Source organism: Orbicella franksi, chromosome 15, assembly GCF_964199315.1.
Source record: "Orbicella franksi chromosome 15, jaOrbFran1.1, whole genome shotgun sequence".
Lineage (NCBI taxonomy): Eukaryota > Metazoa > Cnidaria > Anthozoa > Scleractinia > Merulinidae > Orbicella > Orbicella franksi.
In genome coordinates, this window is record NC_138159.1 from 6,641,528 (window position 1) to 6,697,200 (window position 55,673).

Below are 55,673 nucleotides of genomic sequence, written 5' to 3' on the forward strand. Positions count from 1 at the left end.
AATGTTGTTAGAGAGGGGGCCGTTAGAGGAGGTTCAACTGTAATCATGCTGTTGTTTGGTGTTGTAATCGCGCCCTGAACACCTCACTGACTGACAAACAGTGTCAGGTACTTTTCCATGTCGCTGTCGGTTAACGTATTCCAGTACTAGCTCTACAAATTAAATTCATTAAATTGCAGTCCAACCTTTTCCAGCAATTCTATCTTGGATTGTATCATTTAGTTTCCTGAGAATTTCATCCTTTCTGAGAATTGGATTGATTCCAATTACCTTTAACCTTTTCCAGTGTTTCCACCCACTTGTTTCTTAAACTGTCCTGTGTTTCTTTTTGGCTTATCCAAATGATCCGACAATACCAGATGAAAGTTTTCCAAAAGCATGCATGCTCCCTTTTTAAAAGTAAACCAAGGGCATTAGATAATCTCTGAAAAGAGAGCTTTACTCCATTTCAAGAAACCATTCACAAGAGATTCTGAGTGTCTCAGTTAGAGAGAGATTTTCGTTTGCTTCGCTATGATGGCAGGCAATTTAAAGCCAATTTTAGCAGCCAGACAACACAAAGCTTAGAAACATTTAAATGCCTAGGGTTGTCCAGGTGCGTCAAAAAGCCCACCAAAGTACTTGATGGAAGTCGAGTCAAAATAAATATAATATAAAACTGGCATAAATCAAGACAAACATGAAAGACAAAAAAACACAGTATCTTTAACACTTAAGAATAAAAAGCAGCGATATCAAAGAATGACGTTTCGATGGCTCCATGCCATCATTCTCAAATTCAAATAAGATACGTTATGTGAGTTCGTTATATAGTGAATGTACGTGTGAAGGTCTCAGTGCATATGATTAAGAGATAAAAATAATCGATGAATAAGAATAAAAATACCAAGCATGGTGCGCTTGAACTGTCAAATAACTGTCATTGTTCATTAACGAACAATGCGTTGTTTAGGAATACAAATGTGATCTGTGCGACGCAGATTATGTGGGCTATACATGCCGACACCTATTTCAGCGCATTAATGAGCATAAGCATTCTGTCATTGGTAAACACCTGCCGGACTTACACAATCTGAGGAACCAAAAAAAAGAGATCTCCGTGACCAATTTACAATCCTCAAGAAATGCCGTCGGAAACTGGATTGTTTAATTTATGAAATGCTCTTCATCAAAAACAAAAAACCAACACTTAACACTCAATCTGACTCCGTTAAAGCAAAACTTTTTATTTGACAGTTCAAGCGCACCACGCTTGGTATTTTTACTTTTATTCATCGATTATTTTTATCTCTTAATCATATGCACTGAGACCTTCACACGTACATTCACTATATAATGAACTCACATAACGTATCTTATTTGAATTTGAGAATGATGGCATGGAGCCGTCGAAACGTCATTCTTTAATATCGCTACTTTTTATTTATTTTTTTTAGTTATTAGAATCTTTAACACTATTTGAAAAATACAGTAAACACAGTCAACTATTAAGCGGTCACCCCTTATCAAGCGGCCAGTGTAATTTATCAAAGTCCCGAAGTTATTGTTAGTAAACGACTAGCCTGCGAGCAGGCTCACCTTTGAGTCGCGCGCGAGCGGCGAAGAGCAAAGCGATCCAGCGAGAAGGAGTCTGGTGAAGAGGAGCCAAGTGCGGCTTCGCCGCTCGATTTCGCCCTCGCAGCTAGGCCGCACACACTTGTCCTTCCCGCCGGATCGCTTTGCTCTTCTCCGCTCACGCGCGACTCAAAGGTTAGCCTGCTTGCAGGCTAGTAAACGACTGCGAAAAAGTCCTTATAACCGGCCACCCCTATTAAGCAGCCACGGCCACCTTTTGGTCATCCTGATGCCGAAAGCCGGAGAGCGGCCATTCAAAATTTAATACATGTATGCAGTTTGACGAAAAGGCGAAGAAAGATGGTTGTCTGGGATAGAAAGTGATGACTAATAACATCATCTAAGCACACATTTATCATGATTGTCTTGACGTGATTCCATGTCCATTAAACAATTAACAGTGTACGAACCCCTATAAAGGTTATTCCCCAGTATTACATTGCGCATCCCCACTGCGCATAATTTCACGCGTGATTAGCGCGTGCGCATTAAACAATGGCGGCTTTTTCTTTACGGCTGGACTTCGGTATAGAGGTAAATCGTCATTTTCTCGCAAACGAGTATGGTGACCTATAATTTTTTTTCTGTTGTTTTGAATTGAGTAATAAATTTCTCTGTGTAAAACAAATATGGACCAATTTTCAGTGTAGAACAAAAAACAATTGTCGGAAACGTGAATTTAACAAGCAATCGTGACTACAATCATAATGCTATTATAAGGATTTATTGGGTATAAACAAGGTGCTGTTGCTCCTAAACCAACATGGAGACCCCTCACTTTTATTTCAAAATGTATGTTCCTATAATATAAACAATCAATAGGCAAAGTTTCACGAAAATGTCAGTGCAGGTTCTATTTCAGTGGAATGACCTTAAGCTACCTTAAATTCACAAATAAACACGAAGTAGTCGAAGTAATTCTCTCATCCATTAGCCACAAGTCTCCCAGAACAGATGTCTGCAAAGTGTTAGGCAAAATGTGGACTGAAATAGCATAAAAGTTGGATTTTTAACGTTTTAGGAGTTATCTTTGAGTGAAAACCTGTAGAAATAGTACACTAAATAATTTACCTTCAGCAAACTTATAGCAATGTTTGACAGTATATAACAACAAATAACCATTTCCATTTGCCGTTAACCCTTTAAATACAAACTACGCATATATGCGTAATTAATGGTCGTGCTCTTTGTACCACTTGTGACACCATCAATTTAAATGTCATCAGATATTCTTGATAAGCAGATAGTAGTACTAGGCTAGGCCTTTCCGCACAATGGTCAGGTTTAGATATCGACGACATTCCGACGTCACAAATCGAAAAACAACGTTGTCAGTTTTGGTGCAAAAACGGTGGTAAAATGGTCCACTACGCCTATGATTGATCAAGGTCCATTTCTAGGCTTCACCCGTAATTAACATTCAACTTTTCACGGCAGCCAGAAAGAACATACAATGCAAAAGGTAGCCAGTGTAAAAGAACCAAGAAAAACAGAAAGGAAAGGGGCAACAAACAAAATTGAGAACGGTTAATGGCCAAAAAAAAAAAAAAAGTCCAAATTTTGGCTTATGCGCATGCCCGGAATGGAAATTTTGCTCAATTTTGTACCTAATCTTCGAAAAATTTCTCCTTTTAGTAAAAAAAAAAGCTTTCTTAGCAAAACTTAGGCTTATTTAGCGTCATGGCAGCTAAAATACCTGACTAAACGGTTAGAAACGGTATTTTTTGGCGAAAGTTTGGCATTCAAAGGGTTAATAGAATGAATGTATTTTACGCTAAACAAACTGAAATGATTAAGCGAAAGAAAACTCAATTTTCAATTTATGTTGTAAATTAAAGTTGGCTTTACACAGCTTTCTAAGCTGGGCGTACATTCTCTAGACGAATGGACATTGCAAAACACCTCTCTAGAGACCACTGAATCGGCTGCCAGGGCAACAAGGGCAACAAGGACAACAGGGCAACAAGGCAACAAGGGCAACAGGGCAACAAGGGCAACAAGGGCAACAGGGCAACAAGGGCAACATGGGCAACAAGGGCAACAAGGGCAACATGGGCAACAAGGGCAACAAGGGCAACAAGAGCAACATGGGCAACAAGGGCAACATGGGCAGCAAGGGCAACATGGGCAACAAGGACAACATGGGCAACAAGGGCAACAGGGCAACAGGGGCAACAAGGGCAACAAGGGCAACAAGGCAACAAGGGCAACAAGGGCAACAAGGGCAACAAGGGCAACAAGGGCAACATGGGAACAGGCCAACAAGGGCAACAAGGGCAACAAGGGCAACAAGGGCAACAAGGGCAACATGGGAACAGGCCAACAAGGGCAACAAGGGCAACAAGGGACACATGGGCAACAAGGGCAACATGGGCAACAAGCGCAACAAGGGCAACATGGGCAACAAGGGCAACATGGGCAACAAGGGCAACAGGGCAACAAGGGCAACATGGGCAACAAGGGCAACAAGGGCAACAAGGGAACAGGGCAACAAGGGCAACATGGGCAACAAGGGCAACATGGGCAACAAGGGCAGCTGGGCAAATCTTGATCCTTACTTTATACCTTTGCATGAAGCGTTTTTTATTTCAAGAAAGAAACAAAGAACTTCAAGGCTAAGCTAACTTAAATCAACCTATTCATTCGATCTACCTTCTTAATATCCTTTCCCATCGCAATTTTTTACGTTTCCTTCTATATTTATTTCTTGGTATTCATTTCTTAATATATTTTTAATTAATCCACTTCTTGTTGATTATTTTTTCATCCTAAAACTACGTCGACCAATCAGAGCGAACCTTGTAAGAGCTGCGTACCGCCTGATTTTTCCCCCCGCTCTTTCAGGTCACCGGAATCCACCAAAAACAATTTTTTTTTTTAATCAGTTTACGAGTTCTAGAATAAGTCGATAAAAGACAAAAATTATTTTGAAACGAATCGTTCTCTGAGGGTTCTGCGCGAACAAATGAAAGAGTTCGAAAGCCAAATAAATATACGCCATGAAGGATTAAACGAGCAAGCCCCAAAAATTCCCACGACTGGTCCAGTAAAACAATATTTATATAAAAAAAATGAGTGAGCTACTTACAGTTTTTTCGACATCTTCGCCACCGGCTACGCTGACCAGCTGTAAAGGCAAATAAACCAGTCAATTCACCAAACGTTTTTTTTCTTTCGGGTTTTTTCAGTCAGGACTCTGTCCAGTATGTTTGCAAAGGGAAGGGGAGCGATTACCCTGCTGCCGAGCTGACATAGACACCATTTGCTTGGAAGAATGGATTTGGCTGGGAAATTCCATCGAGTGTCCTTGCTGTAAACAAACACTCACACCAACTCACATTCAAAGTCTACTGGTGGGCCGATTTAAACGCGTTCCGGGCATGAAAGCCGAGTTGATCCAAGTAAGGCCGGTGGAATTCTTGATTGAAGTTAACCATTTTTTTTAAATAACAGAATTTTTACCGGGGTTTTTTTTTTCACCCTAGGATTTAGAACGAAGTAAACGCCAACGAGTCGAAGCGTGGGCGAGCGGGAATTCAGCGGCCGTCTCAAGAAGCAATACCGAATTTCAAGAAATTGTACAACTCGGCCTGCATTGGTTCGGACTCAATTTCGTGGATTTACTACCCCATGTAACCATGGAAGGGGATTTAGTAACCTTTACATTTAGGTTCTAAAATCTGTTTTAAAGCAATAAATTTCTGTCAAAACTACAACCGGACTTTTTCTCTCAAGCGCGCGCACTGTCACAATGGCAGACAACCCAGGGAAAAAAAAACACTAACAACTCACCTAGTTCGTCGAGACCGGCTTAGTTTCACTCCATACAATATTTAGAACAACGTGACGGACCAGCTTCCATTCTTGTTAACTGCAAGTATATTAAGAAAAAAAAACCTACTGGGTAGTTTGTTCGAGCAAGCGCGAAGCTTTTCACTTCCATTGAACACCGAGCACTCGGGTCTCTCTTCGTTGGAGAAAAAAAATAACATGCCGAAAAAACTCACCTGCACAGTCAACTCAGGGTTTTTCTTCCAGTAATTTCAGCCCCAGCCATTTCGCTAAGAGTGGTTTAACCATAAATGTTTTCGCACCGCTCAAAAAAAACCCGCCCGTCCACTCGAATTCACTGCACGTTATGCTAAACCACGAGCTCTTCTAGGCTGGCGTCAGCTCGTCACCAGCATTTTCTTGTCCCTCCCCTAGTCGTTGTGTCACCCTCCCTCCCCTCACACCAATTTTTATATCCATTCTTTTTTCCTATTGGTATAAAAACAGATGAGTTACTGGGACTGGCTACCGCCAGAAATTCAAGACTACATTATAAAGTTTGCGGAAAGTCGACTTGCCGTTGAGCGGCAACGAAAAGAAGTCCTAAATAAAATAAACCAAGAAATGAGCCTCTATTCGAAAGTAAAAGAGGCCTGGGCCTAGGCGGTCTGACTGAAGCGCAATGATAAGAACAGGCTGCGTATAGGCCCTTTGCAGCTAAGCCATCACGTGACCTAATTTCATAAAATTATGGGCTATAACTTAACGAATGCCAGAAATGGAAAAAGCATGTCGAAAATATCAAAATGGCCAAGTTTGAGGCCCCCATCATCAGAGAATGAGATTTTATGATGGTCTGAATTTTTGAAAGAATAAGAAGATTTGTATGGGAAAATGTTGCTGGAGAGCAAGACCTTGCTCTCCAGCAACATTTTCCATACGAATCCTCTAAATTTTCCGAAAATTCAAGCTGTCGTATAAACTTACTCTTTAATGCCAGGGGCCTCAAACTTGGCCATTTTGGTATTTTCGATGCGCTCTTTCCATTTCTGGCATTCTCTTAGTTATAGCCCATAATCCAAAATTTTTTAGGAAAAATTTCGTCACGTGACCCTAGCTGCAAAGGGCCTATTAGTGGATATTATCAAGACTACGAAGGAGGAAAGCGTCATGTGTTGTTAGGGATGGACAAACTGGAAAATGCGTTACGACGGGTGAATCATGTAAAATCATTCTTGTAATGACGTTGCGCACACAAGTGTTTTTTATGGCTTTATTTGTGATTTTCTTCAGTGACAGTTTTACGTAACACTGAATATGGTGGGATACGAATTTTAAATACGCAAAAAAAGGGTTTGTAAAATATTTACTACCAATCTGTCAAGTTTTTACGGAGTCTGACCGAAGGAAACGCGAGAAAAAACCACTCTCAGTTATGCTCATGTTGACGTCATAAAATATCGAAAAACACTGACGTTTTTCTGTCGTCCCCAGCGCGCGCGCGATCGTAAAACTATATGGAGTCCCTAACCACATGTTTACGCGAGCCGCTGACGCCCATATCCCACAAATCGGCCACATCATCCCTTTTTTTTTTAGTGCACGCGCGTCGCTGACGCCCACGTCACCCCCAAATCAACCTGACCGTGGCGCGCGCGCGAGATCTACCCCCAAATCGGCCACGCGAGCCGCTGACGCCCACGTATAATAAAAGGAGCGCCCTACAAAAATCGTTCACTTGCCACGAGCGCTGATCATGGCTGAGCTGACCGACGCTGAGATGAATCGCCATATGGACCTATACGAAGCAGTGAGTATCTAAAAAAAAAAATGGACAGTTTAACGTGCACCCTATGCGTAAAAGTCATCCTTAGTACTGAGATTCCCGCTCGAACCAAGTGTTGCCGTTACTTTCTTCATTAGGATTGCTTCACCCAGGCACTCGATGATCAATTGAACAAGGGTGTGATCGCTGAGAAGTTGTACTGCCCACTCTGTCACTCGTTGTGCATGCTAAGTGCGCTCGTGGCCATTTTGGACTGAGTCTGGTCACACCTCCACTAGAAATTGACATTCGTTTGGACTTGAGATTTTTGTTTCATCGTGTTTTGTGGTTACAGATTCGTACGACACCCTTGTCACGCCTTGTTCATCACCTTCTTTTCATAGAGTTACTGGGATTGGTTGCCACCCGAAATCCAAGCCTACATTATCTCACTCGCTGAGTCGCAACTCGCCTTCGAGGAGAAAAGGGAGCGTGAAATAGTCAATGCAGAAATGAGAAAATATGAATGGTTGTTCAGACCGAAACCACCCAAGTTTCGCGAGTTAGATACTTCAATTTATTTCTGTGAATGCAATTCATTTGATAGAGTTACTGGGATTGGTTGCCACCCGAAATCCAGGCCTACATTATTTATCTCCAAGAGTCTCATTGTTTCATCGACAGACGTGAAAGTGAATCTTGGCGAGGACTTTTCAGTGAGATCGAGACCTTCGGAAAGGTCCAAGCAGCCTGGGGACTAGGACCCATCAAAGTCAAGCTAGAAAAATGTTTACTAAAGTATTGCCACAAAGGAACAGTCCCCGGAATAGAAAACAGACATTTAATCGTGTCGGTATTCTGCATAGACCGTGAGAACATTAAGAGAGAAATATTTTTAGGGTACGGGTACAATCATGCCTATTACAGAATAGACAACGCTAAGTCCACTTTACTTTTTCTAGACTGAAAAGAGTCACTGGGATTGGTTACCCCAAGAAATACAGTGTTACGTACTTTCACTAGCCGTGTCGCAACACATTATTGATCGGAGAAGGAAGGAACTATTGGGCAGGCTTCATGAAGAAATTGTGGATTATGCAAGATTAAAGACAGCCTGGGGATATGGTCACGTAGAAATAAAAAAGCGAAAATGTTATCTAACCGTTTGTAAATTGTTGTACGGGCGATTTATGCCCAATCACATGGTTATCTACGGTCATTATGTCAGTCTCCATAACGAACTAAAGAAACTGTATTTAGGGTACAGCGTTAAAGATGCCTTGAATAATGTAGACGAGAAAAAATCGTTCTTGTTCTCTGCTGATGTATGTTTGGTTCTTACAGAGTCACTGGGATGGGTTACCACCCGAAATACAGGATTACGTGCTTTCATTGGCTACCTGGCAACACATACTCGACCGCCGAAATAATGAACTGTTGCGCAGTCTTCACAAAGAAATCCTAGACTTTGCAAAACTGAAGGAAGAATGGGGCATAGGACACATTAAGAATGTTGTATGTCGATGTGGTTTCCCCTGCTGTCGAGGAAAGAAGGACAAATTTGAATATTTGAAAATATACGGATGTTACATTGACATTGACGATAAACCTCGAAAAACGTATTCATCCGACACTTACGAAGCTGCTATGGAGCGCGCGCCCATAGAAAAGACGTTCATCTACCCCATCGGTTTACGCAGTGTTAAATACAACTTATACAGATATAATAAATCTCTTACAGAATCACTGGGATAGACTACCCAAAGAAATACAAGATTACGTGCTTTCATTGGCTACCTGGCAACACATACTCGTCCGCAGAAACGATAACTGTTACGCCGTCTTCACGGAGAACTTTTATATTACGCTAATCTGAAAAGAGAATGGGGACACGGTCACGTAGAAGTAAAATGGTTTAAATGTAATAGCCCCCAATGTATAGCGTTTTACGGTCCATTTATCCCCCATCACACTACCATTCACGGTTGTTATGTAAACTGTCGTAACGAGAAAAAGAAAGTATGGTTAGGGTTCAATTTAGTTCACGCCATGGAGAATGTATATGATGAGAGAAGGATATGCTTGTATGATTGGATGTGTTATTAGCCAAAAAAACATTTGTGTTTGACCTCACTAAAAAAGCGTTGTACGCGTCCTCAATAAGTATGTCCTCATGTCTTCGCAGACTCCAAGACGAAGTCGGTCACTCTCCCCAGTGCCCACGCCCCGCGACGACGACAACGACGAATGGATCTTCGATGACGACGATGACTGGATCTTCGATCCGACCATCGATCAGATCTTAAACCAAAACAGCAAAAGATCACACGACCAAGCCTTCTCGGACGATGATGACACGCAATATGGCGGCGGCGACGCCACCCATCTCCTAGACTTTGAACTGCGACCCGTAGGCGCCCCACGCAACTGGAGACATGTGGTGAACAAACGTCGATACGAAGCCACGCTCAAACAACACCGAGACGTGACTCCCAGGGACAACCTAGGCCAAGAACTGACCCGCGCCCTGCAACGAGCCATCCAGCGACAAATCGACCAGGATCCCACCCTGACTCCCCACTCCACCGTCCATTTCACCATGTAGTCCAGCGCCTTCACGCACGCCTTCCAATCCGCGTCCTTCAGCGTGCGCGAATTCCAAGAAGGCAGCCAAAGACTAGACACTTATCTCCAGTCTCTCGCGGCCAAACTCAACTCCAACCAAGAATTCACTCCGGACGACACCTTCACCATGGAGACCACCTTCATCCAGACTCCCGGTCCCGGTAGTGGTCACGGCAAGCGATACAGACCCAGCAAAGCCGCCGTCCGGGGCATCGTCAAACGGTCGCGCGTGACCATCAAAAACAAGGACCAACTCTGCTGCGCGCGCGCCATCGTCACCATGAAAGCCTTGGCCGACGCCAATGGCAATCCTCGAGATCAAGATTATCACAATCTCAAACAGGGATGCCCCGTCCAAGAGCGATTGGCCAAAGAACTCCATCGCTTGGCTAACGTCCCCGTAGGACCTTGCGGCCTAAAAGAACTTGACATGTTCCAGGCGGCGCTACCCGGGTACCAGATCAAGGTGATGTCCATCGACCCGCCGCACATGATCATTTACGCGGGACCCGTAGACTCGGACAAGCGCATTCTTCTCATCTAGGAGGACGGCCACTACGACGGCTGTAATTCCTTCGGCGGGTTCCTCAGCAAATCGTACTTTTGCCACGAATGCAACCGCGGGTACGACCACGACGACATTAAAAATCATCCCTGCATTGGCAAATGGTGCCCCGCCTGCAAAAGACAGGAGTGCCCCGATTACATCGAAGCCAGAAAGACCGACAAGTTTCCGCGTCCTTCTAAACCATGCCGCATCATCTGCCATCGTGCCTTCTTCGGAGACCAATGCTACATCTCCTACCTGCTACGACGGGGCCCGAACATCAAATCCGTCTGCAACACCCACAAAGAGTGCCCAGAATGTTGTCACGTCTACCAACTAGACGATAAAGTGCGTCGCGGTGGCAATCGTCGTCCTGTCCCAGAACACGTGTGCGGACGGGGCGAGTGCCACATCTGCGGCAAACAGGTCATGTTGTCCAGTCACCAATGCTTCATCCAACGCATCCCCAAAGAGGAAGACCAACCCAAAACCAATAGGGTCCATCGCGACGAGGTCAACGGCCGTCCCTTCAAAGAACCCTCGGCGGGCGATCCCGATCGTCGTGTCCGGGTAGACAAAGATCCTCCTCTCCAGGTCTACGCCGATTACGAAGCCACCGTGGACCAGGAGGGAGTGAAATCGCCCATCCCCCTCTGCGCCGAGACGGACGAAGAGGACCAAGAAGTGTCCTTTTACGGACCCGACTGCACCACCCAATTCCTCTACTGGCTAGAAGAAATAGCCATGGACCAAGACGGCGACGATCGCGACGTCATCGTCATCTTCCTTAACCTCAAGGGCTACGACGGCATGTTTCTCCTTGACTACTGTTACCATCATCACCGAGAAGTCACCGACCAGATCACCCTCGGTACTAACATCCTCGCCTTCAAGACGGATCGTCTCACCCTCAAGGACTCGCTCTGCTTTCTTCCCATGCCGCTGGCCAACTTTCCCGCCACCTTCGGCATCCAAGAATTGACCAAGGGTTTCTTCCCTCATCTCCTCAACACCCTAGAAAACCAAGAGTACCGGGGACCCATGCCCCCAGCCTCCACCTACGATCCAGACGGTATGTCCGCCAAGAAAAAATCCGAATTCGAGCGCTGGTATGCCGACAAGGTCCACAATAACTACACCTTCCATCTCAAAAGGGACATGGAGGCTTACTGCATCAGCGACCTCAAGCTCCTCAAAGCGGGCTGCCAGAAATTCCGACAGCAATTCAAGCAAAAGGCCGCCTTTGACCCCATGGAAAAATGCTACACGGTGGCTTCTTCGTGCCACCGGTTCTGGCGCAAGAAACTACTCACTCCCAACACCATCGCCTCCGAACCTCCTCGCGGTTGGCAGGGGGCTCGATCCAACCAGTCCGCCAAGGCCTTCAAGTGGCTAGCATGGCAGGAACACCTTCTTCGCCGTCGTGACATTCCCAACCACGAGCCTCGTGCAGACCACATCCGTCATGCCAGCAATGGCGGCGAGCAACGAGTGGCAAACGTCCTGGTGGACGGTTACGATCCTACCGGCCAAACCGTGTACGAGTTCCACGGCTGTCTGTGGCACGGATGCCCTCGTTGTCATCCCCGTGATCGGGACCGATAGAGCAATCTCAATCCCGATCGCACGCTGCAAGAAATGTACGAGCACACGCTCAAGAAACATGCCCTTCTCAAGCAGCACGGCTACCATCTCAAGATCATGTGGGAGTGCGATTGGGATCGGGAGGTCAAGACAAACGAGGCCTTCCAACGATTCTTGGCCACCTAACAGAAAGTGGACCCCCTAGAACCGCGCAATGCCTTCTTCGGTGGCAGAACCAATGCCGTGCGTCTTCATCATACCGTCGACCAGAGCCAGGGCGAACAAATCACATACGTGGACGTGACTTCCCTGTACCCGTGGGTCAACAAGACTTGCGAATACCCCGTAGGACATCCCGAGATCCTCACCAACCCCACCGACCAAGACATCCACCACTACTTCGGCATGGCCTACATAAACATCCTTCCACCTCCACACCTTTACCATTCCGTGCTACCGCATCGCCAGGCCGGTAAACTCACCTTTCCTCTGTGCCGCTCCTGCGTCGAAGAACAAATGCCGCTTCCTCAGCGGGACAAATCGTGGCGGTGCTCGCACACGGAGACTCAGCGCGCCTGGCGCGGAACTTGGTGCACGCCCGAAATTCAAGAAGCCGTTCGACAGGGGTACATCGTCCTGCACATTCACGAGGTGTGGCATTTTCCTCCAAAGCAAAGACGCAAGGGCCTCTTTGCCGACTACGTCAACACCTGGCTGAAAATCAAACAAGAATCCGCCGGGTATCCCGGCTGGTGCCTCACCCCCGACGACAAATTACGCTACGTGCGCCAATACAAAGAAAGAGAAGACATCTCCCTCGACACCGCCATGATCCAGAAAAATCCCGGCCGGAAAGCCACGGCCAAACTCATGCTCAACTCCTTCTGGGGCAAGTTCGGAGAAAACCTCCACAAGAAACACACCGAAACCGTCACATCGCCAGCTCAACTCTTCGGTTTGGTATCCAACAGTTTTCACGACATCCGAGCCATCCGGGTCTGCTCCGACGACGTCCTCGAAATAGATTACCTAGACCTCCGCGACAACCAAATCGATAACGAACGCGTCAACATCTTCGTGGCCGCCTTCACCACCTGCTGGGCCCGTCTCAAGCTCTATTCCTATCTCGACAAACTGAAGCAACAAGTACTGTACTTCGACACCGATTCCGTCATCTACTCCCACAAACCTGGTCAAGCCGACATTCCCCTAGGCGACTACTTGGGCGACATGACCAACGAGCTACACGCTGACGATTACATCGTCGACTTCACTTCGGCCGGACCCAAAAATTACGGCTACAAGACCAAACTCGGCAAAGTCTGCTGCAAAGTGCGAGGGTTCACTCTCAATGTACGCGGTTCCCAACAACTCAACTATGATGTCATGAGAGAAAACCTACTGGAAGAGTTGACCAATCCGCTCGACCAACGAAGGAAAGTTCCCGTCGTCAACCCCTACTTCTTCACTCGTGATCCCGCCACCAAACAGATCCGAGTGGGACCCCGCACCAAACAGTACGGACTGGTCTTTGATAAACGCGTCGTCGATCGCCAGACCTTCCAGTCCTACCCTTACGGTTACCAGTGGAACCGACCGACCGAATTAGACGATGCCGACATGGCCAACGTGGAGGCCCTGATGGAGCTGTTGTAGTTCCGCGGCGAACTGATCAATAGTAACTGTAAAAAAAAACATTATTTCACATTAGTTACTTTATAATAAACAAAATTTTATTCACATTTGATCCGAAGTTTCTCAAATGTAAAAAAACATTATTTCACATTTGTTACTTTATAATAAAAATTTATTCACATTTGATTGTGTCAATTGAGACCTTAACGCGCACGCGCAGAACCCCAACCACACCATTTTTAACGGGCGAGCGCACCCCCAAATCAACCTGACCTTGGCGCGCGCACATCCACGCCATCTTTAACGCGCACCACCACTTCCGGTCATTCCCTTATTTGGACAACACCGGAGGTGTGACGTCATACTTTTATGACTAACGACCGCTGACTTGTACACGAAAAAGGCAAATGCTGCAATCTCATTGCACGAGAGCTTGCCACGTCATTTTTTCCTGCACGCTGATTGGCTACTGCCCCTAAGAGCGTGCTACACTACTTTTAAGGAAAGCAAAAATGAATCAACGCTTTGTTCCAATTTCCAAAGAGGACACAATGTAATGATCGACTTAGGCAATGGACAAGAAAATACTCGAAAATGTCTGCATTTTCACACTAAAACTCGTACTTCTGGTAAGATTGAAATTCTGCGTCAGACCCGCAATCACGCACCCACACCAACACCTTACCCAGGTCTCGACCATAAGTAACATGAAACAATTATTGCTTCAGCCCTGTATGGGAGGTTAAGTCCATCACAAGTTACTTTCCTCTCCCCTCCCCTTCCCTCCCACAGCATTTGGTCAGCTTGCCCTTAGAGTTTGTTGGTTTTATTTGTGCTCTTGGAAGGAGAGAGCGGGTCAACTTTCTTGTGCAAGGACTCAAAACGACGACCCTCGGATAGCCATTGGCTATGCAAGCACTCGAACCCAGAGCTTTCGATCCTGTGCTCAACGAGTCAGCTATTACCCCAGCGTGCCCACTATGTTTCAGAGCAGGGAGACGCAAACAACGTCGAGCAAAAGTGACTTTGTAAGTCAAGGTCCTGGGAATTTGAAGCTAAGCCCTAACTGCCCTGGGGTACTGGGGCGGGACCATGGGGAATAAGCTCCCACGGGTGGCGATGCTTTTCGAAAATTTTGGATTATACTCAGTCACTTTTAGGGAACCAATGTGGGCGTCAGCTCATGTTTCGTTCGACTAAAAAACACTTCTTATGCAGTTACTCAAATGATGGTGCAAGCTTTTCCATGCATCTACTGTTTTAATCTTTGGAGAAATTTTAGTGATCTCATTTCCATACTTGATCGCTCGAAAGAAAACAAGTTCTCAAGAATGAGTTTTGTTATTTCTTTACGTGCAGCCCAATAAAATCACCTTAATGGTTAGACAAATTTTTGTTTCGTCTTGAAATAATACTCAGATTCTCAGTTTTCACAGCAAATAGTAGTTTCTTAAGTGCGATTCCCGACAAGAGTCAAACAGATAGCTTTCCCGGTGTAATTTATTACTAAGGCGTTCGCTGGATCCAAAGTTGAAAGGAATAAATTACATTGAAAACTTTGCACTCACCTTTTTGCTAAGACGCCAAAAATATTCCAGTTTCAATGTTTTGAAATTTGTACCGTCCGTTAAAAAATCGTCCAGGAACTGTCAAGAAAGCAAAAGGAATAATTATTTAATGGTCAGAAGACAAAATGCAATGGTGATAATACGTGAAATTGTTCGAGTCTCAGAAAATGGCTGATGGATGATGGAGAATCGAATTGTTTAACTTAGATGTTTCATGTGGAGAGAGAAACAAAGAAAGAGCTAGGTTAAGCCAGCCTAATCTCTGAAATCCGGAACAGATGGTTTGCCCGAATAATTTTTACTAGGGATTCCTCGATTTCCTTCCCCCTTCCGTGCCCCTCCCTCCTTTCCCCGGAAAACCTCGCCCCTTAACCATCTTTGTTCCTTTATGGTTTATTATGATCTTCTTGATGTTTTTCTACCTCAATTTCGATAAAAGAAGGAACACCAAAAACAAACCAGTAACTTGATAGCCAGGTATTGTTAGTTGAAAGTATTTTAATTCGTTTGAAAATAATACTCTAGCTATATTTACAATGCGTAGAACCTTGAGGTTCTGATATCCAATATTACACATCGAAACATTTCTCATTTAAATATTTTAACGCCAGCATGCATGCAGTATTTATTTTGATGCGAATCTAAGTTATCTTAGGCAGCGTCCACACTACGCCACGGAAATTTGAAAACGCAGCTTCATTTCTCCAGTTAGGCCTACCGTCTACACTAATCCGTCACGAACACGGAGCTTTTCGAAAACGCTCTTCAAACCTGAGGATTTGAAAACGCCGGCTTTGCGGTTCAGTGGGATCATAAAACATTTTGAAAACGAAACTTGGTCGAAAACGATGAGGTTACGTTAATCCTGACATTTTCCCTGCTGGAGTTTTACTCGAACACAAATCCAAAATGACCCGTGATTGTTGCGATTTAAAATTCCTCCGGCGTAGTGTGGGCTAAGTTATCTCACAGTAGTAATCTGCTTGCCACTGTTGCTGTTGCTTTGTCGTTGTTCCGTAATGATTTCACAGGCGACGTAAACAACAACAACAGCAGCAGCAAATTTACCTTACATAAGCAACAGAGCGTTTTCACTCGCGTGGCCAGCACCACACAAATTTATTGGAGCAAAAGAAAGTGTTCACATAAGAAAGGAGTTCAACTCCCGCAGGATTGTTTCCGGGCAGCAACATGACTGCCGTGAAGTCAGGTGAAAATACTCTATATCCTCACAGCTAACATTGAATAAAACTATGGCAACCAGTAAGAAGTTTGAAAATTTCGCTTTTCTGATAAAATGTTTTTTTTAAAATACTTGAATTTCTTTCACAAAGCGTAAATAGGTGAAATAACAGACCTACTCTGTACAAGCCGCTAAACAAAAGTTAAAAACATGGCTACAACTTGCAACATTGTATATTCCAAGCGTAGAGTATTGTTTGAAAACTTGCCAAGCCAGTAAAATGTACATAAAACGAAATTAAATTATTTTCATGTTCGATTTTACATCGTGTTGTAACAACTTAAGTTATCTTCATATACACGACGGGAATTTTAAAGTTCCTATTTACAGTTTTACTTTCGAAAATAGGAAAAACTTCTGAAGTTACACGTCTAAGTAGCTCTAACTGTTGATCTGTTTTATTTTACAAACTTGTCATTTAAACCCTACTCGCAAATTCTGAAAAATCTTTGAAAGGAAACGAACGATGCAAGATACCGTGATTAAAGAAAAGGGCAAGAAAGTCATGTTGTGAAAATTTAGCTGTCAGCTGAGGAACGACGCTGAGATCTGTAAAATTACTGATCGCATAGGAATTGGTTGAAATCAAGCTCTTAGCTGAGAGATTGTCGGGAAAAAACAAAAACAAAACACTTTGGCTGTGTTCACAGCTGGTGCCCGAGCACTGGTGTCTGGGTGCCGGCACAAAATACTGTTGCATTCAGGCTTATGCGGGGGAATATCATTAAAAAAAAAAAAAAAGGCACCGTGCTCGGGCACCATGCTCGGGCACCAAGTTTGAATATAATTACAAAAAAGACCAAAACAGAGATGAAAAGATTAGTTGCGAGAGGGAGCGTCCTCTCATACATTAGAACCCTTGCCTTTGTTTTACTCGTTCTCTCCGCGGTGCCCCACAACTAACGAAATGCCTGGAAGAAACTTATGTTTGACTGAGCAAACGTACACAAATTTGCCCTCATTCTCAGGCTTTCGGCTGAAGGGACTTCTCTTTGTCCGTTCTCCAATCAATCCGTGACGCATTTGACCAAAGCAATTTTCAACGCTTACAAGTTAGACAAGTCTCTCGGCTTGTTTTTTCTTCATGTTCTTGTAAAAGGAGTATTCTCCGAGAAGAAACTGAAGAAATATCTTCATCCTTTGCGAGCATGTAATGCCTTGAAAACACCATATATCTTTCCAAGATCTGCGTAAGGAAAAGCAAATGCTAGCTGAAGGACAGTACATCTTGGAAAAGCTACGACATAAAATGTGAATAGTTTTTCACGATTGCCTCAAATAATTGGTCCTAACCTTTCTCAGTTGCAACCATGCTGTCTGTTCAACCATCAATGCTACTTTTTGGTTTATTATTTAAGTGGTTTTAACTTGAGTGTCGAGAGTAATTCGCATTTTGTTTGGTTTTGCATCACTAGACCACACGGTTGGTTAAGAGGTCGACACACTAGGGGCATGTTGCCAGGACATATTACGAGGACCTTAAGAGGGACAAGCCCCTTCTGGCCTTCCTGCGTACGCACAGGAAGCATTTTGCAGGGACAGTGCGCCAGTCAGTGAACACGAATTAACGAATACAGGGTCGTAGCTAGGAACAGGAAACCGTGGCACCTGCCTCAGTCATTTTTTTTTTTTTCGTTTTTGTTGTTTACAGTCATCAGAAACACCTTAAATACCTTGGAAGAGAATTTAACCAAAGAAAATGCCTCACTCAATTATTTTCATGAGCATTGCCGGAACAGTCAAAATTTTTTTCTGACTACGGGTCAGTACAGCCCTGGGATATTGGTTCATTTCTTTGTTGTAACGGGGACAGTTTGCTAGAGCAGTGTACACGATACAACAGTGAAAACTGAGGTCATCTTGTCCCTCCTTGACAACGCACGAATTCAAACCAGCTAAAATTCATGCAGCAGAACTTTTTCGCAAAGACGGGCATGTCACAGGAGAAAAACTGTCGCTGCAACATGCCTCCGCTTCACGTCCCTGCAACATGTTCCCTAGCGTGTGCCGACCTTACAGGTAAAAGGACGTAAAGCAAAACCAATCGATAGTCGTTCGCACACGTTTTCCCGCCGTTTGCGACTGCGAGTTTGATTGGTTCACTGGATTGTCTGTGTCCTTTGTGATTGGCTTGAGTGATTACCTTTGTTTTGGTTTTACGACACTTACAACTGAAAATCGCTCTACTTCTTTGGTGATTTTTTTTTTACCTTCCTAAATGATTATTTTTCGATTTCCTGCCATTTGAGAGTGATTTATGATTCGCATATTAAAATATATATCTCGTAATTCTTGCACTGCCCACACATCATAAGCGAGTGCAAATGGCAAGCTACAACTGACCTGTGCTGAGTGCGGCCATCTGGAGAGTAGTATGTTGTACCACCGTCAGTAATAACCTTGAACTGAAACCACGTCAACTGAAAAGAAAGCAATTCCACAATGAACAAGAATTCTAATGACAGAAGGTCTAGATAAAAATAAGAGAAAAATAACAAGAACAAAATCATATAAAAAAAATTATCAAATTTAACTGGTGATATTATACATGTGGTTCAAAGTAAAATCAATCCCATACTTCTAAAATGAACAAAACAATTCGATGTATTGTTACGTTATGCAATAATAATTATTCACATTTATAGTGAGAAAATAAAGATGTTGTTGTTGTTGTTATAATTGGTGACGGTATAGGGCTGAAGTATGCAAAAACGAGTATCAGCAATCGTTGATTTGATAACCAAGAAACAATTGCTTGTTTGTAATATAAAGAACAAAACCAGTGCAACTCTTTTAAAGACAACAACTGATCCTCAACAATCTTTGGAGAGTATCTATTTTAGACATTGCATACATATAATGTTGGCGATGTTGGTAACTTACAAAAAACACATAGTAGAATCCTACACAGTTGATAACAAACAAAACTGAGACATAAACATCATGGCCCATAGCTTCCTAAGGGTAAAGAATAACACATTGTTACAGTAAAACACCTCTTATATTGGCAAGCACTGCCTTATACAATGATTTTCACAATTCAGTGTAGGCATTTAGACAATGGGCTATTTCTCAGTGTCAAAATGAGTCTTAATGCAAAACCATTGATATTAAAATGTCTTCCCCCTACAGGTTCTTTTTCGTGCGAATCAAACTTGTCTTCATATGAAACGTTTTGCACGAGTACTCATTTTGAAACAGAGGCTCAAGGTAACTGGGAAATGGCCTATTAGACAAGAGAAAATGACTACAATGTACATACATGTCATAAGGTAAAGTCTGTGTCGGGGCAACTGGCCCATACTGCCACAGTTTATCTTGGTTTCTGCAACATTAAGCAACTACAAGTACTTCTACTCTCCCTGGATGGAATGCTAGTCCATTGCAAGGTGCAATGTTATATACATGTACATTATTTTATCACAATTTGAACAGGGCGCTAATTAATGGCCATAATCCATAACACCTGTTACTGCTGAGCATGCTTGATGCGCCCTTGATGTTACAGGTGAACTTGCCTGTTGTTGATACAATTCACCCACGAGGTAACAAGTTTGTTACAGGAGTGAGAATCAAGGCAACAGGTGACTAAAAATATTGACACCCCTGCATAAAAATTAATGATGCCTTGTGTACTACATCAACCATGCATGTTAATGCATGCGCTACGCATGCATAACTCCACACATACATAACTCCATGCATGCAGTTGCATGCAGTTATGGCATTTCCTGGTCGATGATTGCTAAATTAGTTTTTGTGTAAGGAGCTACCTGTGGAAGGTTTTGATTAGCTCCAATTGTCTTTATGTGCTTATAAATGGCTTATCCTAACTCCCACACGTGAATTTAGTGTTAACTAACTTCATTAAAATGCCTGCAATGCAATTTATCCAGAGATCTGTGCACAAGACAGCAATTTCATAACTTACTCTGAATGAAGATGCCTCTCCTAAGAATACTTCCAAGTTAAAATCTGATTGAAAATAAAAAAAAGGCAACATAATAAGTCCCGAGCAGATATCCAAACAAAGCATCCATGGTTATTGTACAACACACACTCAAGTTAATACAAGTTAAAGGCTGCAGGACACTCTACAAGTTATACAACGATCGAATGGCAAGATACACTGCAGCTCATTTGCAGCGTGTAGCAGCAGAATTTGCAATGTTGTCATTAATCTTTGCTGGTTCCCATATTTCAGAAATGCTTTGTTTTACTCCAACTTACAACTGCAAGGTTGAGTACTGTTTTCCCTTTTTATTGTAATTTTCCATCATTTTGTAACTATGTTTCATCTCAATGTAACTAATTAAATCTACAGTCAATAAAGTTGATATTTTAAGGACAACAACATTACAACCCCAGCCAAGGCTTGATTTCAGATCTCCAGATCTGAGATCCAAATCACTAGTTAAGCCTTTTAGGCTTCCATGCCTCCCACCATTTGTAGAGCAAATCTCATCCTGTCTCTCACAACATACATATAGTTACCTCACTAGAAGTGTGTCCTTACAACAACTAAATATAAAATCTTTTCAAATAAATTTAAGAACATTTTGCCCAACTACTTTGGAATGACATTCCTTTGTCTACCATAATAAGCCAACTTGAAAACAACTTAAAATTAAAGCACTTTTATCCAGTTTCATTTTGCTCAGTTTCCTGTGAGGCTTAAGTCTAACATACATTACTTAATATTTACTATTTGTTTACTCTTTCTTCTTTTACAGTCCAGTTTATTTCTTTTTGGCCTTAAATATATGTATCTAATTAAAGGGTATATAATTAGTGTTACTATATTTTGCCCCTTCCACTTTCATTTTACTGCACTTTTTTATTATCAAGTGGAGAAATATTTTAAAAAAATACAAGTAAAATTTCTACTCACATGACACTGCTGCTCTCACAAATAACACATTGGCCACCATTACTTCAATCATGAAGAACACGAAAGCCCTGTGGTTGTTTCTTGCCACACAGCTCAGGAGAAACAGACAGTGGTGATCCAAACTCAGAAAACATTTTTCACAAAGTCGGCAGTGCTTAGTGAAGTCAGGCATTACAATCTGGTAATGGAACACAGTACAATATGTAAATCCCTTTTATAATCACCAACTCTATTTAAACCACCTCTTGAGGATGATACATACTACAGTGTAGTTATACAATGCTTTCAAGTGGTATCCCATGGAATATCCCATGAGTCACTTTAATTTTCTCGTTATACACCCAAGCCTTTAGGCCCTAAAAGTAAATATCTCTTGTCACCATCTTCAAATCCTTATGAATTCCTTTCACATACCCATTCTATTTTTCACAATCTATCCATTAGTGTTTAGTGTAAACTCACATTAACTTCTACACAAATTTCTCAACTTTCACATAAAATAATCCTTTTGTTTCCATGCTTAACTGGAAATTTACAAAGTCAAGTTCATTGTATCTACACTTAATTATGTAATCAATAACTTGTGATAATACATTTTTCATGGCTAGTCTTACACAGTATTTCGTTTCATCCCTGCCAAGGGACTCTTCAGAGACCTTTCAGCTTGGCAAACTCATTGGGCATTGTGCCCAAAGTTGCCAAGTAGTTTGCCAAGCAGAAAGGTCTCTGAAGAGTCCCTTGGCCGGGACGAAATAAAAGAGCTGCATAAGACTAGCCACAAAAAATGTATTATCACAAGTAACTGTCAACTTTATTGTCAATATTTCAATAGCATTAAAAAAAAAAATCATATCTTTAGCTTCACCTCCTCCTCCAGGCTTCATACATTTACCCAGCACCCCCACACTCCCACCCTTCTCCTGTTGCCCTCAACGGTGGCTTCTTTGAGGAAAGTTAGAAACCTTGTTTTTATTTCTTACAATATTAGCATTCTTCACTTTAAATTGATCATAATGATTGTTTGAAAAACACATTGCTTGTCATGATCTGCATTGTACACAGTACCTCACAAACTGTACAGAAGTTGCACTCTGATACAACATCTTTTGCAACATCAAGAATGGACTGTGAAAAAAAAAAATGCAAATTGTCAGTAACTGAGCAATAAATCATAATTTTAAGTAAATAAAACAAATCAATTTAAACTACAAAAATAGATCAGAGCTAAGGAAAGGATGTCTTCCTCTAAACATTCTATTCTCCATGTCTGATTTGACCCAAACATTTCCCTACTGAGATCACAGAAATATGCTGAATAAAATTATATTTAAAATTGATCTTAATTAAACTTGGAGGTCACTTCCCCTCAGTGCTGACAGAGCTGTGCTCTAGAAGTGCCCGGGGACCACAGGTAACTAACTTTAGCCTTTGGGTGACTGGAAAAACTTACTTTTTTTCATATGAGCTTATTAACTAATAACAAGTGCTGGGTACCCAGAATTTCATGGTTACTAGTTAGGAGCCTTTAGGCTCCTCGTTATTTTTTGTTGGACCACTGGCTTGGTCTCTATCCTTAGGTCAAATTCCACATCCTTTGCCACTTGTTGAACCAAAGAAGCATACATCTAATTGTATGTACATGTATGTATTTGATTTTGAGCACCGTTTACCAGGGTCATGCTGTTCTAAGGATTGATAATGCAACACATGTATCCACCAGATAAATCACTATCCAGTGAATAGCATCATTTTGACGGGACTTATCCACTGGAAAGTAATTTAATATATACCAGATAGCTTTATCAACAGTATGAACAACTACTGTAGGCCCACTACAAAAGTCCAATAGACTCTAACTAAACTGAGTGAGTGAGCACTATGATAATAGTCACTTATTGTATGAAGGTAACTTTCAAAGAACAAGGGCTACTTACTAGACATAAAATTTACTTTTCAAAAGTGGGTACTTTGAATTCTCCTTTTTTACTGTTGATTCAGATTACTGACATTTTATTCTCCAAGGTCCAAAAATTAAGTTCAGCATTTGATTTCCACTACATTGATTTCTTACCATTGTTTCTCCAGTGTCAGAGATTCTATTAGACGTAACCACACCAGCGTCTGAAAAAAGATTTCTGAGAAAAAAATGTGACTATGGTTAAAGCATACTCGTCTGGCATTTCAGTTGGGTCAAGCATGAAGTTCAAGAGATGGAAGTTCAGACCAAGAAAATTATAGCCCTCTTCACAATTAAATTTTAATTAATTTCTAATTTGTATTACAAATGATACAATCCAGGGTGGATGTGAGGCAATTTTGGCAGAATCTACACAATTTTGCATGGGTGAATTTTACATTACATGTTATTCTTTAACCCTAATTTTTTTATGAACAGCAAAATAAAATAATTATAACCTAGTCTGGGAAAACTGTCCAGAACTCATCCTCAAACCCAGTAACTCTGAGGTTACATTGCCCAAGAACACACCAGCATTATCCTGGAAACAGAACTACCACCTGGGCTGGCTAATGTGGAGTCCAACATTTGAACTAACTACATGTAACCTATCACAATTTATAGGTACTTTGAAGTAAATTTCTCATAAACAATCTTTCAAAGTTACTTTGTATTAAACAATTCTGTAGTGCTATTGCCTTTTGCTTTTGAACAGACATGTCTACTCTGAAAAGGCTTTGTAATTATCATGTTAGTTGTGTTGTACAGCTAACAAGATTCATAACTAGTTCATCAGTCTGCATGTGTATGTACATGTACATTGAAATCCCAATCATAAAACTCTCATTTTTTCAAACCTCCCATTAACTCAAACCAAAAGTTGTTTCCTCCCCTCACAAATTTAATACAGTAACTAAATATATTAAATTTATTATTATACCTCCCAACTAAATTTGTGTTAAGATTAGAGGACATGTCACATGTCATGAGTCACAAGTCACTAACTCTCTAGGAAAACAACAACTTGGACTTTCAACTCGTACATGATCATTTCACGCATCTTGAAACTGCAGCCAATGTGTGCCAGTGGACACCAAGCATATCAATAATTTTCTGCAGTTTGTTCTATTTTTGAGTTGGAAGGTATAACTGAAACACTTGATGACTTGTTCCATGGGAAACAGTGAATTTTGTTTCCCCTCCACCCTCAATGTTCCAGGGGTCTTGGGGAGAGTCTCCGAAGGGTCTCAGGGAAACAAAACTCTCGGTTTCCATTGGGACCAGTCATTAACGGCATACTGACACCTGATTTCTGGAACGACCCAATTTTCAAACCAATCTTCATTTCCCTTGGAAATTGCAAAAATTGAGATTTCACTCACTGTACATGATTGTGTGTTTCTTGAGAATGATCCTAAGCTTCAAAAACGTATACAAATTTAAATAGAATACTTGGAAGGGACATGTTTGCCAGTTGTCTTGAGTAACACTGGACTTGTAAACTTCCAATCAGTGCAATAATAACGGGTAAGTCATGTTTATGCCTTAAAGGTTTTGTCAGTGAAGGTTCTGTAGACATGTACATGTAGGTTTCCTAAGAACTATCCCAAATTTCAAATACACATGACTTACAAAAATATTTTAAAGGACTTATCTGTCATTAGTTAACTAAAGTCACACTGGATTTACACTGTACCTTAATGTAATAATAGTAGCTATCAATAGAATGATTGCAAGAGGAGTCCAAAAAAGCTCTGGCCAAAGCTGTGATAAAAGTTAAGGAGTATGTTTTATTGCAACATTAAAATGAAAATTATAACACTGTAATCACTAAACAAGAGAAACATAGCAGCCTACACTGTTGATATACAATGCGCTTTTAATTAAAAAAAAAAAATCATCAGTCAGTTAAAACCCATTGTAAACCTGGCACCTACTGTACATTAAAAAAGTATCATGATCATGACAGTTACACATTATTCCAAAGGATATGAGGCATAATGTATAAAAAATAGCATAACAAGCTCTGTATTATTAGCCCAAAGAAAAAGCCAGCTAGTGCAGGATTTGGAATTGCAGAAATGTGCTGTAATCTGTGCTTAGAGAATGACCACACATTGAAGAAGACTATGATTCCCATGGTTGCCAGTGTTGCAAAGAGTGTGGAAAGGTGATGGAATGACAAAGCAATGAAGAAAATTCCAAATGACGGTGAGAGGAGTAATAGAAACCATGGTATCCAAGGATTGGGTGGCCAACTACGTGGACAGCGACTGGCTTGCCAGTACTTGAGGTGTCTCTGGAGCCAGAGGTGTCTACAAGAGAACATCAAGCAGTTTGAACACCATGTTGAGCATTTAACTTTGAATTCATATTTAACATGTTCTTCAAGGCAGGGTGTATTGAAAACAAATTTTCCAGCTTGCCATCTTTGTGCAACCTGTATCTGTCTTGCAAAGTTAAGTCTGTGTCCGGCCAGGCAGAGCTTATCTGAGTTTCTCTTACTAGCATTTAAGTGACTAGGGGTATTTCTCCTCCCCACTGGATGGCTACGCACAGCATGAAATTCATCAGTAGTGTACCTGTTAACACAGTCATGTACACCTGGGTGGAGAGAGGCATTGTGTGACTGAAGTATGTTACCCAAGAACACAAGGCAGCAACCCTGGCCAGGGCTTGAACACAGACTGCTTGATTCGGAATCTAACACGTTAATTATTAGGCCTCTGTAGGCCTCTTTCAACCCTTCTTTGTGTAGTCAATGCAAGTGTTCATCAGACAAGCAACACCTGAGATTCAACACAAAGACTCCATCTAATAATACCCTGGTTGAGGTACAACACAAGATCTGATAGGATCTTATATTAATATGATCCTGTAAGATCTAAAGGCTATTGGCAAAAATTACCATGTACTTCATGATCTCAGTCAGCTACTCTGCTGGGGTGACTTTAAAAAAAGATGGCACAATCAGCTGCCAAATCCAACAGTAATACTGCCTCAGATTTCAAAAATTTGTGGCAACCCTGAGCTTTACAACGAACTTGATAGTGCATGATTATCAGATGTTTAATAATTTCTTCGTGCAAGAAAGTACAGGTAGGTATAAGGACTACTCTGAAGAACTAGAGGCTGACTGTTCTCTTGTCACTACAAATTTTTTCTCTGGACATACATGTATACCACCTCGCTCTCTACAGTATATACAGCACCTTGGTGTTTTTCCTTCAGTGGTGTAGTCCACAGGTGTTTTCCCTGCAACATCTGGCTCATTGATCATTGACAATACACTTTTACTCTCTAGGGTCCATGCTACTTCACTGCAGAAATAAATAAATTAAAATTAAAATTAAAATTAAAATTAAAATTAAAATTAAAATTAAAATTAAAATTAAAATTAAAATTAAAATTAAAATTAAAATTAAAATTAAAATTAAAATTAAAATTAAAATTAAAATTAAAATTAAAATTAAAATTAAAATTAAAATTAAAATTATTCATTCAAATAGAAATTCCCAGCTTAAAAAAAATAAAATTTAATGTTCCTTAAGTAACATCACATGCTCAATTTCATTTGCCTGCAAGCTCTTAAACTAGCAACATCTCAGATTACATGATGCTATTGCAATCCAGGCCTGAAAAAACTATTGGTTAGGAGAGGAGTTCGTTATTCCCGGGATTATGTTCCAAACAATAAAACACAGTATACATTATACAAGTAGCAGGAAGAACATTGTTCATTATTAATATACAGGATATTTTGTTATAAGGAGTTTAATTTGTAATATTAATCAGAGTTCCATTCTGTGGAAGTAACTACTAACATTTAAACTCATTGCCCACTCTTTTGTATGTTTTGTCAATAAGATCTTTTTTGATGAAATCATGGAATTCATTTTGCTGTTGGGTTTTTTCTGGACCTAAAATCAAATTGGCAAACTGTTGGTTATGAAAATATAACAATCTCCCAAACATACATGTACATTTTATTTAATTATATTTTTAGTATTCTCTTCACATTCAAAAAAATAAATGAAATTTTTATAAAAATACCCTTTACTTTCTTTGCACATAATAGACGTTGAGCTGTGTATTGAACTTTTATCTTTAATTTAATAATAAATACTTATTGAAATTGCTTTAATTTAACAGGGCTTGAAAAAAACTGGAATTCCAGCTTGCCTTTAGGGCAGATATCTCTCAAATATTGCTTGCCCTGAGCAAGTCTTAGTATACTCTTTTAATGATCTATTTGGCAGATTACTTGCTTGATCTCTTGCCCATCAGGCAAGTAAGAATGAGAAGGTACTTGCCCAGAAGGAGAATCTACCTGTCCCAGACGACCAGACGACACTTTTTCCAAGCCCTGTGCTTAGATACATGTAGCAAATCAAAGCTAATTAAGCTTGCAACAATTGTTATTGTTGTTTCTGTTGTTGTAAGTAGTGATTATATTTATTTATTGTTAGTAGCAAATGTAACTAACAGTAATTATTGAACATACAGTAGTTGACCTAGAAGTAACTTTGACTTATACAATGTATATCATTCAACATTAAAAGCCGAATTTATTTATCTGTATACAGTACATCACTTTGTAAAATGTTCAATTAATGTGTAATTCATACAATGTGTGCTGAGATTCCAAGGTCAGTACTAGAACGGACATAATGTTAACTTACAATCAAAAATCAAACAAACAGAGAAGTCCATAAAATGAAAGATTGACAAGTTTCCTTGTCACAAGGACTCTAAATTTTGTTGATTTTGACAAATTTCTTTCCAAATGGACTTGTAACGTCATGTCTGGGCACCACCAAAAGTCAACAAACTAATACTTTGAATTTCTACTTCACACACTTCAATTATGAAAATCTCAATGGAATCTTTTTGACTGCAACTGTTGGTGTCAATAAGAGGACCTATAGTGTATGCACCAGCAATCTTCTACATGATCAAAGCTTCCCCAATCCATATACACGTAACTTGCTACATAAGTATTACTGTTTTATCCCCTTACCAGTGTGCATATTTGGCAGCTAAGTGCAGTGGTGTTGCATTTGAATTGTCACGTACATCAGGAGGAAACCTCTGTAGATAAAGATTCATAATTATTAATTCAACATGATTCAAAATAAATTATCACTACACCATTCTCATTTATACAAAGTTTAAGACAGAATGATGAAAACATTGGATAACAGAGACCCTTGAATACCAATAAAGACTCACAATGTTAGGGCAATAAAAGTTACAGACTAAACTAATATAAATCTCTCACCTGATGGTTTGTGAAATACAGTGGAATCCCACCTTACAACCACCCCATTAATACGACCACCTCGTTAATACGGACACTTTATTCTGGCCCGAAAAAAAGCTCAGTCAGTCATTTTCTTATTTAAAGAACCCTTTCAATATGACCACCCTGTTAATATGACCAATTTTCCATGGCCCGAAGGTGGTTGTATTAACGGGGTTCCACTGTAACATGCAGAGAAATTACTAGCTGCCGGCCCCCAAAATATATGTCAGGTTTCTGTCAAGCATTATTGACAGAATAAGGCATGTGTTGACATACCTTATGGCGTAGTAGATATTTGCAGGCATCAAGTTGACCATGTTCGGCTGCTACATGTAGTGCTGTTTGACCTCTGAACCAAACAATCTGTAGTTAATATTAATTTGTAGTGTAGTGGTAATAATTTACCTTGTTACGTATTATCAATTGAAAATAGTAATCTGAGTAAACCAGCCTTTAGAATTTCTTGAGAAACTTGATTGAGGTTTGAAAGCCTGGACACATCCCTCTTGAAGAACAACAAACCATTTTAGTATATATCAGTTGCATCAATAGCAAAAATTTTCATTTTCAAATACTTCCTTACTTGACCTACACCATATGGTTCACTTGTGACTAGATTTCCCTTCAGCTGTACAAGTCAGGGAGTAATTAACTTTCTGTGCTCATAACTTTAGTTTGTAATTAATTGCCCTGAGCATAATACTCCCTGAATTACACTACGTAACTGTAATGATTCCATTTAGTGCCCAACTTCCAATAAGTCCCCCCCCCCTTTCTAATAAGTGCACCCTCCCCTCTCCTCCTCCCTTAAATGCCACTTCTTTACAATACATTCTAAGTGACCCTTCCAATAAGTGCCCCCATTGTGAAAGTGATATTCTAGACAAATTACGACGTATAGAATAGACTGATTAGATTGTAAATGAGTGAATTGTGTGGTAGTATTGAACAAAATGGTGTTACAACAGTACTGTGAGGGTGTCTACGTGGCTGTATTGTTACAGTTCTTGACTAGAGTTAATTTGTCTGTTGTCTTTCGATAAAAGTGTTCTAGATATCACATTCAGATGCTTAGTATCAAAAAGAAATAAGGGTCCTGTCCCTAACAGGCACCCCATTCCTACCTCAAGCTACTAAAAGTAAATTAACACCGCAGGAGCTAAGTGGAACCAAATTTTATGGAAGTTACACTTACTCATATCAGCATTAATTTAGCTAACTAATATTATTTGCCACTCTAGAAACATTAGCAGAAACCTGATGCGAGTCTCATATCGCAGTTGCTTAAAGGACAGTTACTGGGGACAAGACAGAAGATGAGAAGCTAATTGTCCTCAATAACCATCGGAACACAAGCCACTGCGAGATGAGACTCAATGTCCCAAATTTATTCTTTTTTTCTAAAGTTGCAAATCAATATTGAACATAAAATATTAAATTATGAATTACAAAGTACACTATTCTATTATATACTTCAATAATTTTACCAATGCCTTTAAAATTGATAACTTGCTGAAATACCTGTTATCTCTCTTCTTCAAACTTAAACCACATGCTGTCAAGTAATGAAGCTTCAATCTATAAAACAGACACACAAAAATAATAAAAAAAAGTTCAACTTATTTGTGAGTTCCATTACCATGACGTTTCAGATAAAACAATCAAGTCAAATCGTTGTAAGACTTTGCACTATTCAAGCAAGACATAACCTCCTTTGCAGCAGCTTGGTCAGGAATTTAAATATCCTTTTGTTTACAAATGTTCCACCAAAACTTCAGAAAAAGTGAGAAAACATCACAGTGACTATTTTAGAACTGACCTACAGTTGTTTATGGTGGTCAGTGTAAAATGCAGACTGCAGACCGGTGGTAAAATGCAGACTGAGGGTAAAATGCAGAGTGCAGACCAGGGATAAAATATAGACCGCAGGCTACAGACTTTTTAAAAGAATCGTGTTACCATTTCTTTCATTGGAAGCTAACCGTAAACAGGCTAACCGAAGCGCTATTTAGGCTAACCTGAATGATATTCAGGCTAACCAGAGTGATATTCAGGCCGACTAGAATGACATTCAGTCTAACCGCAGTGATATTCAGGCTAACCAAAGTGATATTCAGGCTAACCAGAGTGATATTCAGTCTAACCAGAGTGATTTTCAGGCTAACCAGAATCCAGACTTTCACTGCAATTACCGGTAGCCTGAATAATGCTATTATGTTCAGCACTCAATAATGGAAATAACACGATATAAATTACTTAAAAAGTCTGTAGTCTACAGTCTGGTTTTTACCCCTGGTATGCAGTCTACATTTTACCCACGGTCTGCAGTCTGCAGTCCACAGTCTGCGTTTTACACCAAACGACTCTTATGGTTGATAGTGTACATGTACATGTACGTGATAATTCAGCCCATCAGATCACAACATTTACATTTAGTATATGAGTTAAATTCTACTAATACCAGTTATATTAATTTATATATATTTGTACACTGACCTACATGTAATCATGACTTTTTGTGAGCTATGGAAGGACATCAGGTGAGTTTGGTTCAGACATGGTTCATAATTTGTTGAGCATACCAGGCCAAAATATCCATGGCAATATCACGTGAGTCTGATTTGTTGCCAAAACATAATAAAAGGGTGCTATGATCATGTAATTACTGAAATCAAATTTGAACAAAACTCCAGCCAATGTATCAATTCAGTGACTTGATATCACAGCATATCAAGACAGCTGATGAGACTTCCAATTGGGTAAGTGCCATTTGGGTGCAGTGCAATCACGAGTCAGAACAAACACTGGGAAACAAACTAGATCCTCTATGGCTGCTGTCTTTTGGCATAATATTCCTTCTTATTTGAAAAATCTTCATGCATACCAATCTTCTAAACAAACTAAGCTATTAATATCTCTTCTCTAAACAACTCGAAAATAGCATGAAGTATCTAACATTTTGAACATTCAATTCCTTCGAATATCCAGTGTTCGTACTGTATACAGTAAACACCCACATATAAGAACAAATGGATTAATAACACCAGGCTGAAATTTGGCCAATAAAGCCCAATTCTATAAGAACAAGATCAGCTTGAAAATTGTAACATGTTCTTATAAAGTGGAAAAAGTGTCATAATTACAAAACATGTAAGTTTATGTTTGCTGTCAGATAACTACATACAATACATCTATTGACTGTGTTCATTTGTAAATATAATATTATTACAGAATAACTATTTATTTTATTTTCCTAAAATATGCTAATTATACCTCTAGCAACATGTTTTGGATAGTATTACTAAATGAAAATTTAAGAACATTTTAAAAACATTTTAAGCCTGATTTGTCACTAAGTACCTGATAAATAAGAACTCAATCAGCCTGACCTTCGAAGTTGTGTGTTCTTATACAGTGTATGCGGGTGTTTATTGTAGTTTGGTTTGTCTCCTTGTGTTTGCACTTCATTTACTTGTCTCTTTTATTCCCTTGGTCTTATTTTGTTTTGCACATAAAAGGCAGGGGAATAACTCGAAAACTGCAAGGTTCATTTATCTCCCTGGCTCAACTTTAAACACATATCTTTTCCCTAAGTTATTGTAATTTTTATCGCAAATGTGAATTACATGTAAGTGTCAAGAGTGTGTATAGCATTGCTGTTGTTGTAACAAACTCTACAGCAATTGTATCAAACAAAATACCACAGGTTCCGCATAGCATTCCACAGTATAAAAATAATGTGTTTTTTTTATTTTTATTGTTATTATTTTTTTTATACGAGAGCAAATTTCACTTCAATCAATTTTTCATCATGGACAGTGAAATTGCACTAAATAAATTTAACTTCTTGTAACTGGCTAGTGTTTATTACTTGTAGACTTGATGACCTTTTGAGTATACAACTGTATTATCCAAACATAATTTATAATTCAATAACCCTACATAATGTCTTAATTATAGAAGTCACAACAAGCTACATGTACATTTGTAGAACTCAGAATCTCAAGTGTGCAGTTTTCTCCGAAGGACAGTCTTTGACTAAAACCAAAATCACCGGCTGAATACACGTAACGACCCAAAATGTAGCCCACTAGCAAGAAACCGGCCCGACTACAAACTAATCCCAGCAAAACAAACAATAATTTAATACCTCTAAATCGATCTGTCATCAGTTTCGAATCATGTAGCTTTAGCTAAGTGAACTATTTTTAGTCAGCGTATTTATAATTATATACCCACACTGAACCACTTTTAGCAGCGTGATGAATACAAGTCCTCCCAGCGCTATCTTCCGCTCTCAGCTCTGCACCGATCTCCAAGAACTTGTGTATAAATTTCACGGACGCCGCCTGACAAGCGAGGTGAAGTGGAGTCTCTCCATACGCATTCGGTCGGTTCACGTTCGCTCCATACTCCAGCAACAAGTCTACCAGTTCTTGGTTACTCTTTAATGCCGCTTGATGTAAAGGTGTTAAACCGTGCCACCCTACAGAATTGGCGCATTTTGGATCGACTTCTAGCAGGTGCTTCAGATCCGAAACTTTATCGTTCAAAATTACCTCGAAGACCGCCATTTTTAATTTGCAATCGTGTTTTGTCATTTGTGCTACCGCTGGCAGGTGAAGGCGTAGACCGCCTACTCAACAGCGCCACTCCCGAAAACAGATCACGTTCCACGTGCACGCACAATCACGCTTCAAACAAGAGCTCTCTTCAAATCTTCAGATCTCGCTTCTAGGAAGAACGACATACTAATGATACTAAAAATTATACATTTGTATCTGAAAACGGAAGAACGATTTGTTAGAGGTTTAAGTGGCAGGCAAATTTATCCAACACTTTTCCAGTCCTGGCCCTCTCTCTGTCACGCATAGCATAGGAGAAAGGATTACCTTCTCTTTCAGTAGCAGAACTCTGGACCACCAACATCCGAACTTACCCACCACACGCGTGTAGCTCCTTTCCCCTAACGCCACTTGTGGAAACCAGGAAGGCCAGAGATGACATGTTTGGGGTACGTACGGTGGTGTGGGCGAAGGTTGGAAATGACCCTGTTTAGGTCAAAGTTCAGGTTTCGCAAATGACAAATATCAACTATAGAGCAAGGTAGAAGGCAAACTATTTTGTTTACTGAAGTGAAACGATACACACACACACACACACACACACACACACACACACACAACATAAGAAAGAAAAAAAACTAGAGAGAGCATATTTTGTGGACTGATAATAAAATGTAGCTTTGAGTTGACCCAGCTTTGCATTTTAATGCGGATTTGCTCTGGGTTCCTAAGTATATTTTCCCACGCGCCGATATCGCGCGCACAGTGAACAAAAAAAAAAAGAGTCATCAAGTCGTGCGTACGGTATTTGAGGGAATCTGGGGACCACATGCCAAATTATGAAATAAATTAAACTGATAATTTATGATGAGAAACTAAATTACTGGGTAATAAAAAAGGTAACTGACCTTTACAAGGACTATCAAACTTCACCACGTCAGTATTTTATGGCTTCTTGCCCGAACTGGAACAAAGCCCATTGTTTTTAATGTTTTGCTCGCTCTGCCCTGATTGGTTACGATGTTATTGTCACTCTTTTATGGACCAAAATAAAACTGAGGTTTATAGACGAGTATGTACCGAATAGAATAACATTTCGTGACAAACGTTTTGTGCAAGAAAAGCTAGTCGGATTTGTTGAATCACAACATCACAGCACTTTAAAGGAAGTCAAGATTTAAGGTAACGTTTGCTTCGTCGAGTCTGTATATTCTGGGCAATATTTTATTCAATTCAACAGCAGTATAGTATTCAAATTCAATCAGGTAGGTCCTATCGATATATTAATTTTAAGTCCTATTGCTTTGTGTTGGCTGTTCTGTTTCTAAATATTGTCAACATTTGTTGCAGGTTGGGTGAAACAAATATTTTGACTCTAAAGTTAAAATTACATCCCGTGATCGGAAAAAATTTGACGTTGTTAAGTTGAAATGCCGGGAACCGGGAACGGTTCAATGGACTCAAACGAAGGTGCGTCGGCTAAAAACGAAAACCCGCGCGCTCAACTTGCCTCGACGGGATCAAGTTCTAATTCCCACAGACCAATTCACCACACAAGATCGGTGCCGCAATTCGGCGTCGAAGGAAGAAGAATTCATGCTCTACAAGCTGAGGAATTGGATGGGAGACGGTCTCGATCGCATTCCGAGCCGCTGACTCGAGAGGCGTTGAAAATAGCTCAAGAACTTCGAAAGGTCAGCGATTTGTTCAACACAAACTATGAAATTTCTTCGCCAACTCTGAAAAGCGGATTCAGCTATCGGTCGGACAAGTCTAGGCGAGTAACTCTGGCGGGATCCGGAGGGGAATCACTGAGACAGGAATTAAACCAAATGTTGGGTAACATGGACCCTTCAATATTCGATGACAATCCTTTACCCCCGGCGGGGACCCCTGTTTAACACCTCGCCTACCTCCTTTGCCGGTGTATGGACAAAGTTATAGAGAGCCAGAGACAAGTGTTTGAAATTCTGGGAAGTTTGAAATATGCTGTTTCTCAAGGGTGGCAAGAAGCCATTCAAATCAAGAAACATACAGTAAATTCAATGTTTGTGGTTTGTGCACCCCTGTTTAGTACATGTATGTCCCACCACACCCTTTTTTGGCCTAAATCCATGGGGTCACATCATGGCTGGCCAATCTAGCACTTCAGGAAATCTGTTCCGAACTTACTGCTATAATTTTCAGAAATTCCTCTCAGAAGGTCTTGATCAGCAATAATTGTCTTGTTTTCAAATTCAGTAAACTATCTTGGGCACTTAAATCTGCACTGGTACCCATTATCCTTCAAGCAGAAAACATAGCAAAATAAAATCGAGTACCCTGCATTTAGACAACTATTTTCAGAGGTGTCAAAAAGACGGATGTCTAAATTTACTTCTCTGTCTAATACAAGTGTGTCTAGCATTAATTTATTCTTAAACTATTCACAAACTAGGCAACGGATCAGAACTGTAGATCTATGTATTTTCATTGATATATATTCATGCATTCCCACCAGTTCAAGAATGGAGGCCTGTTAGTTAAAATTCTTCACTTTTGTGACGAATCCCAATTTCTCAATCATCCAAGCTACAATCAGCAACAAAAGTACAATGTATTAGAAAACAACACTTTTAACCTCTTATTCTATTTCATATACATCTAGCATTACTTCTGTTAAACCCAGTCACCCAAATTCTTTTTTGATCAGTCTTAGAAAGAGAAAAATCAACACAATTTGTTTGGGGGGGGGGGAGGGGGACAAAATGTTGCCATTAAGATGCTTAAAAATAGACTTTTACTACTAAGTGTCTCAACACGTTTGTCCCTTGTATGTTCTCTTCTTTTCAAGTACACTTAACCAACAAAAATTTAATAGGCCCTTTGCAGCTGGGGTCAGGTGACTAAATTTTTCGTAGAAAATTTTTATATTATGGGCTATAACTTAAAGAATGCCAGAAATAGAAAGAGCGCATCAAACATACTAAAATGGCCAAGTTTGAGGCCCTGCAGGAATTAAAGAGTAAGTTTATATGACAGTTTGAATTTTCAGAAAATTTAGAGGATTTGTATGGAAAATGTTGCTGGAAAGCAAGACCTTGGTCTCCAACAACTTTTTCCATAGAAATCTTCTTATTCTTTCAAAATACAGACGGTCAAAAAATCTCATTCTTTAAGGATGGAGGCCTTAAACTTGGCCATTTTGATATTTTCAACATGCTTTTTCCATTTCTGGCATTCGTTAAGTTATAGCCCATAATTTTATGAAAAAAAGGTCATGTGATGGCTTAGCTGCAAAGGGCCTATTGGAAGGAAGGCAAGTCTGTGATATGAACAACATGAAATCTGCGTCAAGAAATCAGGAGTTTGGGATATCAGAGTTAAAATAACTGTGTTACAGAAATAGATTTTGGTTTGAGTTGCTGCAAGTTTCAAGAAATCAAGGGTTTGAGAAATAGGGATTCTATAGTAACAGTGAAGCATTATGGGCAGGGTTCTTCATCCACTCTTTCACAATCTTGTTCCTTGCTTTCAGCTTCTCTTATTTCAGTACCAACCCCAGCCGTATATTGTACATGTAGTACAGTGCCTAGTCATATTGATCACATATTTATGACAATAATGACTGCCTTTGGATGACAATGTACTTGTAATTTTTAACTTATTTTATTATTTTTATTAATTATTGTTGTCCATACTCAGTGCTGTCACAACATCCTTATTAGCTACATATAAAATTTTAGGTTGGTTGATGATGCTTTTTGTTGCAATTATCACTGCTCAGATGCTATTGCCATGCGAAATTTAAATAAACTCAATCTAGGTTGGTTTTTCTAGCTTTCATTAGACCTGCCTGGAAAATGTAGGGAAAAAGAGATTAACTATTGAAGAAAGTCATATATTAAATTCCGGGATTTATTGTGTCGAAGCTGCATTTTTCAGTTGCCAAAAACCTGGTCTGGAAAATGTCTGATCAGTGATGTCATAAACAACAATAATTGATTGAATTCTAATTGTTGGGTTTTATGTGTTTGTATCAGATTTAAGCAATTGACATGATATGTATTAACATCTGTAACTTACAATGTATACATTATACTGCTATTTATTGTCCCCAAGTTCCTGGGAAACCTACAGATAACTGGGTATTTTCAACAAGTTCTGCACTACAATGTTCATTAATTTCCAGTGTTATCATTCATAATAATTAAGCACTTGCTTGATTGCTGGCCACACAAACAGCAGGTGTGTGTAGACTGTTTAAGCTCATACATTTAATAACTTTATAATTTTCTGCAGCATTGTAACCTCAAACAGAATATTTTCCTACAGCTGTAACATAATAGAATGTATCTTTTGCTACATGTACTTCTAATCTTTGATATCACCAAGAAAATGATTAATAACTATTACTAACAGTATACTAAAACAAGGACTTTTTGTGTTCTACAGCTTCTCAGTTTTTTCAACTTGAATAATTGTCATAATTTATAGCAACACACTATTACTTGGAAAGGGGTGGACCATTTGACATTTGAGGGGGTTTGGGGGTGATCTGGTACAGGCATGATTTTTGTTAATTACCTCTTTCATGCACTAGGAAATTTTTTCTTGGCATGTGTATGCATGGAATTTTTTTCTCTGTATAGTAACATGCTATTTTTTGGCTCACTGAATGTGTGTGAATTTTTTCTGGCAGTGATCATGTGCATGAAGTTTTTTTGGTACAAGTATGCCTGCAGGAAAATTTTTCTAAAATCCCCCCTAGCTCCCCCCCCCCCCCCAAAAAAAGTCAAATGATCCACCCGTAAGAGAAAGTTAATAACTTGAGAACAATAGAAATCAAAAACGTACTTGAAAATGTCAATGATTTGTAAAGTTAGGTTCTGTTTTCTGTTCTGTGGAGAACTCAGCATGGTCTGACTTTGTAGTTATATGTAAAATAATGATGTCTTAACTAGTAATAGCATTGAAATTGCAGTTGATCGTGTATCGATTAGTAATTTACATGTATTTGATGTTTGAATTTTGTTCTTGTTAATTGGGCAAGTGCGATCATCAACTAGGAAAATGTAATGTGGTTTTAAGTTGTATTCTGTGTTGTAACATTTTAGACTGTAAATTACATTTGGTACGGTTGGATGTTGAATATTGCCTTGGAAATACATGCAGTTAATTTCTAAGAGGAGCTTAGTTGTCATTCAATTAAATCCATTAGCCTGGATAAATGTTTTCCAATTGTCTATCAAAACAGTTGTGTTCCCTAAAAATAGCTACCAAGGGTCTCTGATTGTCTCTTAAGCATTTTTCAAATGCCAAGTTCTAGAAAATAGCCATAACTCCCGCTTGTAAGGTCACTGGAAATTGCAATGGGGTCAAGTCGGGAGTCCCCCCAAACCAATCTAATTAAATTAATGGAAAGTATCTACTACAGCAATATATAGTAAGGATAATGAATATTTTCTCTGACCTTCCTTTAGTATAAGAAATTGTGACATGGATTATGTTAGCTGTTTCCTGTACACTCCAAAATACTTTCTGTACACAGTGCATAATCATTCATGAGGAGTAAAGTTGTAAATAGGGCCAGCTATCATAAATGTATAGCTGATCGATGCATAGCATTAATTTAATTTGTAAATAAAATTAATATCTCTGCTTGCCTAACTACTTGGTCAGACTGGGAAGGGTGCAGTGTTGGGAATCAGAGCTTTAATGTTGCTCTTATGTTCCATGGCAGGGATGGTAAATATAAATTGTGTTACGAATATACATTACTACCCAGTGGAGGGACCAGGTCTCCTAAAATTAAGGGTTGACGACAACGATACAAAGGACCTTTTTGATGATACAGCTGCTATTTTGAATTCTATTGTTTTATGGAATGTTCAGGGGGGCAAATTAGTATGTATTTGCCCCCTAAGCACCCCATAATAGCAATTTGAGACAATAGAATTCAACATGGCTGCCATACCACTGAAAAGGCCCATTCAGTTTACTTCAGGCTAAAGGCATCGGCATGATGGTATGCGAGTTAAACGGGCCATTAAAACAGGAACACCCACAAAGCAAAATTGAGGGGCTACTCCCAAATGAAAAGGACAATAGGGGTACTTGTCATACCTTCTTAGGGGTTAAAAAAGCAGTTTTCGTATCTCTCAGGGTGTTCAGCTTCAAAAGGTCCATAACAGAAGCTTTTGTGGTACCTTTTAGGGTACTTAGTCGAAAAAAATGTGATAGGAGATGTGTTGTTTTAATTAGAATTGGAACCTCTTTAGGAGTGAAAAAATATTCACACCACGCCCACAAAACAGGATCTAGGTACCTCTTAGGGGTTCTTTTCAAAATTTTCAACAAGCATCCCTGCCCTTTTTATATTGGGGGCCTCCCTCCGGGATTCTGATGACCATTTAGGGGTTCTGGTACATGGGTTTGATCTCATACACTGCACTGTAAGTTCCAGCAATATTAGAGGCTGTTATTTCTCACTTGAGACAATTTATGGAATGAATGAATTATTTTGGACAGTATGTTTAAACTGTTAGGAATACAAACCCTTTCAACTGATTCCTGGGACAGTCAGACCTTATATACTGAAAATTTCTATTAGTGCAGCTTACATAACCATCCCACTGTTTACTGGCTGTTGCAGCTCCTCGAAAACAAGTGTATGTAGACACAACGTGCTCTCTACACAAAGTAGATAGAGCTAATTGAGGGAAATCTGGTAACTATTGTAAAAATGGCGGTAAGTCTTCACGACCTGAAAACTTTCGCTATACGTTTTATCTAGTTATTTGATCGGTCGACTTGTGCCGCTCTCTTAATACAAGCAGGTCATACTCCTGAAGGATACCAACTCTCATTTGAAATGCTGAAATTGGATGGAGCATTTGCTCCAGTTTCGACGCAAAGGTTAGTTTTGTTTACATGTTTGAGAATTGGGTCTAAAAGGAGTTTACTCTCTGAGTGGCATTGGCAGCGCTAGCGAGAGCTGTTCTGTTGAAGAGTTTACTCACAGTCGCAGTTTTGATATTTCTAATTCAGTGATAATTGCACGTTACCTAACAGTGTAAAATCAGCTAAGAGATCCCTACAGTGCGTCACCTGATCGACTGAAAGATGCCTGTATAAAGTAACGCACTGTAGTAACTGGTAATAATTGCACTGGGTGGACAGGAGCGCAATTTCAAGGAGTAATTTGTCGAGTGATTTTAAATCATCTATGTCAACTCTCTCAGATTATCCGGGAGTCTTCCGTACCGGTCATCAGACTGTATATTTGTCCGTATATTTGTCCGTATATTTGTCCGTATATTTGTCCGTATATTTGTCCGTATATTTGTCCGTATATTTGTATATAAGTATATTTGTCCGAGCTGTGCTCACTGATCACGTTTAATTCAGAACTTTGTGAGATTGGATTTTGGTTTGATTGTTGTTTCTTATGCAGAATTTCCACTTCTGTGCTATTATTTATTTATTTATTTTTAAATGGAGCTCGAAGTGCATGAATTTTATTGGCTTTAAATGTAAAATGAAATAGATCTATGGACTGCTTATATGGTGGTGTTTAATACTTGGATCAAATATATAATAATCACCACGGTTATAATGAGGCCTTGTTAGGGGTAAATTCCGACAAGCGACATGGCCTTGAAATGGCAACATGAGAGCTATGAATTGGTGACAAACGACAGACTACTCCAGCAAAGTAGAGAAAGCGACACCAATGGCAAGATAGACCGACAAGGAATTTTGGAACTGAGAATGCAGTGATTGTTTTAAACATCTTAGTCGAAGTGAAGACATATTTCCAGAGTTTTAAATGTGTTTTCTTCTCTCACGCATGATGTCGACGGGTCGTGAAACACAGGCTTTCTTATATATATGCTAAAACGTCTGCGTCGAATAAATCGAGTCCGTCATTGCTGAGTATTTTTTCTCACTCTCAGCTGAGAGAGCAGTGGCCTAAAACGCCTAAAAACACGCTTAAGGCAAAAGGAAAGAGATCTTCAAAAGTCTCCTTCATATTTTTATCAGTGGGTCACCAGTAAAAGAATATGAAGTTGTATTATTAACAAATGGCATTATGGAAGGAAAAGAGAGACAGGGGAAAGCTGCCAAGGTCTTCTTGTCTTCAGCAGAAAGTAAGGGTTACGCCAAATTCAAAAGAAGATTATAGATAGGAGAGATTATCTGATTGAAGCCGTTGAGATTTTGAGTTAAAGAACGTTTGTTAAACATAAACATGGTAAAAATAGTCATAGGTTCGATTGTACTTTAGGTCCAAATACTGACTGAAAAATGGCTGAAAATAGCAATTCCAAGCGTCTCAATTTCAAAATTTCCCGGGGGAGCATGCCCCCACATCTCCTAGGAGGTTAGCAACTTCAGTGCTCAAAAGCATGCCCAAGCCCTTAGAAAGCATGCCCCCAATATGCCCCCCAGCATGCCCCTAACCACTTAAAAAATTTTGAAAAATTGAAGTAGCTAAGAAGTCTTTTCCTTCATTCTGAGTTGAAATGTGATGCTTTAAAAGTAACCTTAAAGTAATCATTAAACCCACTGACCGGAGAAATGCTGGCTCTGCATGAGAATTCCTAGTGCTGAAAAGTGTTTGAAGCAAGTGGAAAACATACAAGGAGTAAATTATATCCAAAGAGATACTTAATTATATATGTACTGGACTAAAAGAGCAAGGAACCTTCAATGGGTGAGAAATAATAGTTTCAGTGTGAGAGCACAAGATTGAATTCATTTGCGTGAGCCTCATGCTCGATGCGCGAGACTTGAGAGCACTGTGTCGGTTTTTTATTTTTTATTTTTTTATTTTTTAAATAAACAAAGGTATTACGTTGTGTTACACGTGTAGCTTCGTTTTAATCGAACAAGGTCAAATTTCCTGACCCAACTCCTGTGAGACGAAATTCCGACAGGCGACATAGGAATCTTGTGAAATGCCGACATGGCTGGTGGCGAATTTCAGACAGGGGACATGGGTACCCCCCTCCCCCTAACAGGGCCTCTATAATTGCCCAACCAGCGGTCATCCACTTGGCAGTATTCTTATGCATTGTATAGAAATATATATCATGACTTATCAGTTTGCTTAGTTTAATTGGATCATGTTTACTGTAGGTAGTCTCGACTGCCATGTCAGTCAATATATCGGTCAAGTGTCAGTCGATAGTTGACCGAGTGTTGATCGACTATCAGTCAACATGTCGGTTGACTATCGACCAACACTTGACCAATATATCAATCGACATAGCGGTTGAGACTACGTACAGTAAACATGATCTGTTTAATTGTAGTTTGTGTTGTGTTATTACAAACACATGTCAATCGTGTAAAGAAAGAAACTGAAACCTGGTTGCCTTTGGAGTTAATCTCTTATTGTATCTTCGACTTTTCCCGCAACCACAACAATGGCGATAGTGATCTAGATCTGATTTTGCATAAGCAAGCACTTGGCTCTACACAAGGAAAAATGTACAGAAGCAGTTGAATCTTTTTCACCTTTCTCTGCAGATGCAAGGCATTCATTTCTACATTTGATATAAATTATCTTATTAGATGTTTTGATATGTAGTATCGCCGTATATTTTATTTACAAGTTGTGCCATATGTTGATGAGCCTGTACGGCGAGTCAAAATACAAGCAAGGAGTAAAAATATACAGTGATACTACATGTTAAAACATCTAATAAGAGATTTATTATCCAACTGCTGTAGTCAATAAATTTATCAGTGAAAGAGGGAGAGTGTGACAGTTTTGCATGCGCATGCTGACCTGTCAGGCAAACAGGTTTTCTACTGTACAAATAACTGTACAATATGGCTGTATATATATTTGTACTGTTATTTGGACGGTCTTCGCTGCAGTTGGATAATAATTTGTTTTATTTTACACCATTAGGCCAGTAAAACTATGCCCGAACTGTGGAAATCTACCTTCAGAGTTGCACGCACATACAGTTCTGTTTTGTATGTAAAGGAGACAGTTTGCCAAATTGTGACAATTTTTTCATTAATTTTGTTCATGTAGGGGTACTGGCTACTGCAAACCAAGTGTTTCCCCTCCCACAAGGTTTGTTTCTGCTCAACTTTCGGGTGGACTTAAAATCCTATACAAACACCTTGGAGACATGAAGAACTTAGCTCCTCATAAGAAACATGGTGAGATAAAAATAGTCATAATCAATACTGCTCTCCTAATGATACGACAGGTAATTACTGTAAAATTGTACTCTAGTGTAGCCTACTTTTTGTGACAGTCCCTTTCATGTTTGCTGAATAAGAAATGGAGAAATGCAGTCTTGTTGAAGCAAGTTGGAAATGTAAAAGGATCGGAAAACGGAGGGAGGGGAAATGAAAAGTACATGTAGGATAGTGTGTACTTTGCGTAGAAGCAAGTGAGAAAGAGAGGCAACATGTTGGAGCTCCCAACAGCCAAAGGATTCTTATGCAAATTGTGCGGTTCCAGAAGATATCCATACTCCCCCCAAAGAAGGGATTGGAATTTCCTGGGGGGTGGGGGGTTCTATGAGACCAAAAACTTTAAAGAAATGTATGAAGCTTAACTGGAATTTCCAGAGGGGTGGTGAGGTGTTTATAGAAAAAATCCCTTCCGTGGGGGAGGTATGGATATTTTCTGGAACTACACATTGGGCTGAAATAGGATGAAGACCCTCTTAGTAAGGGACTTGTGCAAAAACTCCTACATGTAACTTCAATTTCCTAGGGGCATACTACAATGGAACACTGTTACTCCAGTCACTGACAGGCCACAAAAATCTGGCTGTATTAATTAACAGGTTGGCCGTATTATCAGCCTAGAGGGTTCTTTAAATAGTAATAGGAAATAACTTCAGGACTGAGCTTTTGTTCCTGGAGGCAAGAATCTAGATTGACTGTGATATTGAGGTGATCATGTTATGGGTTCCCAATTCTCTGTAAGGCAGGGTTCTTGTACTCTATTTGGAATGGAGTTTATTATACTGTACAACTGCAGAAGTTGTCATGCCAGAAGGAATCATACTGCAAGTTGACTGTAGTTGCTTGGAATGTACAGTTATGCCATTTGATATTTCTTTTCTTTTCTTTTTTTTTCATAGTGCAAGGATCTCAGACAGATCCAGAGGGAAAATTCCAACCATGTTATCCAAGTATGTTGTCCTTAATACTAGAATAAACAAAAAACATCTTGGTCCATGTGTTGGTCCACCCAAAAAAAGAACTTGTAAACATGAACAGCCAATATCCAGCTAATGATAATTAAATTAACTAAAGCCAATTCATGAATACACAGTAATTTATTTTTCAGTACAGTTGTATGTACCTGAAACATTTCTTACGAAGTAAGTAAAGTATTAAGTAATTCTTTATTTAAAGTGTCCACTTTGCTTAGCTTAAAAGTTACTTTACAGGATGCCCACTCTTAAAATACCATAAATGCACATTAGTTAATAAACAAGTAAACAAAAGAAAATGCAAACGAGTTAAAATGTAAGTACATAAAATTAAAAATAATTATTTACAATAAAAGATATAAAAATATAACAATAAAAGATATAAAACTATAACATTGTCAATAATATGACACTGCCTAAATATTAAATATTTAGTTTTTTGGCTTTATGCAACATTTGTCGTTCTAAAGGCATTTTGTTTTCAATGGTCCATAAACTACATTGTGGCCACAACCTTAAGAATAAGTACATGAAGTAAGGTAAAGTCTGCATATGAGCCTAGTGGCCAATCAGGCCGGCGCTTATCCCAGTTTCTATAGCATGAAGCAACTGGGAGTATTTCTACTCCCCCCTATAAACCTGGGTGGAGAGAGGCACTGTGAGAGTTAAGTGTCTTGCCCAAGAACACAACGTACATGTAATATCCCTGGCCAGGGCTTGAACCCAGAACACTCAATCTGGAGACGAGAGCACTAACCATGAGGCCACCTCGCCTTCCACAAGTATAGTACATGACAACCAGTGTACATAATTGTATATGCTTTAATTATTGATGAATTCTAATATTAATTAGCTTCATTTTCATACCTAGTAATAGGAAGGAATTCATGTACTAAGGATTCATGACTGTGTAACTGGACTGAACAGTTGTACATACTCTTGCAGCTATCTTAAGGTCCCAATAAAATAATGTATTTTTGATTCCAGACTGATAAAGACCTTATGCTAGGGTATTGCTCACTTCAATCTAGAATTGTAATGATCTTTTGAGCAGTTGAAGTTGTTAATGGCTGCTTCTCACAAGTCATTCATTGTATTTCTGTGTGGTTTTGTTAGTTCCTTTGCTTGCTGGAAGGTACAAATTTGTTCGAGTTATTGGACAAGGACAATCTTCAATCCTGGTTGCTGCAGAGGTGAGAAAATAATAAACAGCTTCCTCCTTGTTTACTGTTCAACCTGTAATATGCAATACAATATGAAAAAAACGTCCACATTTAGTAATTGCTGAAAATTGTAATCATCAGGTACTGTGTATACATTATGTGCTCTGAGTTTTATCATAATAAATATTCTTTTTTCAATTTGCAATACCTTTTTTTTTCAATTTGCAATACTTCAAGAACAAAACAGGTATTTTAGTGTCCTTTTGAAGCCTTTTACATGAAATTATTAAATTAATTTTGACCACCCAGAAATTTTCTAGTTTAAAAGCCCAGACCAGAAATCCTGTCAATATTACACCCTTGGGAAGAGCTATAAAAAAATATCACTGATTACGGACAGTTTGCACAATCAAGTTCCTTTTACTTGTAAGTGCATTTATGTATATTATAAAATTAATGCATGAAGCCTTCTCTACACAACATTTGTAAACAATAACTAATTAGTATTAACATTAGCGGCAACCACCCTATAGCATGATTTATTATTTTACAATTATATGGCTAGCTCTGTGAGCAGTAAACAGAATTCATCCTGCACTGTGATTGGCTACCTGAGCGGGCAATTCAAGATGGCACTGTCTTGCCTGCTCAGGATTTCCTGCTGTGTCCCATAAGCAAATAGTCTTCTCTTTTCCATATTAATAATAAATCCTTTACTTGCCAAGCTTGTTCAGTCAAGATGGCTGGATATTGGCCTCTTTTTTCGCATGTTTTTGGACCTCAACTCCGTCTCAGTCCATGTTGTAATATTAACTTGTGGGTACCCCTCTGTGGAGTCCTTTACGTTTTCGTGGGCCGCCCCACATCTCGTGAACATGTGAGTTGGCTTATGTCGGACATTGTGTTGACAGTGTTTAACGTTGCGTTGACTATTTGAGCCTTATCTAAAGCTATCTTACAACAGTCCATAAACATGTAAAAATAAAGAACTTGGTCAATATCCAGCCATCTTGACCTCACGCTTGGTAAATAACCCTTTATCTACTTGTAATTTCTCAGTTATAACATGTTAGGTTGTCTGTGTTATATTCTGCTTGAATTACAATGTAGCTAAAAATAATTTTTTTCTCACAAAGGATACTTTCCATCCTGATAAGAAGTCAGTTGCAGTGAAAATCATGCATCTGGATTATTCAAGACTTGGAACTCAGGTATGTGTCATTTGACCAGTTTTTACATGTACACTTGCAAAGTTTACTCGACTTTGTACCATGCCATAGAAAATACATGCAGCCAAACACAATACAGGAAAGCAGTTGTATATTCAGTGGTATTACACCCATACAGCTGTACCTTCCCATTTCATGCCATGTACATTTGTATATTTTGCATTGTTTGTGTTGGCCACTGTATTTTCTGTGGCATGGTACATAGATTAAAATTAAAAATAGTTGTGCTATACTTTCTCATGGTATACCATGGAATATGAATTCTACTTGTCACTTGTACAATGTATTTTCTTGGTTTACACACTCATCTAAAGGCTTGTGTGTACACCAAGAAAATACATGTACAAGTGACTCAAGGGATATTCTATGGTATACAACTCAAAAACATTGCATAACTTACAGTGCAGCTCAGATATATCCGAACCAAAATATACGCGTAATGCGCGTCAGCCCAATACGCGTATACGCGTATGCATATACGCACATACGCGTATGCATATACGCACATACGCGTATACAGCATATACGCGTATGCCTGATTAGTATGTATGAGCTAACCTATTGTTTCTTCTTTTCTTATCAGGTCATTGTTGTTTTCAATGGCTTGACAGCTTGCCACAGAGCGAGAAAGAGTTTTCTTTATTTTGAATACGCGTACACTGTATACGCGCGTATGTCTGCAGACTAAGCAAAATGTTAGCTGAAACTAACATTTTGCAATTGGGCACTTGACTGAAAATTAACTGACTGAATATTGATTAAAAGAGAGAGTATTTTGTCGTTAAATCAAAAATTTACTATTTTTTTTTTTGTCAAATAGAACCGGGGATACACGCTTCAACAATCCCATCTTCATGGAGCAAACATCACAACCGAAAGATAACATCTTCTCGAAACAAAGTCTGAACACGGTCCAAGCAAGCGACTTGGAAACGTGTGCCGAAACACACAACTTTTCCTCGAAGAAAATTAAAAATAACAAAATGTGAGCGGCGCACCATAGAATCTTAGAATTTACTATTTGAATGAACGGTTTGTGTCAGACACCGGAGATATCACTTTCTCGACAAGGTCGAAACGCTTCAAACAATAAACATCTCGCAAGCGACTTGCCGACGCATGCCGAAACACAGAACTGTTACTTGAGGAAAAAATAACTAAACGTGAGCAGCGCGCCATAGAAACTTTGATATACATTTCTTTGGCTAAAGAAAGAGCATTTTACCGTTTGAATGAACGATTTGTGTCAAATAGAACCGGAGATATCATTTTTTCGACAAGGTCTTCGGAACGCTTCAGACAATGAACATCTCGCAATCGACTTGCCGACGCATGCCGAAACACAGAACTTTTCCTTGAAGAAAAAATAACTAAACGTGAGCAGCGCGCCATAGAAACTTTGATAAACAATTATTTTGACTAAAGAAAGAGCATTTTACTGTTTGAATGAACGTTTTGTGTCAAATATAATCGGAGATATCATGTTTTCGACAAGGTCTTCGGAAAGCTTCAAACAATAAACATCTCGCAAGCGACTTGCCGACGCATGGCTTAACACAGAACTTTTCCTTGAAGAAAAACATAATTAAACGTGAGCAGCGCCCCATAGAAACTTTGATAAACAATTGTTTGGCTAAAGAAAGAGCATTTTACCGTTTGAATGAACGGTTTGTGTCAAATATAACCGGAGATATCATTTTTTCGACAATGTCTTCGGAACGCTTCAGACAATAAACATCTCGGAAACGACCTGACGACGCCTGCCGGAAACACAGAACCTTTTCCCGACGTAAAAATAACTAAACTTGAGCAGCGTGCCATAGAAACCTTGATAATTTCGCTTTGAAGCCATTTTCATTCTCAAGAAACATAATGTCCTTTGTTTGACTAACAATGCTTCACATAAAGAAACTTGTGGGAATGCATAACAAAGAGACATATACGCGCGTATATACGCGTATATGTGCGCGTATATACGCGTATATGTGCGCGTATTGACATACGCGTATACGCAAAATACGCTCGTATGATACGCGTATGCGTAGTTTGCTTATATCTGAGCTGCACTGTAACTGTGTACATGTATCTTCATAATTATTGTTATGAGAGCTAAATAGGTACAGTACTGCTCAAAAGTAAGTTACCACCTCTTGTCGCATTGTGCAAGATGCATCTCGTTTGTTGCAAGACATGCTTTGTTTCTCTTGAGATGCATCTTGTCTCTCTCAAGAATCCCAGAATCATTTATTGTAGACCCTATTCATACATGTAAATGGCTGCCAATTTAAAATTCCTTTAAATTGGCAGCATACATTTAAATGAGCCCAACTAACCTTGTTTGAGAGTAAAAATTCTTTTGAATTATCAACTCAAAAACGAGGTTATTTGGGCTAAGTTTAATACTTACAAAAGAATTTTTAACTGGCAGCCATTTATGAATAGGGTCTGTGGAATACATTACTCACAAAAAGCTGGCATACATGTCAAAGACAACTGCTCGATGTACATGTACACATACATGTAACCAAAAGTTCGATCAAATGTGAGATACTGTATGTGACTCACTAGTAATCTCTTGTTGTATTCATGGCGAACAAACATATTAAGTGTTATGTGAGAACTAGAAGTTTAATGCAGTTAAATGTAATTTAATGAAATTAACAACAAGTAGCGCAAGTCTTACCTAAGCAGTCAACAACATTTAGATATGCGTATGTGCCAGGATTTCACGTGTTCTTGGACCACAGGGAGTTGTACATAGCAGTTTTGCATTTAGACAGCAGTGTCCTTTAGCGTTTTCTGAAACGTGGGGAATATTCTCAGAGGCTGTTTCCCCTCCCCTGTTCCTCCCACTCTAATTCCACTGTTTTAGCAGTGTGATGGGTGCCTGTTTTTCTCCCCTCCACCTGGGGTTCATGACCGGGTTGCAAGGATTTGCCAGCCATTGGAGCAGTCTCCATCTAAGAGCTGGCTGCCAATGGCAGATTGAACTGGATGTCTCAGACACCCAACCTTTATAGAGCTTTTATATGTTTGCATGTACCCATATTAAAACACCTTTGCATGTACATCCATTTCTTACACATGATGTAGATGGATTTTCTTACATGGCTTGAATAGTTTTCTACATCATAAATTACTTTTAATTGCACCTACAGATGTAAATGCATGCCTACACCACATGTCATGCCTTCATGAGTTTGGTCAGTTACCCATGAAAGTAGTCAAGAATAAAATGGTGTCAAGGGCAAGGAACCTTATTTAAGATTTAACATGTGCATACTGAAAATCTGCTCAAAATGGATTAGTTTTTGCTGTCAATTTTCACTATTTTGACTGCAGGAGGCAGATTGCATTCAGCAGCTGAATAAGGCAGATATCCTTCATGTGTCCAGAACTGTCCAGTTGTTTGTAAGTCACAGATGTACAGTGTTCTTGTTTCAAAACATTTCTCTTAAGTGCAGGGGACACAACAATGACAGGGAACAGAGTGTCTTGCTTTAGAGTATGTGACATTGATAGCTTTGTAGGAAAAGGAATCCAAGACAATGGTGACAAGTTTGAGAGTGAATAATTTTAATTTCAGCCTCACTTTCAAGGTTCATGTTGTCTTAATTGCATTAGCTGAGAGAATATTGAGATCGAATGTGTGCTTTTTTCCCCTTTTTTTATGGCGGTGAGCACTGATATTGTGCATGAATTGTACAGAAAATTGTAATTTAATATTAATTAGAAATACTTGTCGTTGACTGACAAACACCAAATATTTTGGACTTTCAGAATGTATTCAGTTTTGAGGGTCACTATTGTTTGGTGTTTGAGCTGCTGCGTCCAAGACCTCTCCATCAATACTTTCAGGTAAGTTGTAAGCAAGGGACAGTTATGAATTAACAGATCATTTTGCATCTTCAGAGTATGTATTATTGGAACATTGAGTGATCAAGACTTTTTTGTGTTTGCAGAAATGTCAGTTTGATAGTGAGGTAAGAAATTTGAGATTGCATTGAGAAAAAAATTATTAAATAATTAATGTGCAGGCATGTAAAGACAATATGAAATAATCTTTCAATTTTCCTAGCAATACACATTCACACAGAAAATGCACTGATTATGGGAAAATGAGGGATTTTGTTTTCAGACTTACACCTTCTTTCTGTTCATAGGAGTTGTTAAGTAATTAATAAATAATCTGTTAGTGCATTACACGTCTGTGATAATTATCCAATTATGTTATTCGTATTTCTGTAGGCTAATGGTCAATCTCATTTCATACTCACAGACATGTAATTAAAACTATATTTAATGCCTGCCCCGACTCATAAAACAGAACTCTTTTTGTACTATCTTTGAGCTTATCATGACAGCATGCAAAAATAACCCAGGGCTAGTGGTTTTGCTGTTGGGCTAGTAGATTCTGTGCTTCTCACTACTTGTCTTTTTTCAGGAAATTCAAATTACAGAACTACTGTAAGAGATGAAATGACACACAATATATTCAACTTGTTGTAAACATGATAAATTGTTTATTAATTCTGCTTTACCAATAGGAGGCAAAGTTGAAAGTGATCAGAAAGATAACATTACAGGTGAGTATTTTTTTACACTGTGAAGTGATAAACAGCAAAAAAAGACTGAACAGACCTTCACTCTGTGGAATTTTTTGGGCACTCCTCAAATGTCCCCTTCTTTTGAGAACCTGTGGACCTACCACTGAATTGTTGATTATTGTGCAGCAATCTCTTTAATTTATTATATATTAAATACCAATGAAATACCAGGAGAGTTTTCACTTGAAAACATGATATCTTCGCATACAAAAAAAAACATGTTATTTCCACATGTGTAAAGATCACCGTTGCTAAGGTTACATGTACATGCCTTTTGCAGGGAAAGTGGAATGGTTTGGTATTTTATTGGTGTTTATATAATAAATACCATAACATTGCTGCTTGGGGATATGAAATTTCTCTTCTCGTGCTGAAAAATATTTCACTTGTTTGGTGTGCTCACTCAACACTTGAAGAGACAATTTTTATCTCTGTGCTGCCATGTCATATCCTCTATCAGATCTATATGCATGTATTATAGTCTAATACCAAGTGAACATGTATATTACATGTAATGCACATGCAGTTTTACATACCAATAAGACTTTTAAACAATTTAACACTGCTGTTTCTATGTGCATGTCATCTTTCAGCTTTTACAAGCCCTTGGATTCCTAAAAAGGTGAGTTATACAGGCTTTGAACATAGACAATACTGACAATACTGTAATTATTGTTCAAGATGGCAAGTCCAAGCTAATGTTCTCATTGGCCACAACTGAATGACATGCACTTGCAGTTGTCAAATTATTTTGACAACCAGTTCTATAGGCTAGAAAATTGTCTTTTTTTGTTTTTTGGTTCATAATTAATGATATTACAAAGTTGTAACCTGAAATTGTTGGATCATGTACATACTAAAGACATCCATGGTCGAGTGTCAATCAATACCCTTGATCGATACCCAATCAAAACTCAGTCGACATTCCATCAGTACTTGATTAACAGTCGATCGATAGTCGGCTGAGAGTTGATGGACTGATGTGCATCAATCCAAAGTTAGTCGACTGCCGACCGACTGTCAACCAACTGTCGAGCGAGGTGTCAATGGAGTGTCAACAGAGTGTCAACTGAGGTGTTGATGGAGTGTCAATCAAGTATCAATTAGGTGTTGATCAATGCTTGATTGATTGAGGGTATTAGTTGAGTCAATTGCAGATGCCTTTAGTACACATGATCCAAATTGTTGACAGAGGTTATGTTTTGGTAGACTTTCATTCCTTTTATTAATCACCCTCATTTTCTGGCAGCAATACATGTAGTTAATGTTTTGGCTATTCCTGTTCTATAAAATGGAAAATCTCAATCTACGAGTCTGCTGTACCTGACAATGGGAATACAACTTACATTAAAACTAAATGTCAAACTGGCTGTCATGTTAAAAGTGTGTGTGCTTGCTTAGCTGCTTACCTTAATTTAGGACAAGTTGTACATACAATCATGTACTCTTTATCATTTTGACAGAGAGAATGTTATCCATGCTGACTTGAAACCAGAGAACATTCTTTTGGAAGAAGGTATTTTAAAGTGTTCTTAAGCTTCAGAGTTTTCAATATCAATAATGATTACTTTGTAAGTAGTTTTCCTAAGCATTATGAAAAAAGGCTACATTTACACACACTTTTGTTAAGGATGTTGAGGCAATTTAGGTGACAGTTTCATGCTTTAACAGACTGAAGACATTGACCTCACACCTACTAATGCCTACATGTACCAACCAACTTCCTGTGCCTTAAAGCTGTGAATCTTGAGCCATGACAGCCTTCACTGGTCACATAGTTTTATCTTTGTCTGTTTCAGGGGAGGAAATCAAGATAAAAGTTGTGGACTTTGGGAATGCAATACATTGGGTTCATAGAGAGGTACAGCAAACTATATTGTCCACTATTACTGTACCATAAAGTTCTGGCGCAGATTGTTTGAAAGGTAGATAACACTATCCACTTGTGACCAGATAAATCACTATCCAGTGGATAGCCTGGGGTTTTTTGTTAACACTTATCCCTTGGACAGGGATTTAATTTTGATCAGTGTTGGCATTGATCCTGCAACTACGCTATGATTTTAGTATTATTTTGTAACAATTATTTAATTTCTAATTTGTTTTTCTTGATTTTTAGGTTTCCTTGTATTATGATGAGTTTGAACTGCAAACATTACTTTACCGAGCTCCAGAGGTGATCAACTGACTTGCTGCTTACGTGAAAGACATACAATAGTTGATCATTGTGAAATGTATATAAATTGTATGTAGGTGACAGTCTGGGAAATCTTCATTTTAAGATGCAATTTGGCAATTTTTTTTCTAAAATATTGCCCAAAATTTTATTTGAACAAATTCTGCTATTGAAGGGGTATAAGGAAACAGAGGACGGCATTCTGATACTACACCTCTGGTAAATTAAAGGTTTATTCTTCACAGGTGATGTTTGGTGTTCCATTTGGCCCAGAAATTGACATCTGGTCTTTAGGGTGTATCCTAGCTGAGGTACGTCTCAATTATCTTCCAACTTGTGTAGTAAATCAGCTGTAAATCAATGGAAGTGTACCAGACTTGACTTGGCATTGCTGAGACTTAATATCATTCTTTCTGAATTGCATATGTACCAACAATTTCGCAAATTGTGAAATTTAAGAATGCATGTTTTATTTTGTATGTTTTATTTCTTTTGTTGTCGTGTAATAATACGTGCAATATTAACGTCTATTGTGAGCAGGCAAGATGAACCAATGAGGAAGTGGTGTGGAAATTGTCTTTTTTTTAATTACACACAGCGTGTAGGAGTAGAAACAAAAGGAATAATTACTTTTGACACTCCATTGAAAACCACTCTCAATTGTTAAAACTAAGGCAAGCAAATGGTCTTCACAAGGATTATTTCGTGACAAAATCCTTGTATCTGTACTTTGATCCTGGGACGGGGGGGGGGGGGGTGAAGTGGTGCTCTCTTATATGGGCTACCGGTGTATAGGTAAGTGCAGCGTCAAAGGGTATGGTTTTTCAGGCTTTTTGGTCATAAATAGGGTCCAGTTTTTGCACCCTAGTCTTGAATTTGGTTTATTTTTTAGAAGAAACTACCTTTTTATCATTATCGATAACACCATCATTAAAAGCTCTTCATAAATTATGTTTAGAGCAACTGTACCAGCCACAACAGTCATATTTTTTGTCAGGTCATAAATAGGGTAAGGAAAATAGCAGATTTTGGTCTTAACCAGTATAAGGGCTTCGGGAAGCAGGCTGCACAACCCCACCCAATTTTTCTGGGAGTACTCTCCTCTGGGACTTTAATATGTCTACCCACATTTTATATACTGTATACTAACTTATCAATGTTTGCACTCTTGGGCAAGTCCTAATATAACCTGCGAGCAGGCTCTAGTGTTTGAGTTTCACACTCAAGCGCTACTATGTAGCTTTTGGCTTTGGCACACCAATAAGTTTCCGAACAACGCGCATTGCGGAACGATGTAGGGGGCTGACAAATTAGACTCAAGAGCCAGCTCGCAGGCTAGTCCTAATACTGACTTTATCTGGATCTTGCTTTTCAGTTGTACATTGGGAAACCTTTATTTCTTGGAAGAAATAAAAATGAAATCTTGCAAGAGGTATGTGGCAGTTATGAAAAGCACTGCCAAGAAAGCTTTCCTGCAGGCTATCACTTGGTGTTACTAATCTAAAACGCCAGTGATGTGAAATAAGATTCTTAGAGGGCAGTTAACATAGGGAAAGGTTTATGTTCAAGCCTAGTGGCCCATGAAGCCAGCCCTTCTCACTGGTTTAAGCTGCATGGAGAGACGAGTCCTGAGTATTTCAACTTCTCCCAGAATGGGATGGTACAGTAGTCCCATTGCAGTACTTGAAGAGAAACATTATTTTGCTCAAGGTCTCAGCAGAGATATCCTAGCAGGGTCTCGTCCCAAAATACATGGTAGGCTCCTGCACCTCCCATGCAATAAACATGAGACAACAACAAAACAAAAATTGCTGATTGACAGTAGTTTCACATCATTAAGTCCTGCTATGGCTGATGTTAATGTTTCCCTAATAAGGTTTGACTTGATTATTGAGAAATCCAACCAGACTTTTCATGGAACCTTTTGATTTTGTTTCCATTTACCTTCATGCTGCTCATTTTCTACAAAAAATCTTTTTGGCCTCGTTTTTGGCAGGTGACCTCAGTCTTTGGTCCCATACCTAGGAATCCATTCCAGACTGGCAAGTTTTTCCAAGAATTGTCAGAGTTTGTTGGCCACAATCCAGGTATGTTTAAGGTAGAACAGTTAAGGTTAAGGCTAGGTTAAATCGGTTTAAAAGCCAAGGTGGACTGCCGCCTGCCAAGCCAGGGTTTGACTCAAGTTGCTATTGCATGAAGTGACCAGGAACTTTATTCTAAGTCACTTTATGCAATAGAAATTGGAGTCAAA

General features: G+C 39.3%; 5 protein-coding genes across 6 annotated transcripts in view; 4 read left to right on the top strand and 1 right to left on the bottom strand.

Annotated features, from left to right (window-relative positions):
* Positions 1 to 9,323: 9,323 nt before the first annotated feature.
* Positions 9,324 to 9,755, top strand: LOC145470059 (uncharacterized). Its single transcript, XM_081453889.1, has one exon. The coding sequence runs from the start codon at positions 9,324 to 9,326 to the stop codon at positions 9,753 to 9,755; it is 432 nt and encodes a 143-aa protein (XP_081310015.1).
* Positions 9,756 to 9,902: 147 nt separating this feature from the next.
* Positions 9,903 to 10,319, top strand: LOC145470060 (uncharacterized). The gene has a single exon (XM_081453890.1). The coding sequence runs from the start codon at positions 9,903 to 9,905 to the stop codon at positions 10,317 to 10,319; it is 417 nt and encodes a 138-aa protein (XP_081310016.1).
* Positions 10,320 to 12,311: 1,992 nt separating this feature from the next.
* Positions 12,312 to 13,562, top strand: LOC145470614 (uncharacterized). The gene has a single exon (XM_081454418.1). The coding sequence runs from the start codon at positions 12,312 to 12,314 to the stop codon at positions 13,560 to 13,562; it is 1,251 nt and encodes a 416-aa protein (XP_081310544.1).
* A 2,036-nt stretch (positions 13,563 to 15,598) lies between these two features.
* Positions 15,599 to 33,918, bottom strand: LOC145469747 (uncharacterized). 2 transcript variants are annotated; one of them, XM_081453539.1, is made up of 14 exons: positions 32,745 to 33,916; positions 30,027 to 30,083; positions 28,782 to 28,854; positions 28,221 to 28,291; positions 26,413 to 26,520; positions 25,192 to 25,515; positions 24,897 to 24,965; positions 23,315 to 23,378; positions 22,309 to 22,368; positions 21,244 to 21,421; positions 20,284 to 20,327; positions 19,236 to 19,310; positions 18,696 to 18,772; positions 15,599 to 17,538 (listed from the first exon to the last, which is right to left on the bottom strand). In XM_081453539.1, the coding sequence occupies exons 1-14, from the start codon at positions 33,104 to 33,106 to the stop codon at positions 17,406 to 17,408; spliced, it is 1,695 nt and encodes a 564-aa protein (XP_081309665.1). In that variant the 5' UTR covers positions 33,107 to 33,916; the 3' UTR covers positions 15,599 to 17,405. The 2 variants fall into 2 exon arrangements, 1 of the variants encoding a protein (XP_081309665.1); XR_014042360.1 differs by lacking the exons at positions 15,599 to 17,538; positions 18,696 to 18,772 and having other exon boundaries at positions 19,249 to 19,310; positions 19,615 to 20,327; positions 32,745 to 33,918.
* Positions 33,919 to 39,786: 5,868 nt separating this feature from the next.
* The window catches only part of LOC145470615 (uncharacterized), a 20,780-nt gene continuing 4,893 nt past the window's right edge, over positions 39,787 to 55,673 (top strand). The window contains exons 1-16 of the mRNA XM_081454419.1: positions 39,787 to 39,967; positions 43,104 to 43,234; positions 44,173 to 44,223; positions 45,364 to 45,440; positions 46,547 to 46,621; positions 49,982 to 50,050; positions 50,420 to 50,497; positions 50,602 to 50,622; positions 51,187 to 51,225; positions 51,840 to 51,868; positions 52,710 to 52,762; positions 53,046 to 53,107; positions 53,366 to 53,422; positions 53,668 to 53,733; positions 54,798 to 54,854; positions 55,419 to 55,509. Of these exons, the coding sequence (XP_081310545.1) occupies positions 39,924 to 39,967; positions 43,104 to 43,234; positions 44,173 to 44,223; positions 45,364 to 45,440; positions 46,547 to 46,621; positions 49,982 to 50,050; positions 50,420 to 50,497; positions 50,602 to 50,622; positions 51,187 to 51,225; positions 51,840 to 51,868; positions 52,710 to 52,762; positions 53,046 to 53,107; positions 53,366 to 53,422; positions 53,668 to 53,733; positions 54,798 to 54,854; positions 55,419 to 55,509 (1,000 nt within the window). The 5' untranslated portion in view covers positions 39,787 to 39,923. The remainder of the gene's footprint in view (positions 39,968 to 43,103; positions 43,235 to 44,172; positions 44,224 to 45,363; positions 45,441 to 46,546; positions 46,622 to 49,981; positions 50,051 to 50,419; positions 50,498 to 50,601; positions 50,623 to 51,186; positions 51,226 to 51,839; positions 51,869 to 52,709; positions 52,763 to 53,045; positions 53,108 to 53,365; positions 53,423 to 53,667; positions 53,734 to 54,797; positions 54,855 to 55,418; positions 55,510 to 55,673) is intronic.

What these genes read in the sequence shown, in the direction of transcription:
- LOC145470059 (XM_081453889.1), top strand. Translation starts at nt 9,324, where the DNA reads ATGTCTTCGCAGACTCCAAGACGAAGTCGGTCACTCTCCCCAGTGCCC.
- LOC145470060 (XM_081453890.1), top strand. Translation starts at nt 9,903, where the DNA reads ATGGAGACCACCTTCATCCAGACTCCCGGTCCCGGTAGTGGTCACGGC.
- LOC145470614 (XM_081454418.1), top strand. Translation starts at nt 12,312, where the DNA reads ATGGCCTACATAAACATCCTTCCACCTCCACACCTTTACCATTCCGTG.
- LOC145469747 (XM_081453539.1), bottom strand. Translation starts at nt 33,106, where the DNA reads ATGACAAAACACGATTGCAAATTAAAAATGGCGGTCTTCGAGGTAATT. An exon ending in GCTGCCAAATATGCACACTG is followed by an intron (nt 26,521 to 28,220) that starts GTAAGGGGATAA and finishes TTATTTCTGCAG; the next exon opens with TGAAGTAGCATGGACCCTAG. An exon ending in CTGACACTGGAGAAACAATG is followed by an intron (nt 22,369 to 23,314) that starts GTAAGAAATCAA and finishes TTTTTTTCACAG; the next exon opens with TCCATTCTTGATGTTGCAAA.